Below are 72,089 nucleotides of genomic sequence, written 5' to 3' on the forward strand. Positions count from 1 at the left end.
CAACAAATCACAGCATGATCTGAAAACTAACTTTGAAAAATCCGTAATACAAAAACTACTGTACAGTACAGTAAAACCACCAAGAAAACTAACCTTGCATGAGTCGAGTTCTGGCATGAAGTGTTTTCCTTCAGGTGTTTTCTCTTGTGATTTCTTGGGTTTCTGGTGCTTTTAGCTGTGTAGCTGGTGGGAGTGAAAGCCTCATGCAGCCATTCCAAAAACAAACTCCTTGTGACCCAATCCTTCGTGTTTGCGCCCCACATTACTGGCAGTCTGGCTTTGTTAACATTGTGCTGCTTGAAAGCACGAGGGTTCTCAGATGGGTAAATAAGTAAACTGGTAAACAGTTTTTCCACCTCTTGTAATTTCTTTCTTTACTTCGATTTCAATTTTCTTCTCACCACTATTCACTTGCTTAGAAGCCAATGGAAGGAGAACAATGAACAGAGAGCTCTTGCAGCCACGCAGCTCGCTTTCTTCTCTCTTTCTTTCTCTCTCAGGCTGCCTGTGCTGGGGGGATGGTGCGCTAGCACGCACAGCCTGCAAATAGACAGGCAAACACGTGCAGCAATCTCCTCCTCCTCCTCCCCCTCCCCAGCAGGCACATGGAACTGGGGGGATGGTTTGCCTGCCTATCTACAGCCAGTAAGTTCAAGCCAACACGTGCAGCAATCTCCTCCTCCCCCTCCCCAGCAGGCACGTGCTCGCTCGCTCTTGCTCTCTCTCTCTCTCTCTCTCTCTCAGCTCAGCTCAGGCAGGCAAGGGAAACTGGCTTGTTCGTATACCGAGTGTGTGGTTGTGAACCGAGGCAAAAGTTTGGTGAGCTTTTTGGTCGTGAACCGAGTTGTACGTGAACCGGGATGTTCGTGAACCGAGGTTCCACTGTACGTACATCGGTTTCGGTTAGCGCAGGGAAGCCACCTACCAAATTTCATGAAGATGGGGCCATAAATAAGAAAGTTCAACATGGCGGACGTTGTCGACCATTATGACCGTTACGCGTAGAATTTCGAAATAAAACCTGCTTAACTTCTGTAAGTAAGCTGTAAGGAATGAGTCTGCCAAATTTCAGCCTTCCACCCACACGGGAAGTTGGAGAATTAGTGATGAGTCAGTCAGTGAGTGAGTGAGTCAGTGAGGGCTTTGCCTTTTATTAGTATACTGTGTGTATATATATATGTATATTGTGGAAGTTGACCCGGACACAGACAGGCAGACACGTTCATGTCACCCACAAACACGTTTATTTACAATATTTACAAAATATATGGTCACTAAGACCCACAGTCCACAAGTGCACAAACCCCAAAGTCACAGTCCTGGCCTCACAATGCCTTTCTTTGGGCCGCCTCCACACCTCCTCTGTGCTTCATCCTTCCTCCTCCACTCCAGCCTCAATGAATGGAGACGGCCCCTTTTATTCAGTACCTGGATGAGCACCAGGTGTTCCCGGCATTCCTCCCTTGGCCACGCCCCAGCGTGGCGGAAGTGCCGTGCCGGCTGTCCTCCCGGAAGCTCTCCGGGTAATGTCCAAAGTCTTCCCCCCAGCACTTCCTGGTGTGGCGGAAGTGCTGGGGTAACAGGTCCCCAAGGCATTGGGGCACCTCCTGGCGGTGACCACGGGCCCCTACAGGGTGGAGCTTCCATGCCCTGTACCCGTGGCCCCCAGAGCAACCCGAAGGCAACCCCACATGATCCAGGGTGGGCACAGACCCACATCCGGTCCCTCATGACGTCCCGGCCGGGTCATGGCCCCTGGCATCCCTGACAATATATACACACGTGGACAAAATTGTTGGTACCCTTCAGTCAATGAAAGAAAAACTGAAAATGGTCACAGAAATAACTTTAATCTGACAAAAGTAATAATAAATAAAAATTCTATGAAATTTAACTAATAAAAGTCAGACATTGCTTTTCAACCATGCCTCAACAGAATTAATAAAAAAAAAAAAACTCATGAAACAGGCCTGGACAAAAATGATGGTAGCCCTAGAAAAGACTGAAAATAATGTGACCAAAGGGACATGTTAATCCATGGTGTGTCCACTAATTAGCATCACTGGTGTCTACAATCTTGTAATCAGTCAGTGGACCTATATATAGGGCTCCAGGTAGACACTGTGTTGTTTGGTGACATGGTGTGTACCACACTCAACATGGACCAGAGGAAGCGAAGGAAAGAGTTGTCTCAGGAGATTAGAAAGAAAATTATAGACAAGCATGTCAAAGGTAAAGGCTATAAGACCATCTCGAAGCAGCTTGATGTTCCTGTGACTACAGTTGCACATATTATTCAGAAATTTAAGATCCATGGGACTGTAGCCAACCTCCCTGGACGTGGCCGCAGGAGAAAAATTTATGACAAATCAAAGAGACGGATAATACGAATGGTAACAAAAGAGCCCAGAAAAACTTCTAAAGAGATCCAAGGTGAACTTCAAGCTCAAGGAACATCAGTGTCAGATCGCACCATCCGTCGTTGTTTGAGCCAAAGTGGACTTCATGGGAGACGACCAAGGAGGACACCATTGTTGAAAACAAATCATAAAAAAGCCAGACTGGAATTTGCCAAACTACATGTGGACAAGCCACAAAGATTCTTGGAGAATGTCCTATGGACAGATGAGACAAAAATTGAACTTTTTGCCAAGGCACATCAGCTCTATGTTCACAGACGGAAAAATGAAGCATATCAAGAAAAGAACACTGTCCCTTCTGTGAAACATGGAGGAGGCTCTGTTATGTTCTGGGGCTGCTTTGCTGCATCTGGCACAGGGTGTCTTGAATCTGTGCAGGGTACAATGAAATCTCAAGACTATCAAGGGATTCTAGAGAGAAATGTGCTGGCCCGTGTCAGAAAGCTTGGTCTCAGTCACAGGTCATGGGTCTTGCAACAGGACAATGACCCAAAACACACAGCTAAAAACACCCAAGAATGGTTAAGAGGAAAACATTGGACTATTCTAAAGTGGCCTTCTATGAGCCCTGACCTCAATCCTATTGAGCATCTTTGGAAAGAGCTGAAACATGCCGTCTGGAAAAGGCACCCTTCAAACCTGAGACAACTGGAGCAGTTTGCTCATGAGGAGTGGGCCAAAATACCTGCTGAGAAGTGCAGAAGTCTCATTGACAGTTACAGGAATCGTTTGATTGCAGTGATTGCCTCAAAAGGTTGTGCAACAAAATATTAAGTTAGGTGTACCATCATTTTTGTCCAGGCCTGTTTCATGAGTTGATTTTTTTAAATAATTCTGCTGAAGCATGGTTGAAAATCAATGTCTGACTTTTATTAGTTAAATTTCATAGAATTTTTATTTATTATTACTTTTGTCAGATTAAAGTTATTTCTGTGACCATTGTGAGTTTTTCTTTCATTGACTGAAAGGTACCAACAATTTTGTCGACGTGTGTATATATACATATATATATATACATATACATATACACATATATATACATATATATATATATAGATATATATATATATATATATATATATATATACTAGCAAAATACCCGCGCTTCGCAGTGGTGAAATACCCGTGGATTAAATAAAACCTACACAATAACTATAAAAATCGTAATAAATGAACATTGAAACAGCGGAGAACCCGTGGATTAAATAAAAAGGCTGCTTCGTTGGCGAAGCAAGGAAAAAGGACTTTCTTATATATCGTTCGTTTATAAAACAGTGCAGAAGCTCTGAGAAAGCTGCTTCCTTCGCAAAGTAAGGAAACGACTGAAGAGACGGCAAGGCAGCTGAAGCGCTGCATTATGGGATCTGTAGTGTATTGTGTTACCAGTGCTTCATATCCCCGGGCCATTAATAACAATAATACAGTATATAAAATGATCTCGCGGGCCGGATGTGGCCTGCGGGCCTTGACTTTGACACATATGGAGTAAATAGAACTTGAAAAGATATATTTTTTCAAATGTGATCGCGCAATTCAGATAGAGTTGACGCGCACTACAGCCTGCATGCCTCAATGAGTCATCCTCCCCTCGCTCTTACTTTTTTACCGTTCATCTAATGAATACACTGAGTATGGCTTTACCAAAACAATCATTGATGGCAAATAAAGTATCCATTATTCGAGTATGTAGAGCGGGATATATATATACATATATATATACCCGTATCGCAGCGGAGAAGTAGTGTGTTAAAAAGCTAGAAAAAGAAAAGGGAACATTTTAAAAATAACGTAACATGACTGTCAATATACAGTATTTGTTTAGTGAGTGTTACTGAGTGTTGCTGTCATCAAGGATTTGATTATCATTATTTCTTTCAATCAGGTTCGTATTTGTAGGATGTGTTGTGTTAAAGTTACATTCCGTGTTTGTCAATCGCTCTAAAGATGACAGGTTTCATTCATCGATTCGTTTCTTACTGCATCAATAAACAGCTCGTCTTCTTCTTTATCTGAGACCTGACACACTGCATGCACGGGTTTTTTTTACACTGTCTTCCTTTAGCGGGACATTGACTTTTTCCAACGTGTGCTTTGTTTCCGCAGTAGTCTGGATTTATGAATATGCTTGTAAGTATCAGGACGCTTCATATTTTTGCTGCCTTTTCAATTGTGTAATTCGGTTTTTGTTCAGCGCTCTTTGGAACTGTTGCTTTTATCTGTGCACTGCGCCAGTTCACGTGAGCCGCCGGTGTACATGCATCGAAGGTTCCCAGCTGTGCTGGTGCCATGTCGTGCTATGTCCATGGCTGTATTTAATGTTACCTTAGTCCTGGCACTTAAAACTTTCTCTCGCAGTTTCGCTGAGTTTGTACAAACACCACCCTGACCATCTCATCTTCCTCTGCATAAGCACAGTCCTTCACCCGTGAATATTTACCCGTGGCAGTTTGCTATTGGATTGCCGCTGACGGACGGCCTTATATGGGCAGGCACTAAATTACAAACGCCAGCGGCAGCCTGTCTATGAACTTAATTTAAAGTGTAGGTTTACATCGTGCTTTGTTTCAAGTAGCAGAACTCATGAATATGGTTGTATATGTCAGTCGCCGCTTCTTATTGTTTCGCTGCCTTCTCAATTATATAATGCATGTTTTCTTCAGCGCTTTTTGGGCCTCTTCCTGGTTTTCTACGTACTGCGTGATTACGTGGGAGGCGTGATGATGTCACACGAAACTCCGCCCCCACGGCGTTGAAGCTCATCTCCATTACAGTAAATGGAGAAAAACAGCTTCCAGTTATGACCATTATGCGTAGAATTTCGATATAAAACCTGCCCAACTTTTGTAAGTAAGCCGTAAGGAATGAGCCTGCCAAATTTCAGCCTTCCACCCACACGGGAAGTTGGAGAATTAGTGATGAGTGAGTGAGTGAGTGAGTGAGGGCGGGCTTTGCCTTTTATTAGTATAGAGATATATATATATATATATATACAGACACACAGACATATAAACATATATACATATCTACATATACACATCTATATATATATATATATCTGTATATATATATACATATACACACACATACATACACACACACATATATATACATATCTACATATATACATACACATATATATATCCACACATATATATATATATATATATATATATATATATACATACTGTATATAGCAAAATCCCCACGCTTTGTAGCGATGAAGTACTGCTTTTAAATTTTTATTAAGAAGAAAAGAAAACCTTTTTAAACTGAGGGGAAAATTTATCAATAACTATTTGTTAAGGATCTCTTTGTATACCACGTTGTCAGTTCAGCACTCCGGTTGTAATATGACCAAGCTGTGCACTGAGCTTATTTTTGAGAATGCAACGTATAGTTTTGTCTAGGAGAAAAGCAATGTTGCCTCAAATCAATGGCAACCTTTTGTAGGGTGTGTCCCTGAGACTTATTAATTGTCAACGCGAAGCAGAGCCTTACTGGAAATTGGAGGCATCTGAATTGACATGGGAGATCAGAGGGTATAACAGTGATGCAAGGAATACATTTAGAGTGTGGCGCTCTGCTGTTTTTTTGTGTAGCTGCCTTCACACAGCTTCTCCGCTGCTTTATAAACGAACACCATATAAGGCCGTCGTTTCTCCTTGGTTCGCGGTTCTGTACTGTTTTATTGTTCGTTTATTACGATTGCTATAGTTATTGTGTAGCTATTCGAGACTTACTTTACTGTTCAGGTACCCATCTATATATATAATTCACTAAGGCAAGACAACCATGGAAAGCCGGCGTGGATTCACTAAGCCACCGACAAGTGAGACACCTATGGCGCACGCAGGAAGGAGCCACGCCCACCAACTCCAAGACCATTGGATACGACGACAACTCACAGAGCCACGCCCACCAACTCGGAAGCGACAACACAGAAAAACCGGCGTCATTTATATTCGTCTGTCGTAGAGGTCACATGCAGCTCCGACCCACGTTGACTGTTAATAGAGGCTATGTTTCTCATGGAGATGAATCGCCATATGTGGCGTGTAAAACTGTTTGCGAGGGGTATCCCATGATATCCTTAAAACATTCCTTTACAACTGAGGTTAAAACACAATGAAGTGAGCAGTCTTTAACAAACGAGTTTTCGGTTACGACACGCACGCGTGCACTATAGCAAACTGTTTTACACGCTACATACAGCAATTCGCATCCGCGACAAACATGCGTCTTCTTAGATGCTCCTGTACTTTGTACACACCCCCCTCCCACCGTGGTCGGGTGTCTTGGTGGATTATATATAGAAAGGCAGCCAAAACTGCACAGAGCAATGAAACGTCTACGTGAGTCACAGGTGCATCTGGACTGTACAAAGACGACAACGACTCGAGTGACGAGTTGGAGGTGGGCACATGAGCAGGCAGTGTATACTGAACGAGAAATCAGCAGACTAGTATGACGGAGGGAGCGGAGTGGATGTCCTTCTCCTCTCCTCCCGTTCCACCCTGAGCGCCGCATGGACGATTGTGTGTTGGTTCGTTCGTGCATTGGTTAAAACCCAATGAAGGAAGCAGTCTTTAAAAACCAATAAGCCCTGTGCCTCTGTTTCATTACAGTCTCACCTGCTTCACTAATGCAGGCCCCGCAACGGGCAGCCAACCGGGTAACCAAAGTCTTTGGGTTCAGGGGGGAGTATGGTTACAAAGCTGAAACTTAAAGGAATTGACGGAAGGGCACTACCAGGTGTGGAGCCTTTCACTTCATTTGACTCAACACAGTAAACCTCACCCGGCCCGGACACGGACAGGATTGACAGATTGATAGCTCTTTCTCAATTCTGTGGGTGGTGGTGCATGGCAGTTCTTAGTTGGTGGAGCGATTTGGCTGGTTATTTCCGAAAACGAACGAGACTCCCGCCTGCTAAATAGTTACACGACACAACAGTGGTCGGCGTCCAAATTCTTAGAGGGACAAGTGGCTTTCAGCCACGTGAGATTGAGCATTAACAGGTCTGTGATGCACTTGTATGTCCGGTACTGCACGCGCGCTACACTGAATGGATCAATGTGTGTCTAACTGAATAAGCTTGTATGCGTTTTTGTTCAGCACTCTTTGGGAGCTCTTCCTTCTTTTCTACGTACTACATTCACAGTCAGTTCACGTGATTACGCGGGAGGCGTGATGATGTGACACGCAGCTCCGCCCCCCACGGCCATCGAGCTAAAATCCATTACAGTATATGGAGAAAAATACAGTAGGTTCCAGTTATGACCATTACGTGTAGAATTTCGAAATGAAACCTGCCCAACTTTGGAAGTAAGCTGTAAGGAATGAGCCTGCCGAATTTCAGCCTTCTACCTACACGGGAAGTTGGAGAATTAGTGATGAGTGAGTGAGTCAGTGAGGGCTTTGCCTTTTATTAGTATAGATTACCATATAATCTTATATAATAAAATATTTATTCATAGATAAAATATTTACCTAAATCATACTCAATATTTGTGTGATTTTTTTTTTTTTTATTCCTCACCTACAAGACTAATTTTAATCTGATTAAAGGTAGGGGTGGAAAATTTTACATTATTTAATGATTACCAATTGTACATTGTTGCACACGTGCGCATGGGAGGCAGCTAAAGGGCTTGAGTAAGGGCAGTTCCGAGTCATACCAGGATGTGGCAGAGTGCACTGACTCTTTTTCTTCCTTTCCTGCAGACCATTCACAGGAGGTTCCACCTGGTCCTCTTGACGTCACTTCCGGGACCAAGCCTATGGAAGGAGTTCTTGCCGGCTCCGGCCCCTGTGATGTCGGGTCCGGGCTCGAACCTATGGCTGAACACCTTCATGAGCCCAACCCCTTTGATCTCACTTCCTGTCTTCCCCCTTCAAAGCCTCCACCTTTTCCCTGTTCACTTGGTTTGTGCACATCAGTGCTGTATACAATTTTGTGACTTTGCAGCCAGGAAACCAATTACACGGGTGGCTGCCCCAAACCTTTCTATGACTCTGAGTTGAGTTTGTGACATTTAGTTGGTGACAACACTAACTGTAGAATCATGTTTGCAAAAAACAAATAAGTGATCTGCAAGTTTAATCTTTATTTTTTCTTTCAACTAAATGTGCAAATAGCATCATCCACACCCAATTTTAATCTTAAAAAAATCTTTACAGGGGTATATGGTATTAATAATCTTAAAGTGTTAAGATGTATGGGGAAAATGCATTTTTCTAATATTAAATTGTTTTTAACATACAAGTATGCTGTGCCAATAGCTGCTATCCTGTACTGTGCCATTGTAACTGATAAGTGATGTGCCACAGTCGTCTTAGGGGGTCAAGGCTGGGGGGCTGCCAAAAAAACGGGCCTGTTAAAGCCTATTTTAGCGTTCCTTGTGTGATTTTGTTTAAGAAATTAATTGTAGTTGTTACTGAATACCTACAATTTAATTTACTCCAAGATAATTCTTGTATGGCCTCCAGGGGGCATATCTCAGCTGAAGCCCCACAGTCCTGGGTTCAAATATAATAATTGTAATTGTCAGACTACCTTGACAGGCTTCTATTAAATCATTCAAGCAGCACAATGCAATATATAAAAATCTTTACCTTCTCTCTCTGTCCTTCTCTGCACCTTCTCTACTCTTCCCATGGAAACCTTGCCCCCTCATCTCAGTCAGGGAAGAGGGGGACAGCTTTTATGATTGATGAGTGTTTTCTGATCTCGGGACACTGCACAGAGGAAGCAGCTTCAGGTCAGGCAGGAGCACCACAAAGTAGGGACAGCCACTACTTGCAGGTCCCACCTGGTGGCACCCACAGAACTACAGTTCCCTGCATGCCCTGCAAGTGTTTGTATGAGTACACCTCTCCTAGAATGCTGCCACCTAGTGTGCTGGAGGCTACAGTCTTGGGCGCCAACCCAAAGATTCTCTAATATACTGGCCTCTCTGCCAGGTAAGAGTATAGGGCAGGGTCCTCAATCCCAGTCTTGGAGAGCCGCAGTGGCTGCAGGTTTTTGTTCTGACCTGGTTGCTTAATTAGAAAGCAATTCTTACCAATAAAGCACTAACAGGCTATGAAATTAAATTAACTCTGCTATGTCAGGTCATTCTCATATCCTAGATTTTCTTTCCCTTTCTATCATGCAAATGATTTGAAGGCTAAAATGGACGAGTAATTCTCAGTCCTTCACTTTTTTCTCTTCATTTTTCTTCCAAGTATTTAATTAAACCCAATAGTGCAGATAAATACACACAGGTGTAAATGTAAATAAGCTAAATGGAGAAATGCTGCTCTCTCTTGTCATTTGCATGTTATTGATAATAAGGAGCAATTAAAATAGCTGTTTAAGACAAAATTAAGCAATAAGGGCTCAAAATCACTAAAGTGAAGCAGAAATGTTACTTTAGCAATAAGTGCTTTTTATTAAGCAACTGGGTTGGAGCAAAAACCTGTAGCCACTTCGGCTCTCCAGGACCGTGATTGAGGACCCCTGGTATAGGGGTTTCTTCTTGCCTGGGATGCCAGTCCACCTCACTGTCCATCACAATTATATGTATAATTGTTACCTTTTTTATCTGTTACTGTAACACTGCAATTTCCTTTGATTTGATGTTTCATTTAGATATTGCCTGTTAATCCATATGGGGAAATTGTCTTTTGCATGACCTTTAGGGGTCTTTCAGATTAATAAAGTATCTATTTAATACATTGTGCCTTTCATATTTATCTATCTGTTATATAGTGCCTTGCATATTTACATAAGTATCAACCAATCTATGTATTATGTAATCCTTTTTCTGACTGTCTTGTATAATTATTTATAATACTCTTCTGCCTAAACTAGGAAAGTTTTTTTTTTTTAGGAAGTGATGCTCTTATTAAATAAAAATAAAAAAAAATAAAAAATTGCACATCCAACCAAGGCAATGGAAATCATCAATAAATAGGTATTTCAAATTAGTTCCCAAGTAAGATGTATTAACTTATTGAATTATTACAGAAAAAATTTAAGACTGTATTGCTTTAGAGAACAATTCAAGCAAGAGTCTTCAAACAGTAACACATCTCCCTTACTATCCAACAAATAACATATTAACTAAATGTTTTGATTAAAAGTGATTTACCTTTATGTGTAATGCAATTATTATATCACATCGGGGTGTTAATCAGAGTAAACATTTTTAAAAGTAGTTGCTAATGAAATGAGAAAGTTTTACTTGGTAGTTTGGCCATATCAGCAATCGCACATTGATGCCGGTATACATCCATCCATCCATTATCCATCCATCCATCCATTATCTAACCCGCTGAATCCGAATAGGGTCACGGGGGTCTGCTGGAGCCAATCCCAGCCAACACAGGGCACAAGGCAGGAAATAAACTCCGGGCAGGGCGCCAGCCCACCGCAGGGCACACACTAGGGACAATTTAGGATCGCCAATGCACCTAACCTGCATGTCTTTGGACTGTGGGAGGAAACCCACGCAGGGCGGCGAACTCGGGTCTCCAAACTGCGAGGCAGCAGCCGGTATACAGTTTATTTTAAAATGTTAGGAAAAAATGATGAGATCTTAAACCAAGCACCAATTGATTTTAACAAATTATTCTAACGTCTTTAATTTCAGAGTTCCGTTGAAATAACCAGTCACTAGTATTCGCCTTCCTCTTCAAAAGATTTCGCAGTGTCTCCCTTTCTTATATAGTGAAATGTATTTTCCATATAAAGTTAAAGGTATTTGACAAAAAGAACAGGCAAACGTGAAATACTTTGCGTTCTGGCTAGCAAGATACCTCCAGGACGGCTGAAAAATGTCTTTGTAGCCGGCTCTTTAACATACCCGGCATTCGTGCAGACTTCTGAATGTTCCAAGGTTTTCGGTAATTGGACTTTCTTCGTATTTAGGTCGCGTTCAATGAGGAGTGCAGCAAGCCAATCAAGAGCGTCTGCTATACGTATCTTACACTTTCGGCCAATTAGCAAGCGCCTTCTCCGACCTTTTTCGTTTCTTCAACGCCAGTGGTTAACCGATTCGGGTCAAAGAGGAAAGGTCTTGAGACGAATGTTTATTTCCGGCTCGCGGCGGGCTGCTTGCGTTAAGCTGAGCTCATCCTTAGGCGAACGTCTTTTTTGTCTAAAAGCAATGGTGCTGCTGGAAAACGACTCGGTAAGGCTCGCTTATGTTTTGGACACTTTTCTGCACTTTAAAGCGTAATTGATTTTTCATACACTAAGTTTCCCCTTTTTAATGGAAATGTGTGTTTGTGTTTTACTTAATTTTCACTATTCAAAATGATCTTTTTCATACCGGTTTATCATTAATAGAGCGATGGTTGAAATGTCTGTATTGATTTACTTCATTAAAGCTGAATAATATTTAGAAAATATATTTTGTTTTCCTCAGTGGTACACGAATTCATTTACTAATAAACTTGGGCTCTTCTCCCATCCACAGCTTGGAGTGACAACGCGGAGTATTAAATCGCTTTGGGCCTCCGCATGTTTCACAGGTTTGGGAGCGCTTTGTTCTATTGTCGTTTTGGTTGCCCATTCCCTGGCAAACATGGCAGTCGATTATATTTAATTATTTGGCTGACGCACTTGCCAAAGGCGATTTATACAATTTGAGATATACTGCAATTGTTCACATTTCTTTTGTGTTTCCAGTGGAGCACGGAAATGTGAAATGACTTGTTTGTGGTCACACAGCCCCAGGATTTGCTATCCAAAGCCTTAACCACAGAGTTTCAGTTGCAGTGCCCAGTCTTCCTCGACAAACCTATATCCCATCTTACTGTTGATCATTATTTATGAACTAGATATACACTTCTCCATTTTGTACCGCGTATAGGTTGTGTGCCTTGGGTCTGCACTGAGGTGTCCACTTTGTGTGACGTGCCTGAAACAACCCCGCTTGCACGCACCCTATAATCGGATACCTGGGACCCCTCTACTGGCTCCTTCCAATGTGAACGAGCTGCATCTCTACTTTGAGCTCCTCCCTCCCCGTTTCTAAGACTAAGCCCAGACACCCTGCAAATGAAGCTCATTTCTGCTGCTTGTATCCGTCAAGTAGATCTTTCGACCACTACCCAAAGCTCATGGTTATAGGCTGAGGGTAGGGACTCAGATCAGAACTTAAATTGATAACTTGATCTTTGAGTTACCCCCCTCACTCACGAATAAAATCCCGAGATACTTAAAACAACAACTCTATTTGAGGCAGCACTTCATCTCCAGCTTGGAGAAGGCACTCCACATTTTTCTGGCTTAGAACAATGACCTCAGCCTTGGAAGTGCTGATTCTCATCTCCGCCGCAAACCACTTCTAAATTCAAGGTGGTATTTTGGACTATTTTTCTAACCCCAGTTCTTCTCCACATTACCCTGTGTTTCATCCATACATTCATCTAGCACCCCTTTTCCTGCTGTTCATACTTTTAAGATCCATGAGGGGGACCACTCCCCACCCTATGCTTCGATGGTGTGTACCTAATCCTTTTGGCTCGACTCTGCCATGCCACCTCTTTCGGACGTGTCATTTTGATTACATCAGGCACTGGGTTATACAGTGCGTACAGTGCAGCAGCAGAGAACTCTTCGACTGACAGGCCTTACTACAGCTGACACAATGATCTGACATAATCGCAGCTTGTTGATCACACGTTCCAATAATGCTCCTGTCACAAATTTTCAAGTGTTCAGCCTTAGGAAATGGACATTAACCTTTGGAAATCAGAGGACCATACTACATTACAAACAGATCTTGCCTTCTGCAGTCACAAGGAGGAATGTCTCATTTAAAAAGGGTAAGATGCCTGCCATTAGCCGCTATGGGCTCCTAATAGTCATACTGAAGGCCAAGAAAATGCTCCTTCATGCAGAGCGTGAACATAGTTTTTGAAGCCTAAACCATCTGTACTAAAATGTGGACTCAATGGTTCAAGCTTGATAATGTTTAATGGCGCCTTTATACTTTGTTGTCTGACACTATAAAGGACAAACTGCACCTCGGAATAACCTTGAAGGTCAAGCTGGTGCTTGTTTTAACAAGAGAAAATAGTGGGTAGGGGTCTACAGTAAATGAGGCCTGAGAACCCCATAATGCAGTATTTTAGTTTGTTTTTGAAAAAACTGTACATTGAAAAAAAGACCACAAATCAACATGACATAACCCTTTAAAAATCCTCAATTTACAAAATATTCTAAAGTGCCAATTGGTTTTTCTTTTTAATAATTTTATTGATTTTTATTGAAATCGCACAACATTCCATACAAATAGATCAATTTTACAAAAATAGGGTTGAAAACAAATCATCCCCTACCCCTCTTTCTTTTTAATTCGTGATTCAGGCCTTTAACATTCCAGCTCACAAAGTTAACTGTCCTGCCTTGGAGATATTGATTCTGAATTTTTTTATGTCATTTTGTAGTCTTAATTGAAAGTGAGACAGCTTTGACCTTAATTTTCAATTTTCCCAGGGGTTATTGCCATGCAGTCTATTGTTACATTGGTAGTTATAATTATAAAGATTAAAAGGATAGATTAGGTATAGATGTAGCCTGCTCTCTTTCCCTCCCCACGTGAGGGAATAGCAAACTATTTCTTTCTTTCTTTATCTCTTGCTTGAGCTCAGCTGTCATTACCTTCAGTTCGAACATCATTTCCGCTTTCGTGCACCATAGGCGAAGCGGCAAGCCCTATTACAGCCAATGCTCACGAGGAGTAGATGAAACTGGAAATGGCCTTGCAATCCGTGCTTTCAAGTGATCTTCTGGAATTGGTGAGCTATCATGACCTGCATCACTTGCACACTCCCTGAGGCCCTTCTCCCTCAATCGCTCAGTTTAGATGGCCGGCCAGCTCTAGGAAGAGTCCTGGTGGTAGTGATGGGCCGCTTGATATTCAGGTTTCGACACTGTGTCGCACTTTCGAAGCACTGGAGATCGAAGCACTGCTTCTAGTCTTGCTTCAAATGCACTGGTCACGTGATTTTGAGTCACACTAGCGTAATGACGTCATCGATATCTATGCAGTCAGCAGTCGATTTGGTCAGTCACTAGTCTGCTGAAGTGCTTTGGCTCAAAGCGTAAAAGCGGTTGTCTGTGCTACAGCGATAAAGTGCTCTAACCTGAGTCCAAATCCTAGTTGGGGCATGGATATGTTGAAATAATGATTTTGTATAAAACAGTTAAGTAGTACTTGTCTGAAAGTTAACAAATATATCTTGGAGACATTATGAACGATTTACATGGGGCATCTTTTTCCTCTGTGTGGAATTGTGTCCACCAAGAATCTGTAACAAATCGATGAGCATATTTTGCGTAAGGTAGCACGTATTGTAACAATCCAGAATCTATTCTACCCCATGTCGATCATATCAGAGAGGCTAAGAAATGCTTCACTAAAGCCGACGTGGTCATTACACCAGTATATGCGCAAGACATTCCTCATTAAACGTTTTTACTATTCAGTGATTCCCAGATCTGTTGCTGATTTGTATTATTGATTTCCTAAATGCAATGTGAGTAAAAGCGTGTGCTGCATAACTAATCACAACTGTCTTTAAAACAAAATCGGCGCCATCAACAGTGTCTTCTGCAATTTTAGGAAAGCCTCGGGATTTCTGCATTAATGAGACAAAAAGTTGTAAAGACACTTTGCGAATTCATCCAGAGGTGAACGTAAAGATCACTCAAGTACTGACAAGGAGGAGCAGGTGGATAAGCACATCTGGAGCCAAACTTTTTCAAAAAAGCATCTGACTTTGTCAGCAACATCCTTTCCTTCTGAATGCATCTTATCAAAGGCAGCACTAAGGGGTAAATAAGTAATCTTACGAACTGCAGCACAACAGAGTAAATAATTGGCGTAAGTAGAATTATTGAAAGACTCAAGACTAAGTCGTTTCTGTATTCTTAAACCATCTTCCAGTTACACAGTCCCCCGCAGTCACTGTCACATTCAATGTCCCCTGCTTACTTAACCTGTCTTGTTACCAAAATCATTAACACTGAGTTTCATTCAAGGCTTTACCATCCTTCCTTTCATAGACATAAAATAAAACACACATCCTCTACATACATGTCCAATAATAATCGTAAACTTGCAGGAACGAGAAAAAGCACAAGATGGGAATATTCATGACAAGAGCCTGGGCATCAGGATGAGAATGTTCCTTGTCACCCATTACGTGAGCTCGTCTGCCATCCCTCGGTTACACTGGCACGCGTTACAATCTGGGGCAAATGCAATGGAGAATACCGACAATGTACACCTTCAGAAGTGGAATAAATCGACTGTATAAGTAGAACATTTCAGATAAATGATGAATTTTGTTAATCCTAAACAATGCAACATAACTATGTGGTGTTACTGTTTATTTATACTCACCAAACGTTCCATATCTACATGGGAAATGAACATAGGTAATATGTTTATAATCATTCTCAATAAAATACACTGTCAAAATATAGTAATGAGCAAATTGAGACACATTAGCCTTTGGGAAACCTAAAAAAGCGTGTGCGCTGTCATTTAGGACAGAATGCATTGTTAACGTGACGCACTCCCTACTGACACGATGTCACGAAAAAAAAGAAACCGCACAGTCCATGCAAACTCAAATCCTCCTTGATGTTTGACCTTATGATTAATTGTCAATATCAAATCAATAAAGTAATTTTAAGAAGATGACAAGTCTACTATAGTCAGTTCAATTAACGCTCCTTTTAAAAAGTTTGCTTATACAGAATATAAAACAATCTCAATGAAGCGGGACTCGCAAGTAGTAACGAATAATATGTGACACTGAGATATTCTAATTCCTAATAACGGGAACAAGTAAAATCTATGACTTCCTAAAACAGACACTGTAAGTGTAGGCATTTCAATAAATAATTTAGGAGGCTTGTGTGTGCATTTCAATATCGATTTAAGAACTAGGTAGGCCACCTGTTGTACTATAAACGGTATCTCAAGCAGCACTTAACAGTAAATAGTCTAACAGGACAATGACTGACTGAAACGAAGATGCTGCGCCACTACAATAAAGGTTCACACTGTCATTCTGCATGTTTAGAAGGCGCTGATTGGCTGAAAGTGTTTATAGCGAATTGTCCCAAGTTGGAAGTGACGTATAGCGATCAGAAACGAAAAGACGCATTTTGGCATGCTGGATAGTAGTTTGTTTTTCTATAATACAAATTCAGTATGACACCAGGGTCTCCAAACACACAAATATGAAGCTTATTACGTTTTACAGTGAAACTCTTTACATACACAATATAATTAGGGGCGTGTGCCCCCTGCCCGACTACAGTGGACCAACCTTACATCGATAGCTCGATTTGCTCGCTGTCTGTCCAAGCTGAAAATATTGTTAAATGGAGGAACTAAAAAAAAAAACTCGCTAGAGGAGGATCAGCGACGCGAACCCCTGGTGTTTTTACTGAGAGACCGTGACCACACCACTGAGCCACCTAATCGGGATAATTGACGAGCTCTGCAGAACTGAACTACTACTACTGTTCTTACTGCGGCGGATGAAATATGTTGTTTGACATATGCACGTTAAAATGGTTTAATTGATATGAGAGTATCATTGTTGTATTCTCCTAATGAAGACGAAAAATTATTTTATAGATGTATACTATATGACGTACGGTGTTGAACAAAATTAAGTGTTCCATAAAAAGGTTGCACGATGTACCTAATCTTTTCACATATATATATATATATATATAATATTGACCTTGTGATTAATTACAATAATATATAAAGTTGATATATGACAATATATCTTTGACACTATGTATCAGACAAAGGAAACCACAGCAATCCACAAGAATCCTGAATTGTAGTTTAACCATATCAACTGAAATGTGTAATTTCAATGCAAATTACAAAATATAACTAGAGAGTTAAGTGTCAGATACACTCTCAAAATATAGAGGTCACTGCCTTTCAGTCTGCTGAGGCTTCATAAAGATTCAGTAACCAGTGACCATGTCTGCTCGAAGCCCTGTCATGATCCAATCTCGGTACTACGCATGTCTGAAGCTTCGGAGCCCCATCATGATCTCAGTAGTATGCATGTCTGAGGCTTCGGAGCCCCATCATGATCTCAGTAGTACGCATGTCTGAGGCTTCGGAGCCCTGTCATGATCTCAGTACTACGCATGTCTGAGGGTTCAGAGCCCCGTTCGAACCCGACATGACGCAATCTCAGTACTACACATGTCTGCGCAAAGCTTCGATTCATTATTTATTCATCGAGCTCCCATTTGAAGTACATATGTCATCGACAGAGTTAAAAAACTCAACAGAATGAAATTGAAATGAACATTTGTAGATGATCAATACATGTTAAATGATTGTGCCCGATAATACTTTGTGGCAAAAAATAAAATTATAAATTATACATCATACAAACGCCGACCTTTTGAATGCATAATGCTGCAAAGAAGAGCTTTAGCAATACGGGTGACGACACATCTCTCCCTATAATACTTTCATAAATATCCGTTCTTCGCCTCATGCAACGTTTTCATGCAACACTGAATGTATGTCATATAGTATACATCTATATATAATTATTTTCGTCTTCAGTACATACATACATGCATACATTAAAAAACATACATTATATACAACCCTTATGAAAATAGTAGTGGTGCAGCGGTAGCGTTACCGCTTCGTAATGAAGCATACGTGGGTTTGGGTCCCATGTCCACCCACTGTGAATTATGACCCAACAGAGTCTGAATTTCTTTTTTTTTTTTTTCATTAAACAGCAAAATTCCAACGTGGACCGGGAGCGAGCAAGGCGAGAACACTAGTAAAGATATATCAAATGAAAATGTGCATCTTGTTTTATGTCTATAAGAAAAAAAAATATTTGAGTAACGATTTCAACTGTTTTTGTAGTTGTTGATGGCGGGTTTAGCTGTTTAAAGTTTTAAATATTAAATTGATAAGGTGGAATGTGTTCTTACTTTGAGTGTTAATGTGTTAGTAACTGGGATTGCACCTCTATTACTGGAAGATTGCTTAGGAATGATACAGACTGGACAACTATATGTTTTAGGAAATGTTTTATTATTGCACTGTGCTGTGACTAAAAAACTTTTTACTGATCGCCTGTTCGGACCTTGAAGATGTGTTCACGAGGGAGGGATGCTGCTGTTAAAAGCAAATGCTTTTTTAACAGCAGGTTCAGATCTGTTTATCCCGCTGCTTTTTGTTGTCTCAGCACTCAAGAGGATCTTTAATGCCGACCTTGATATGTGCACTGCTCACCTTGAAGTGTCCCGTGTGTGTCGGAGACTGATCTGCGCTGTGTCTCTCAGCCTCTCTGATGTGCTCCGGATTGACACCATTGAATGTTTGGTGCAGCAGAGCAAATTCAACCTGATCTACCACAGTGGGTTTGTTATCACCTTATTCCAGCGTTTCTCAACCTTTAAGTATTTGCGACCCTAGTTTTCATAACAGTTTTAATCGCGCCTCCCCCCCAACATTTTTTTGAAATGTAGATGCATATTTTATTATACCTACTTAACTTTTATCGACATTTATCTAACTCTATATTTATTGTTCTTGTATCAGAATGTAGTTTAAATTAATTTGTTTTGGTTTCAACAGATGGTTTTTTTTCATATTTTTGATTCTTTTCTTTTTTTCACATCTTCGCGCCCCACAGGTTGAGAACCACTGCCTTATTCAATGGAGGGGTTCATGGACATCAAATGACAATGAATCGAATTAATGTAAATACAGTCATGTGAAAACATTAGGACACCCTTTGAAAGCATGTGGTTTTTTGTAACATTTTTAATAAATGGTTATTTCATCTCCGTTTCAACAATACAGAGAGATTAAAGTAATCCAACTAAACAAAGAAAACTGAAGAAAAGTCTTTTCAAGATCTTCTGTAAATGTCATTGTACAAAAATGCCTATTCTAACTGAGGAAAAAGATAGGACACCCTCACATGTATTCCCTCTTAAATTGGCTCAGATCTCACACAGGTATATCACACCAGGTGCACATAATTAGTAGATCGTTACTCTGCATGTTGAATGAGGCTTGCCCTATTTAAACCTCAGACATTTAGTTTGGTGTGCTACTGACTGTTGAAGTGAGAGTGAGCACCATGGTGAGAACAAAAGAGCTGTCAGAGGACTTCAGAAAAAAGATTGTAGCAGCCTATGAGTCTGGGAAGGGATTTAAAAAGATCTCAAAAGATTTTGAAATCAGCCATTCCACTGTCCTGAAGATAGTCTACAAGTGGAGGGCTTTCAAAACAACTGCCAACATGCCCAGGACTGGTCGCCCCAGCAAGTTCACCCCAAGAGCAGACCGCAAGATGCTAAAAGAGGTCTCCAAAAACCCTAAAGTGTCATCTCGAGAACTACAGCAGGCTCTGGCTACTGTTGATGTAGAAGTACATGCCTCTACAATCAGAAAGAGACTGTACAAGTTTAACTTGCATGGGAGGTGTGCAAGGAGGAAACCTTTGCTTTCCAAGAGAAACATCGAGGCCAGACTGACATTTGCCAGAGATAAAGTTGACAAAGACCAGGACTTCTGGAATAATGTTCTTTGGACAGATGAGTCCAAAATTGAATTATTTAGACAAAACACCAGAGGACATGTTTGGCGTAAACCAAACACAGCATTCCAAGAAAAGAACCTCATACCAACTGTGAAGCATGGAGGTGGAAGTGTCATGGTTTGGGGCTGCTTTGCTGCAGCAGGACCTGGTCAGCTCACCATCATAGAATCCACGATGAATTCTACTGTGTATCAGAAGGTGCTTGAAGAACATGTGAGACCATCAGTTAGAAAATTAAAGCTGAAGCGGAACTGGACCATGCAACATGACAATGACCCAAAACATACTAGTAAATCAACCAAAGATTGGCTGAAAAAGAAGAAATGGAGAGTCCTGGAATGGCCAAGTCAAAGTCCAGATTTGAATCCCATTGAGATGCTGTGGGGTGACTTGAAAAGGGCTGTACGTGCAAGAAACCCCTCAAACATCTCACAGCTGAAAAAGTTCTGCATTGAGGAGTGGGGTAAAATTTCCTCAGACCGATGTCGAAGACTGGTAGATGGCTACAAGAACCGTCTCACTGCAGTTATTTCAGCCAAAGGAGGTAACACTCGCTATTAGGGGCAAGGGTGTCCTATCTTTTTCCTCAGTTAGAATAGGCATTTTTGTAGAATGACATTTACAGAAGATCTTGAAAAGACTTTTCTTCAGTTTTCTTTGTTTAGTTGGATTACTTTAATCTCTCTGTATTGTTGAAACGGAGATGAAATAACCATTTATTAAAAATGTTACAAAAAACCACATGCTTTCAAAGGGTGTCCTAATGTTTTCACATGACTGTACGTGAGCTGCCGTCCGCAATTAGATATCGCATTTTGATGGCGATTTTGAGTAGGGGTGATTCCCGAACAGATCTCTTATGCGATCCTTCCACAGTATCTCTCAAAATTATTTAGTTCAAATGGGTTATAAAGATTTCAATTCTGATCATTTTTTTTTTTTTTATTATTGTTAATTTTGATGAGTCTAAGTCGGATCGAACTCGGGCTAGCACTACGCTCAGAATTTGAAAAGCAACCACCTTAGGTAGTTAAGCCGTTGATGGCGTCATTTCTTTGTAGCAAACTTGTTACTTTCGTGCTCCACAAAATATTGTAAAGTATTTATTAATAAATGAAATATTTCAATACTTAATCGAATAATAACAAGTGCTTTAAGGATTTCACCTTTTCTTTCTCAAATGTGCTTACCTATATCATGGCAAAGTACAGGGATAAACCTTTATTTTCCGTCTACTCCATTTTAATTAAGTCAAACCAAAGAAAACATTTAAGGCTATTAAATGTGACCTCAAGAAAAGATTAGGGTTAATTATAATACTAATAACGGGACCGATTATAATGATACAGTGCAAAAGTAAATACTAATTGAAAGAGCCGGGAATCCATGAGTGAGGCGTCTTATTTTGTTTAACTCTTGCTATCGTATAGTGCCGGGGTACTCAATAGGCGGACTCTGGTCCGCATCTGGACCCAAATACGGTTAAACCTGGACCGACGCCAAAACAAACATGCAAATTTAATCATAACCCAAATGAGTTCTCAATGAAGTGCGCAATTGTGATTCTGCGCGATATATCTTTGAGGTTTCTACTCGGTTTGGCTGCTTCATCTATGTCCAATCACAGCAGCTGTAACAGTATCGTCATAGCAACGTTCCCACTACTCCCCGCCTCCGGCGAACAGGCAGTCTCATCACTTGCGGGCAGTGCAAATTTCGATAACTAAATTTTTTTTTTGCTGACTGAAAGTGAAGATGGCTGGCTCAAGACAGTACATTGATAAGAAAAGAAAAGTTGATTTTGAAAACCGCGAATTTAAGAGTGAGTGGACAGAAAAATATGCGATCGTGCTCCTCGTGGGAAGCAGAAAACCAATGTGTTTAATCTGCAACGAGACGGTAGCAATAATCAAAAGTGGTAATGTGAAACGCCATTATGAAACCAAGCATGCACATTTTGAACAAAATTACCCTCAGAACTCGGAGGTAAGGACCATAAAAGGACTCGCTCGCCAGCTTCGGGGCGTATTCTTCCTTAACTCCACTTGGCTAGTGAACAAGAGAACAATTGAATTCAACTTTGTTTGGTATTTAAAATAAAGTGTTACTTGGGTCTTGATGAGTTTGAGTCCAGATATTCTCTTAAGTGATTGCAATTCAGATTGTGGATTGTGATGTGATTTTTTTGGAAAGATCGCACTCCCCTAATTTGACTAAATCAAGTTTTCAAATTTATGTAGGATTCATTAACCCTTTGGCAAGCTACTTGGAAAGGGGTTGCAAGCTACTGGTAGCTTGCCAGCGACGTGTTGGAGACCCCTGCTTTAAAGTATCAGGAGGAAGGGAGGATGTGGCCTGTGACTAGTCTCTCAAAGTATTTTGTATTGATTAAAGGATGGGATTCATATGGGGATAGCCACCAGGGTTACAGAGATGTCAGTCTCTCTAAGAACATCAGGCAGTTGGTCTGTGTATTCCCTGAGTACATGATGATGTATATTGTCTAGTCCAGCAGTCTTGAATGGGTTCTCTGTGGGTAGAGTTCTCCTTACCAGCTTGTTGTTAGATGAAGGGTTGATTTCATCATAGGCACGTCATTTAGTGCTTAGAAAACCTTCAGTGCATCCAGGGAGGGCAACGTTCCTGCCTCAGCCAAGTTGTGTTTTTTGTTTTGCAATTGGTGATGACCCGAAAGCTGTGCCAAATGTAATGCATGTCTGTGGTGTCCTGTGACTGGCCATGTGGTGGCTTACTTGATGTCTTGTCGCCTAATTTGAAGACATCAGTATGGACCTTTTGTAGTCATTTATGGTTTCTGGTTGGCTAATGTGATAATACACTTGAAAATGGTGGCACTTGTTGATAAGACCAGTCAGAGATTCCTAATATCTCCAAGAAGGTGACATAGTCATAGGTCATGTAATGTGCTTGTAAAATGCATTTGTGTGGATGTAGAAGCCATGCCTAAATAGGGAAAATTGAATTCTGCTCTCTTTTGAACATGTGTAGAGCAGAATGTGACTTGTTTGTAATATATTTTTGTCTGCGGTTCCTCCATTACAGAATACTGCTTGCAAAATTATTCATCTGAGTGATCAACCCAGTCAGTCAAACTGCAGGGGGGAGATGTCACATTCTAGAATGAGAAAACTATAGCTCATGTACTTTTAGAAAAAGCTGTCACTTGTTTCTATTCCTTTCTCCAGCTAGTGCAGTGAGGCATTAGAACTTGCTAAACACACACAAAGTTGTGGAGGTGGACTGTTTCTTGGCCTACCATTTCTCTTGATGTTAGCACCATGGAGTGAGTGCCTTTGGGATACCCAGCCTCTGGATATGTGATACTTGGCCTGAGAGTGGCTACCAGCTTGGTCAAATCCTTCGGAAGGAAATGGATAACATTCTACATGTGTAGACATGGAGGTTCATTGGCTTTGTGTGCCAGGCAGCAGTGGGTCACAAAATATCAAAAAAGTCCTGTATGTTGTTTAGATGTGCAAGAAAGTATTTCACTGTACAAATGACAATACTGATGCAGTCATTACTGCTACTGATGATCATCAAAGAATACTGTTAGTCAAGTTCACTGTTGGTCTTTTTCTGTTGTTTCTTCTTTTCTTTTGGTTCCTAATTTTTCTCTCTTGTTTCTTACTTTAGTAGTAAATGCTGAAATTTAACTTCAGCATTGAGTGTTAGACCTCTTCTTTCCATTAGCATATTTTTATTTCTTTATTTATAAAAAAAAAGTTATGAAAGAAGCCACAGGTATTGCATTAGTCCTTTTCTTAAAGCTCCAGTGTTTATTCCTATAGCATCCTGAGCAGGGCACCTAGATGGGATGTTGCTTCTTCTTGGACCAAAGTCCATGACATTGGGCCAATTTAAAGTCGGCTATTAACGTTTACACCTTTTGGGAAGTGGTATGAAAACCAGAGAGAGACACCCACATACATACACACACGGGTTTGTTAACAAAACTGATGTGTTACTTCCAGCAAACAGCTGAATCATTAATTGTCATTATCATCATCATCATTTGAAATAGTAATGAATCAATGACTATGTCTAGGGCTGGGTAGTTTTTTTTTTGTATTTTTGTTTTTCTGATTAAAATCATTTAATTCAAACTAATGTGTTAAAATAATATTCAAACAAACTTTTTTTTTTTTTTTTATGTTGTTAACCAAATGGTACAGGCGAACGGTTGAGCAATCCTCTCATTTTAATCCGCTCGTCATGTTGGTACAGTCACAACATAATGTAACAACCCCGCCAAAAGTCTCCACAATGCAGGGTACCTAAAGTGCCTAGTACTGACAAGGGGCCTGCAAATAGGACTGCTCAGCTTGGGTTGGAGGTGGGCACAAAGGAGCTGCATTAGTCTGTTCTCAATGTAAAGTAGCAACCAAGATGCCGAGGGGCATCAAGAGGAACTGGCGTGCTTTTCAATTTGGGTAGTGTTTTTAGTTCAAGCTAGGCTGTGTGTGGGATGGTGAAGTGTCTGCCATGCCAGAGCTGAATGGAGACTATGGGAATGTGACAGGTAAAACTCCAACAGACTGCCATGACTTTAAAACTGGAGGCTGAAAGTGCAAGTTGCTTAACACTCGAATTACCAGGACCTACGAGGAAAGCTTCTAAATCCGGCCCACTTTAAATCCATTCTCACCTCTCTGTCAGGGTCTTTTGTCCTGTAACTGTGTTGATTTAACAGCAAGCAGCCTGGTATCCCCAACCCCCCAACAATGCAGTTCAATTCGCAAATAAGTTTCTCAGTGCTCAGTGTTTATCTTCAAGTGAATTGTTGGAGCTTTATAGGGTAAAATAGTACATCATCATTTGGAATACATACATTTCATGTGTGTTCCATGTCAACAACAATCTATGTGAAACGTAGTTAACACAGAAACGTTTTTCATGTTTTAGTAATAATTGAAATGTATAATGTGTGAAGCCTGAAATACAAATATGAAATAAACACTTTCACAAAAGGTTCAAGTATAACAAAACAAGTGCATTTTTATTCAAGAATTTAACCGAAGAAAAAAGAAAGCAGGTTACAGTAGGCGGTTGATACGATAGCTTGCGTGATGCAATGCTAAGAACTGCTGCCTTCCAATCAAGAGGTTGTGGTTTAGATATCGGCTTTTTCCCAAATTAACCATTTTCTGTAGTGAGCTGTGCTTCTTGTTAATATCATAAAATAAAAGCATACATTTGATTTGCATCTGTAAATTTAAAGTTTAGTGGGCTTTTTTTTTTCCTTCAGTTTTACTCTCTCTCACGTTCAAGCTCTCACACACCCCCTGGATCTGACGCCGTTTTCAGATAGATGTGGTATAACAAACTTATTTTGTTATACCCCCTCTTTATTTGAAAACAGTGTCAAATCTCGTGAGCGAACGAGACTGGGGCTGGGAAAACTGTGAATGCGAGTGATGTGCGTGACTGAGAATGGCCACGGATGTGAATTTGTTTTTATTCAGTTTTATTCTTGAGTATTCCTGCTCACGCTGAATTAGTATGCACCTTCTGATCCATGATGTCAAAGCTGCGCTGACAAAAAAGAGAGACTTGGGTATATATGACATTTGGAATAATTCATTTTATGACCTGTAGTGTACATTTCGGGAAATGTTGTTGCACTAATCAAACATTATGTTCATTTGCATACCTTCATGTGGTTGTAGTTAGTGACCGCGTTTGGTTTTTTGTTCTGCTCTTGGCCAGTGTCCACATGTTACTGCATGTTTGGTATTTCTTTTGAACATCAGGAGATGCAGGGGACAGAATAGTATAGAGAGTTCAGTTCTGCGCTATATACAATTATCAGATTCAAATGTTAACAGTTCCCACACACACACCCAGGGACCGTCTTTATGAGGTGTATAAGGTGTGAAGTCTGAAGTCCAAATATCAAACACTTTCACAAAAAGTACAAGTATAACAAAACAAGTGTGCTTTTATTCAAGAATATAACCAAAGAAAAAAACTGCTGACTCCCAATCAAGAGCTTCTGGGTTCGATGCTGGCAGCTTCTCAAGTTTACCGTTTTGAGTAGAGAGCTGCTGTTATTGTTAATATTATACAATAAAATACATTTGATTTACGTCTGTAACAATCACTGTAAATCTATAGTGCTTGTCAAATTTTGTGTTTTTTTTTATTCAGTTTTATTCTCTCAGTCGCGTTCACGCTCTCCCCGATCTGACACTGCTGTTTTCAAATAAAGACACGCTATAACAGAGGTGAACTCAGATTGGAGAAAACGGAAGCGGAAGCCCTCCCCGCAAGACACGTCCACTCACATATAAGAATAATGCAGCTGCACCAGGCGTAAAAGCGAAAGTCCGGCGTCATCCTGCCAATCACTTGTCCTTCAAAGAAACAGCATGGCTTACAGAGCTCGCCAACTCTACACCGTCCAGATCTAAACACTAGCATGGTATAAGTGCCCAAAAAAAAGTCTAACTGCATTCTTGTACCATTGCTCACATACTAAAATGTCAACAGGTATTTTTCGTGGCATTACACATGTAATTTGTGAGCATGCCCTTAACGATCAAACAGAGAAAGCTCTGCAGTATACTTCTGACTTTATGCTGTAGGAAGATAAGTAAATAAATCAAGATAAGTAACATTCGATCTGGCTTTTATGTACGTAACATATAAATGCTTCTTATGTAAAGTCCATCACAAAACATAATCACAAACATGAGTTTACGATGCATAAACGATAACGTAAACGATACGTTGGCAAGCTCTGTAAGCCATTCTGTTTCTTTGAATTAAAGGTGATTGGCTGGATGATCGTGGACTCTGTCCTGTATTCAAACGGTGTCATCTATCGCCTTTACGCCTGGTGCAGCCGCGTTGTTCTTGTATATGATTTGGATTTGCGGGGAGGCTTCTGTTCTCTTTCTCCAATCTGAGTGCACTTCTGTTATAGCACGTCTTTATTTGAAAATGGCTGTGTAGTAAATATCTGCAGTTATATTTTTGAATAAAAGCTCACTTGTTCTGTCTGTACCTTTTTGTGAAAGTGTTTATTTGATATTTGGAAATCAGGCTTATCACATTATACACTTCATGTCTACATTTTGTCAATTACTAAAACATGAAAAACATTTCTGTGTTAGCTACGTTTTACATAGCTTGTTGTTGACACAGAACACACATGAAATGTATGTATTCCAAATGATGATGTACTATTTTACCCTATAAAGCTCCAACACTTCACTCAAAGATAAACACTGAGCACTGAGAAACTTTTTTGCGAGATGAACTGCAGCGGTGGGAATGGGATACCAGACCGCTTGCTGTTAATCGACACATTTACAGGACAAAAGACTCTGACGGAGAGGTGAGAATGGATTTAAGGTGGGCCGGATTTACGAACTTTGTCGTAGGCTCTGGTAATTCTAGTGTTAAGCAACTTGCACTTTCAGCCTCTCGTTTTAAAGTCATGGCAGTCTGTTGGAGCTTTACCTGTCACAATCCCATAGTCTTCATTCAGCTCTGGCATGGCAGACACTTCACCATCCCACACACAGACTAGTTTGAAATACTAACACTACCCAAATTGAAAAACACGCCAGTTCCTCTTGGTGTTTACTGTACATAGAATGTTGTAGACCCGGAACACACATGAAATGCATGTGTTTCAAATAACGATCTAGTATTTATAAAAGGTGTTATTTGTGCTTGACTTCTCACTCTATGCAACTCCAAGCAACTGACACGCAGGTAAACAGACTTGAGCTGAGACAACTGTGTGGGGTGGGGGGATATGATAGCAGGCTGTTTGCTGCTTATCAACATATTTACAGGACAGTTAAGACGCTGATGGAGAGGTGCGAAGCAATTTAAGGTGGGACGGATCTACGATTTTTTTCACGGGCACTGGTAATTGTATTAAAAGAAAGCTAGGAGTGAGGGATCAAAGTGATGGCATCTCCCATGGCCATAACAACTGGAGAGGTGTTACTGATTGCATTATAGCTTCTTTGAGTGTATTTGTTGGCAGAATTAAACCTGTTTGATTTCTGCACAGCAAGCTGTCATTGTGGTATTGTTCCTCATACCCAGGAAGGGGCTTTATAATATTTTTGTGAAGAAAATGATGAGCAGAGTTCCTCTTATGAAGAATGCACTCATTTCAGACAAATCGTATAACGTTAAGCCAGTGTTTTGGAACGTGTTCAAATATGAAAGATCGGATGTCAAACAAACTAAATTGCAGTTTGCAAAAATAAACAATCACAGTTAAAATTGGCAGCACTTCCAGTTTATTTCAGCACTTAAAACAAAGAAGAGCAAAATGGAACTGGTGCATGAAAGCAGGGGACAAAGTTAAAGCCTGTCTCCAACCATAGTATTGCTCATCTTACTGTCCCTCATGTCTTCTCATCCTGCATTAGAGGTTACAATACGATGGGGAGAAGAACGAATGGGCTGTTTGTAGTGAGCGGTTAGAGGGCTATCAGAGAGCACTCCAGAGACCAGTAGTTATAGTACAGGGAAGAAACTGGCTGGTGCAATCTGTGTGCAAAACTGTTTGTTTAAAGAAAGAAAGAAAAGAAACGTCGCCTGTGATAAATGCGTGTCATAGGAAAAGCTGCCAAAACAGACCAGGCTAAGACATGGCATTTAGTTGCCACGATTAGTAAGAGTAACCTGGCCAAATCCTCTTTTGTGGATCTGGAACTGGCTTATTTGAGTGTGGTGGCCTAATTGCCAAGTGTTCATAGTGGAATACACTCCAGTGGACTCGAGCACTTTTGCATATCCTGGCCCTTCTAGTGGCATAAATGAATACAGTGGGATTTTTGTCAAAAGAGATGTTTTTTAAGTGCTTTGGCCAAATGTACGTGATGGGCATGGCTGCTGTTTAATTAACTGTAGTTGTTTTGTTACTCTCCATAGGTTGTATTGCCTTCTTCAGGCTTCTTGTTTCTTGTACTGGGCTATCATTGGCTGGGTGTTAGTTGGGAAGTAGATGTGTGGCTGAGTACCATGCCACATAGAACTTTATGAACATTTTGAGTATTTAGCATTCTCGCACACAAAGCTCTTGGTACCTGCCTTTCTGCTTTAAATCATTATTGGTATAATGCATCACTAAGTGAGTAGTCCATTACATAGATGACCTGAAATGGCTATTCATTTTGATTACTACTCTTAACAGCTATCACTTGGAATTGAAGAGTCTGTGTTGTTGAAAATATGAAGATAAAATCTTTACAAACTTCATTAGATACTCCATATCTGTAGATGTGGACATGAGACATGCCTGCTATGTAATTTGATCATACTGAGCACTGGAGCGCCGCAGCGCTGCGTGCTTACTCCACTGCTGTTCACCCTGCTGACTCATGACTGCACGGCCACGCACAACACCAACCACATGATCAAGTTTGCAGATGATATGACGGTGCTGGGTCTGATAAGCAGGGATGATGAAACAAAATACAGAGATGAGGTGGAATGGCCGCCTGCATGGTGTGAAGACAACAATCTATCTCTCGGTGTCAACAAGACAGAGATAATCGTGGACTTCAGAAAATCACATCCTGCCCTTGTCCCACTCAGCATCAACGGTTTGATGTGGAGACTGTTGGGAATACCAAGTTCCTCGGTATACACATAACTGAGGAACTTACTACGTGGACACAATACCTTATCACTAATCAAGAAAGCCCAGCAGAGACTACACTTCCTGAGGCAGCTGAAGCGAGCAAGTCTTCCCCCTTCCATCCTTACCATGTTCTACAGAGGTACCATTTGAGAGTGTTCTGACCAGCTGCATTACTATCTGGTATGGCAACTGCAACATATCTGACCGCAGGCATCTGCAAAGGATAGTGAAGACAGCAGAGAACATTATCAGGGTGGCTCTCCCTTCACTACAGGACATATTTTACAAACTCGGTGTCCGCAATGCCTACAGCATTGTGCAGGACTCCTTACACCCCTCACATGGACTTTTCACACTTCTGCCATCCAAAAGGAGATGCTGCAGCCTCAGAGCCAGATCTGCCAGGCTGCAGGAGAGTTTTTACCCTGAAACTGTCAGATTCCTTAACACCATGCTGTCCCCTGGGATCTTCCACACTGCCTCAACCACCTCTGAAAACAGAACTTTTATACATGCAAGCCACTTTCCCGCAAAGACGAGTGTGCATGTAGAAAAGAACTGAAAATCTCATACGGACCTTTAAGTATTTTGACATTCTTGATATCCTTCTGCTGTGAAACATTCTGATCTGTCATTGTGTACACATGTCTTAAACAACTATCATACACTGATAATTTCTGTATTATCTATATCTATTATTTCTGTTTATTATATTACATATCTATTGACTATATTTATGTATCTAGATTGCAAATGCCATACATTGCATCAATGTTCATATTGCTAACTACACGTCAATATTGCTGCTGCTACTTTGTCTTGTCTTTGCACAGTGTCTTGTTTGTGTTTTAATTTTAATTCTGTTTTTAATTTATTTGCATGTCATGTTGTTACACTGTGGACCCTGAGCTTCGCAGTTTTGTCTATCTGTATACTTGTATATGGTTGAGATGACAAAGTTCACTGACTTTTGTGCTAGCCTTTAGTTAAGCAGATGTTACCTTGGATTTAAAGATAGATAGTTCCTCTTTTTGAAACTTGGTAAAGCATTATTATTTCAAACCTTTAAAATCTCAGAAAGCTATCCTGGATCCTGTTGTGATCTTCTGCCATGTCTGCTACTCTGTATATTGTGTCATTAGGCACATTTCCGCTTAAGGGGTGACATAGCTGTCTGCCATCATGAACATGTCTCAGCCTCATGCTTCAGATTTTTCATATTGTTTTGTTGCTTTGCTCATTTTTATAAGCTCTGTTCAAGTACAGGTATAGTTTCTGTACATAAATATTACTTGAGTTATTAATTATACTGTGGTGTGTTTATTTTTTCTGCAGTTTTTAACAGAACTCACCCGTCTGTTCCAGAAATGTAGAACAAGTGGAAGTGTTTATATCACACTGAAAAAATGTGAGTATATAAAACTTTTTCACAATTTAACATAATTACAGACAAAAGTGTGTGTTGGATTATTTAAATAAGAAGGTTTGAACAAAGATTCTTTCACCTTTATTTATCCATGAGAGTAACGTCTTTTTTGAGTTTACATTTCTGCTCGATGCTCTTTCTTCCTGTTAAATTAGATTTTGATCCATTTCATTTTTTTAGTTTGTGAATTTGACAACTATAACATTTCCTAACCCGCTTAGTCCAAAACAGTGCACTGGGGGATGCTAGAATCCATCCCATCCAGCATATAGGGCATGATACAGGAATAAACTCTGAACAGGCCGCCAGTCCATCAAAAGTGAATCCACACACATTCACACTAGTGCTATACAAATTCTGCCAAATCATCTTGGGAGGAACAGTTGTACCTGAAGGAAACTTAACACAGGGATGACCCAGGATGCTAATCTTACTGCAAGGCTGCAGTGCTACCACTGCGCCAGCAAGCCTACCATTTAATATTAGTAACTACAAGTATTGTAAGTGTCCTTGATATTTAGGTAACCTGTTTCATTTGCATTGGTTAATCCCAGATGAGCCACAGGGAACACATGTGCCAACTAGGAACAACTTTCTGTATGTGTGTTAGAGAAGCCTCACCAGTTGTAACATTTTTTTTTTTCTTTATATTACTGTTCTGCCTTAGTTAATTATCTGTGCTCATTATGCCAGTATTTACCAGTTTTTTCAAATGTCATTATTTTCTATTCCCTAATGGTTTACAGGCTGCTCCTAGTGTCTGCCCATATTGTATTAGCATTTGTACTTGTGCTGTGGTTTTATTTTATCATTTTAGTGATTTTGATAAATGGAAACTATTTGTGTTTTTTTTTTGTGTGTACCGTATATCATCTAGTAGTGGCCGGCTTCTTATTGACGCCCGTTTCCAATAAACGCCGGGTTTGAAGAGATGTCACAACAAATAGACGCCGGTCTCTAATAGTAGCCGGTATCCTTTAAGCGCCGGTCTGTAGTAAACGCCGATCTCCAATGACCCACCGCCTTTTTCGTACGCTAATCCTCTTTTCGTACCACCTGGGCTACCGCCCTCCTGCAGTGAATCATACGATAAGTACCTTTTCGTGTCAAAAATGTTTTGTCGTCGGATGCTATCGAGGAAGCGAGAAAGTCAAAAAGAAATTTCTTTGTGTACATTTTCAGACGACGAGTAGATGGCAAGTACTGTACTTTATTGTATCTTATCCAGTCTCATGTCGTAATGTATATGTATGAGTTTGGAGCTTATTGCATTTCCTTATGTTCCGCAGGGGACTTGTCGTGCTGATGAGCTTTCGTGCGAAATTCGGACTGGTGCAGGCCAGTGCTGGTGCCATCATTGGCAAGAAAGTTGGTGTCTACCGTACCTATTGTTCATGCTTACGGTAGTACTGTACCGTGTACTGCTTTAATAAGACCGTACTGCTGTACTGATAATTTCATTAAATCCTGAAATGTTCATCCGGTGTTGTTGCCTGCATTTTGTGACCATAAATACGGTACCATACCGTATTTTACTGCCAAATGAACCCCGTTTACCCATCACCATTCCGTCTGCGAGGTGAATAATAGCCGGTCTCCAACAACCGCCGGCCTCTTTTAAACGCCTGGACGTCCGAATAATTTTTTGAGTAAACGCTGGGGCTACTATTGGAAGATATACGGTATGTAATAGTGCCTTATTGTTTTGAAGTGTAGGGTCATATGGTGACCCTGTTTTCCATTTTTTATTGTATTGTTTAGACATAACCAAAATGTCTAAAATCCCATACACTTACCAGTCTGTGGTGAGATACACTACTTCAGTTTAACACTTCCTATGCCTTCCTTTCTTTAACCATCACTGTCTAACCACCTGAGGTTAAAGAACAAGCGAGAAAAAGAGCTAAACCTTTATAGTGCATCCGGAAAGTATTCTCAGTGCATCACTTTTTCCACATTTTGTGTTACAGCCTTCTTCCAAAATGGATTAAATTAATTTTTTTCCTTAGAATTCTACACACAACACCCCATAATGACAACGTGAAAAAAGTTTACTTGAGGTTTTAAAAGTTTATTAAAAATAAAAAAAACTCGAGAAATCGCATGTACATAAGTATTCACAGCCTTTGCTCAATACTTTGTCGATGCACCTTTGGTAGCAATTACAGCCTCAAGTTTTTTGAATATGATGCCACAAGCTTGGCACACCTATCCTTGGCCACTTTCGCCCATTCCTCTTTGCAGCACCTCTCGAGCTCCATCAGGTTGGATGTGAAGCGTCGGTGCACAGCCATTTTAAGATCTTTCCAGAGATGTTCAATCGGATTCAAGTCTGGGCTCTGGCTGGGCCACTCCAGGACATTCACAGTGTTGTCCTGAAGCCACTCCTTTGATATCTTGGCTGTGTGCTTAGGGTCGTTGTCCTGCTGAAAGATGAACCGCCGCCCAGTCTGAGGTCAAGAGCGCTCTGAAGCAGGTTTTCATCCAGGATGTCTCTGTACATTGCTGCAGTCATCTTTCCCTTTATCCTGACTAGTCTCCCAGTTCCTGCTGCTGAAAAACATCCCCACAGCATGATGCTGCCACCACCATGCTTCACTGTAGGGATGGTATTGGCCTGGTGATGAGCGGTGCCTGGTTTCCTCCAAACGTGACGCCTGGCATTCACACCAGAGAGTTTAATCTTTGTCTCATCAGACCAGAGAATTTTGTTTCTCATGGTCTGAGAGTCCTTCAGGTGCCTTTTGGCAAACTCCAGGCGGGCTACCATGTGCCTTTTACTAAGGAGTGGCTTCCATCTGGCCACTCTACCATACAGGCCTGATTGGTGGATTGCTGCAGAGATGGTTGTCCTTCTGGAAGGTTCTCCTCTCTCCACAGAGGACCTCTGGAGCTCTGACAGAGTGACCATCGGATTCTCGGTCACCTCCCTAACTAAGGCCCTTCTCCCTTTATCGCTCAGTTTTAGATGACCGGACAGCTCTAGGAAGAGTCCTGGTGGTTTCGACCTCCTTCTTCCACTTACGGATGATGGAGGCCACTGTGCTCATTGGGACGTTCAAAGCCGCAGAAATTTTTCTGTAACCTTCCTCAGATTTGTGCCTCGAGACAATCCTGTCTCGGAGGTCTACAGACAATTCCTTTGACTTCATGCTTAGTTTGTGCTCTGACATGAAGTGCCAACTGTGGGACCTTTTATATAGACAGGTGTGTGCCTTTCCAAATCCTGTCCAATCAACTTGAATTTACCACAGATGGAGGAGTCCAATTGAGCTTCAGAAACATCTTAAGGATGATCAGGGGAAACAGGATGCACCTGAGCTCAATTTTGAGCTTCATGGCAAAGGCTGTGAATACTTATGTACATGTGCTTTCTCAGTTTTTTTTTATTTTTAATAAATTTGCAAAAATCTCAAGTGAACTCTTTTCACGTTGTCATTATGGGGTGTTGCGTGTAGAATTCTGAGGAAAAAATGAATTTAATCCATTTTGGAATAAGGCTGTAACATAACAAAATGTGGAAAAAGTGATGCGCTGTGAATATCTTCTGGATGCACTGTACGTATTATAGATAATTTTATTATAACTAGTGCTGTACAAGCATTTAGAATATAGCTTTTAAATCAAGACCATGCAACCAATTCATATGGCACAATAACCTATAGTTGCATTTGATTATTCCTGGTCAGTACATCATCTGCACTGGCCCAGGCAGCCTGGTTTCTTCAGGTCATCATCTGGTCTGGGTTTGCCCGGATGCAATATGGCAGAGAGAGCAGGCCTTTGCAAGTCTCTCTTTATTGTCTCTACGTAACCCCTGTCAAACACACTTTCCTGGGACATTCACTAATGGAATAGCTCAGGCTCTGCTCATCCTCCAGTTGGTTTGTTTAGGCAGTTTACGGCTTTCCTGCTATGGATAACTTATAGGCTTGTACAAGTCCAAACACAGTTACGCTTGTCAAAGTGGTCTGATACTCCATCCAACTTGCCATAAATTTGTCATCCTGAGTCATTCCCAAAGACTGAGGGGTAGCTTGTTTTGGTAAATGGCAAAGCACTGCTGTTCTCATCAATGAAGTTAAACAGATTACAAATAAAGACATACAAAATATTTATCTGCTTATATGATCGGTATAATTCCACCACACTTATGATAGTGAAAACTGGTATTGCTAAAAAAAAAAAAAAGTTCTAGATTGTAACTTAAGCCTTTAGTATGTACTGTGACTATGTGGGGCCACTCCACCAACCAGCTCACAAACTCGTAGAAAATGTTTTTTTTCTTTTGATCTGTGTGTGTTAGACATGCCTGTGTTTTCAGTGAAGTCATAAAGTACATCACAGCACACTTACAATGACTACTTTCTAGATGTTCTTGGAGGTACAGGCCATTTTTAAGCAGTAAATACAGCAAACTTTTTTTGTTTTTTGGTCTCTCTTTCTCTTCACACATAATTACTGTGTCAGTTATATGTGACGTCGGTCAACACAGAAAGCTGTTTTTGTAGAAGCAATCTTATACTGTGCTTAAAATAAGTTATATAGTTAATCCATCTGTATACAATGCAGATATGCCAAACTTGTAAATCGCATACTGTTAAATGAACACTGAGTGATTGTGGGGTGTATATTGTTTATAAATAAAAAAATATATATATATTCTAAAATCTGTCTTGGAAAGTTAACTGGCAGATGGGTTATGTGCCCACTTTAGTAGGACAAAGAGATATCTAGTGACAGGAACAGTTGCTCATGATGTCTTTTATCATAGCTTGAAATATATAAGATTTTGGGTAAATTGTTAGAAGTTCAGTGTTTGAAAATTGTGGAGATTGATGATTTTGAAGCCATGGCTGTGATAGTTGGTCCGTGGCTCTATGCTGATTTTAAATAAATAATCTTAACCTGCAAGAGTGCAGGCTGTAATCCAAGTGTGAGTGTGCTGCGTTTATAAGATGGCTGGGGGTGCCTGCCTGATTGCAAACACATGAATGAGCCCATCAGGCACGTGCCTCATTAATTCCTCGACGGGTGTGGCACGTTCGCACTTGCACCCCATTATGCGCAGTAGTATAAAAGGAGCCTGCATGGTACAGAACGGGGAACAGAAGAAAGACAAGAGCCATGAGAATAGCATCGGGTGGAGTGGCAGGATGAGCCATCCAGGAATTGGGGAAAGGCAGCACGAAGGGTTGGCATTCTAGGGCAGATTGTCCCCACTGATTTAATGTTGTGGTGGAGTTCCCTCTAGGGATCCAAGGTATGCCAGAACGAGCAAGAAGGAACATGAGAGGAAAACCAACCCCAAGTGGTCTGGCCAATGCTGCTTAAGGCAGGCGAGGCAGGGTCAGGTGGAGGGGACCGCAGATACTGGTGTCTCTGCCAGGTAAATGATGAGTGGGTGAGCCAGGTAGATGAAGAGGGTATTGTGCTGGGCTCATGGGATGGAACATGGACTCATGACTGTGGTGGTTTTATTATTGTTTTAAATTCTGGAGTTTAATTCCATGGAGGTTCCCTGTTTTTATGGATTATTTGTTTTTTGGAGTTTATGAAGCATTGCACTTTGGAACATGCTTTGATTTTTGAATTGTTGTAATAAAAACACTTTGCACTTTTATGCACCTACCCCTTGCTTTGTCTGAGTGTTCCTATCTGCCTGGCTCATCTGTTTGCATTATCAACAGTGTCTGGTTCAAGAGGCTCCCAAAACATAAGTGGGAGTGTGGAGCTGACCTGCACTGTCACAATGGCTTCTGAGATATTGGCATGGAAGTTGAGGGGAGAGATACAATTAGTTTGGTGCAACTGAGAAATTAGAAGCTACTTGACCTTGATGGCTATGCACTCACTCAGTATGCAAGATGAACCCAAAAATGTAATTGGGGTCATGATGTTCCTCATTTCACATTTTTGTGTTTCACAAACGTCCTTACCAACTTGCTGTGTTGTCAGTCTACCTGTACGTACCCCATCTTATTTTTAAAAATAATAACCATACATCTAGCTAGCAATTGGCAGCTCTACCTGAGGACAAGTCGGGAACCAGGGAGAACTGCATGAGTTGTGATCAAAGCATTCTGGGTAGTGAGGGACAGCATACCATCTCATGTCCCAGGACCAGTTAATTTTCAGATAGCCTATTAACTTAAGGTATGATATGAGCTAGTTTAATGGACTTTTCTCTTATTTTTAATAAGTGCATATTACACTTGATTTTGGCAATACTGCAGTTTGGTTTGTCTTTGGGTAGATTTTTTTTGTAGAAACAAAATCTTTAGCAGAATACTTGCATATAATGTCTAACCCAGAGTGTCACAGTGCTGTCTTTCTTTTTATTTTGTATTCTTAAACGTGTTATAAACAGTATTATGATAGTGTGCTCTGTGTTTATGTAGAATAGATGGGTCTAATTGGTAATAGTACACTTCCAAACAAGAATTTTTCTCAAAAGAATTCAGATTGCATAGATTTTCTGAAGGGACTCCATGTTTCTGTCATGGAATTTAGACATGAAATCAAATTGATTGGCAACTCTCTAAATTGTCCGAGTTTGTGTGAGAGTGAGTGTATGTCCTATGAAGAAAAGCACCGCATACTGAGCTGATTCCTTCCTGCCTTTGAGTCTGTTGCTACAAGAAAAAGGACAAACTATTCACAGCCCAGTGCTGGATAACTCAGATTCAGATAATTAACTCACTGATGGCTGACTCATTTAATGTCAACATACTGTAGGTGTCTGCGGTGGGTTGGCATCCTGCCTAGGATTGGTTCCTGCCTTGTGCCCTGTGTTGGCTGGGATTGGCTCCAGCAGACCCCTGTGACCCTGTGTTTGGAGTCAGTGGGTGGAAAATGGATGGACTGTAGGTGTGAAAACATAGAGGACAGGCTTGCTGTTATGATGGAAGTGCTGCAAGGTTATTACTTTTACAATTGGATAAATTACACAATTCATCCTGGGTTGAAACTGGTGCTGATTCACATCAACTGTGACATTTCCTCCACAGTGTTGCAGACCTTGCCTGTTGTTTATTTGGCTTTCTTTTCTATGAGCAAGTTTTTGAACCGTATGTCTAGTTCCTTTTGTGGATAAACAATTACAAAGTGCAAAAACAAACTGAGATTGTCTGGTAAAGAGTTTAGAAAAATCTGTCATACTCTGTATTTATAATGTTCAGGCTCTTGTCATATTACACACCTTTTACAGTCATTTTTAGCCACAGACTTCATTTATGTAACCTTAGCGAGCCGGGGCAGTTTCAGTATGCGCCCGCGAATCTCATTTGTGTAGTTTGATAAACCCAGAGACTTGGTGCAACCATTCTGTGACAAGCCCTGAGAAAATCAAACAAATCTGACTTTGTCTTAAATTGTCAATTGGACTCTGTGTTCGCAGGAATTGAGAACCAGTGAGCGCTCAGCCAGAATTATAATGCATATAATTCATCTGAGGAAAAAGAATGTGGGTGTTTTGGACCTTAAAAACATGAGAGGTTAAGCTGTCTGGCTCATGTTTTACATAAAATTAGGTCCATAAATATTTGGACAGAGACAACTTTTTTCTAATTTTGGTTCTGTACATTACCACAATTAATTTTAAATGACACAACTCAGATGCAGTTGAAGTGCAGACTTTCAGCTTTAAATCAGTGGGGTAATCTGAAATTCTCAGGTGACCAAATTGGCATCAGCAGTTGTCAGGTTTGATATCCCCTATGACTAGAAGTAATGTAATGTGACAATGGCTTTAGTTGGAGCACAGCTAGTGTCCTGTGTTGTGTTTTGATCGTTTCAAATCACACTATTGTTCATATATGAATAGGGAAGGGCAGGGGGTGCAGATAAAGAAATAACACCTTTAATTTTTGGTTCAGTAGCCTGTATGTCAAGAAAAAAGGTGAGAACCCCATGATTTATATCTTTATGAACAAATGACACTTTTTTTTGTGTGTCATATTTCCATTTTATGACCATGTGCTTTATAACATTGTGTCTCAAGGCTTTAAGGAGCAATGAGAGGTTGTGGATTTTAGTACTACTGTTAAGCATAAGGATGCTCCGGTTTCCTCCCACAGTCCAGAGACATGCAGGTTAGGTGCATTGGCTATTCTAAATTGTCCCTAGTGTGAGTGTATGTCCTGCGGTGGGCTGGCGCCCTGCCCGGGATTTGTTCCCTTCCTTGCACCCTGTGATGGCTGGGATTGGCTCCAGCAGTCCCCCGTGACCCTGTAGTTAGGATATAGCGGGTTGGATAATGGATGGATGTTAAGCATAGGTTGCCGATATTCTTATATTGTATATGGGGTTTAATCCTACTGAAGCATGATGGCCAAGAGAAGTTTATTTTTACTTACTATGCCAGTCAGAAACATTGTTGAAACTCCTGAATTGACTTCATTTTAAGCACCTGACTGTTTGGGTAGTTTTTATATTTTTGGCTAACAATGAAGAAGGTAAAAGAACACATTTTTGGGTTCTCTCTACCAAAAAGGAAGGATTCTGGTGGCTCTGTTTTATTCTTTCATTTAAATAGTGCATCAAGTCCTTGAGGACATCCGAGGAAGTATATTTCTGACCGAAGGCAAGAGACACCAATTCATACAAGAGGCTGTGGGAACACAAGGCAAAGTACGAGACATACAATTGCAGAGGAGTCCTTGACAGCCTATACAGAGGCCTTGGATAAGATAAGGGGATCTGCCAAACATATGGCACTTAAAAGGTCTTGAAACCCTCTCAGTTGAGGAGGTTCTCCTTAGTCAAGTGCATTATTTACCAATTAATTGTGCATGTGTAATGTTCATCTTCCACAATTGGTAGTGGAAGTACTTAATGATTCTCCTGCCATATCCCCCTGAAATATGGCAGATAAAAAGTTCAAGTATTTTAGCAGGGGTGCTACATTTACAACGGAGTTTCTTCTACTAACAATTTTTGACATTATAACGAAAAGTATGCAAATGTGCAGAAAAAGACTGACGAGAGTTGCATTAGTGTAAAAAAAAAAAAGTAATAAAAATACTGCATCATGCCTAATGTTTATTTTGAAAGTATGTCTTGTTAATTTCATTTGTCTTCATCAGTAATAATATTCAATTTTTTTGATCGAAAAACCTTCCATGATTTACATGTCCATTTATTTTCTTTAGATTTGTTTCTGTAAAAAATATTTTATTGATGTATATTTAATTGCTTTAGAAATTTTTACAATGGCCATGAACATCTAACAATATAATGTACCAAATTTCAAAACACCAAATAATTCATTTTTGTAGTTTAACTCCTTAGCCCAAGGTCAGGACCACAGAGGGCTATAGGACATCAATGCAACATCAGTTCCCAGTTAGTTGCCTTTTAGTATCTTGTGGAGAAGAGGAGATAAATTAACAATATTAAACTTTATTTTATTTCTATGGCTGGGGGATAAACACTGTGGCACAAGCTACGTGGCCATATATGCCACTGGATGAGGGAGATCTTCTTTACAAGATATGTTCATCAAATGATGATAATTCACTTTATTTGCCATATACAATTTCTTGCACTAGGAATTTGTAGTTTTTCCACATACTTACTCTCCAGAGATTGAGAGTGGGAGAGAGAAGCTTTGGGGTCCAAGAACGTGGTCAGTTATTTGCACTGGAGCAATTTTGGGTTAAGAGCCTTGCTCAAGGGCCCAATGCAATAGCATTCCTTCTGGCACTGTTGGGATTTGAACTGGCAACCTTAGAATTACCAGCATAGATCCTTTAGCCAGAGAGCCACCACTAATAATCCCATTGTTCTGAGTTTGTTCTGTAGAGTGTTTTTCTTAAAGTTAAAATGCAGAAATAAGTTATGAACAGGTAGGTCTTTTGCTACCAGGAATCAGAAGTTTGCCATGGGCTGTCAAGTAATAAGGTGCAACATGCTCAGACAGAGATGGCTGGGAGAAATCATCTACACTGAAGAGTTCATGCAATATGAGGATTTTTTGAAGCATTTTACATTAAGCTTCAGATCTGTTTTTTTTCAATTGAGCAGTCAACCCAGTATGCTGCTGGGAAAATAGAAGGTAGTTATTGATTGTCTTTCTGTTTGTAAGTGAGAAAGCATATACGTTTATGTAAGACAGACAGGAAACTATTTGGCATTGAATCATTCTTTAATGGAACATCAAGCAAAAGCAGTGGTTTCAAAGCATTAATAAGTCACTGATTCATGCATTTCATCTCTTTAAAACTCTAAATACAAAACTAAATCTAGACAGTGTCTTGTGAAATGCATCGTCTTTATACCCCATCACTGATTACACTGTGCAAGCGTTTCACATGGAACCACTGACTGGCCATGTGTAAAATTTATAGGAACAAATGACATATGATTTAGCACTTTCCTGCATGAGGACATGGTCATTTAAATACTTTTATAACAACAAGCAGTGACATCATTCCCAATATCCATTTGCTTTGCATAGAAATGAATGCAAACAGGTTTCACACGTGTTACATCTGGTAAGGAAGTTTCATTGAATTTTAAATATAAATGAGAGGACAGACTAAGACTATGACCTGGGCAGTCTTGCCAGCAGATGAGTGTGTGTATTTAAGAAGTTGTATCATTGTTTTTTTTTTTTCTTCTAATCTGTTTTTGACTATTTTTAAAATTTTTTTGAATGTTGTTCAAATGTGCCTGTAGCCAGTACTCGCAAAAACACAGATTGGAAGGGCAGAGACGTTGCAGTGACAATTGCTAGGAACGGCCTTTCAGGGGACTTGAGCATCTCCGATTTTGACTTTAAGGCTGATAACAAAGGGAAAGGCCTAAGTGACAGAGATCTTGTTTAACAATAGATACACACAGTACAAATCCAAAGTGTATAAAACAACTACTGATCAAGAGAAGGAGCACTATTGTGTTTCTGAAATGATTATCCATACAAAGACAACTGTGCACAACTTGCTTTACACTATAATTTCATTTTCAGTTAACTTCTTTCTTTCTGATTAGATAAGTGTTTTTGTTTTTTGCAATTCTATGTTCATCTGTTCATTTTTATAGGGTTATGTTGTTTGCTTTGCAGGGTCACATCAGAATATTGGGTATAGGTTTGTAACCTGCAAAAATAAGTTAGTAAATATGTATATGAAAGCTATCATGTTGTAAGGAAAATGTATAGATTGTTTAAGGAAATAATTAGCAATGTGATATTTTGCTGTGACCTTCAGAAAACAGATTACATTTGCCACCACCTAATGGATAGGCCCACCATGCCTAAATGTACACCACTTAAACTTTTCTGTTGTTGCAGATGATGGAAGGACAAAACCAGTCCCAAGGAAAGGCCATCCAGAAACATTTGAACCAGCAGACAATAAATGTCTCCTCCGAGCAACTGATGGAAAAAAGAAGATCACTACAGTGGTAGGTATAGTTTTTTTGCCTCCAGTGTCTTCTCTTAAAGCCCATACAATACTAGCTCTTTCAGAAGGACTTTTTACCAATGTATATGTGGCCACCAAGGCTCCCGAGTGACAGCTGAAGCCACCCACCCACTGTAAAGAAACTAACTTACTAAGAAATTAAAATCTGAACTTCACATTTGTCAGTTTAGGAAATTTAATGCGACAGTCTGATAGTGTGGTCTGTTTATTTTTCAGGTGAGCTCTAAGGAAGTTATAAAATTCCAGATGGTAAGCCTAACTTTAAATGTTTTTGTCTTTTCTACATTTGGTGATGTGTCTTGTGGAATGTTGTACTTTTACGGTAATTCAGATCCCTTAAGTACTGATGGTTTGTTTTAGGGTTATGAAGCAGGTGCTCTACAAAGACCTTCATTAGCCATGCCAACCTACTTAATTATGGTGGGAAAGTAAAACACTGATAAAAAGTCACTAAGAGACAGAAACCCCTCATCTCATAGCCATCACTCACAGCTTATAAGTCAAATCTGTATGCCTTATTGATTTAACTTGCGTACAATAACCATGATTTACAGCATGCAGTACAACACTGAGATATATTTACTGTATACCTTCCAAAAGAAGCATCTACCTGAAGGTTATCTCTCAGGTGAAAAAACATTTTCATAAAAGAGGGATGGATTGTTTGACCTCTCTCAGAAGCCTTGAACTGGATAAGCAGGTTGAACATATTTTCAAATTACCAATGATAGGCTTTCTGTGAACAAGGTTTATTTAAAATTTTAATATCCATCCATCCATTCTCCAACCCACTGAATCCGAACATAGGGTCACGGGGGTCTGCTGGAGCCAATCCCGGCAAACACAGGGCATACGGCAGGAACCAATTCCGGGCAGGGTGCCAACCCACCGCAGTAAAATTTTAAAATATATATGTAATATCTTTACTAATAGATATTGTCCACTGTGGCTGCTCAATTTTAAATCAAAACATTTCTCTTCCTCTATAGACTATTGTCGGTCTTTAATGTAAATGGAGTAGCTCTTTGCCAAGCTTGTCCATACTGGTTTAACATGAGTTTAATAAAGCGTGATTAACAAGAACCTGCTCTGTCTAATCACTTTCATAGTATATGCTGTAGTAGTGTTGAAACCATCAAAAATCAAAAAATGCTCTTCCTGTTAGACGCTTTATGAAAGCAGCAGTGTAACAATTTCAGAGCAAAAGGCCGTTTTGGTAAAGAAACAGTGAAATGCATCTCTGGGTGAAAGGATGCGCTTTCATTAAATGGGCTAAGAGCAAAGGAATGTCTGGACATTCTTATTGTGCAGGTATTGAAAAGTCTCAGAGGGCCAACTGGGTTGAGCAAGCAAAAATATAACCAATACCATAAACCTAAAGAAATTAGGAGACGCTCATTAAAGGCACAAATAGGAAAGAATTTCTGCAGTAAAATTATAAAAAGCTTTAATATTTAACACATTGAAAATAGAATATTAGGAAATGGACATTAAAACAATGAAAATCCCCAATTAATCAATTTATAAATACGAGGGATGTTAAATTTTTCTGCACTCTTATATTTTCACTGGGAACGGTGAAGGCGGGAGGGAGGAGTAGTAATTGGTCATCTCTGAGAGTGTCATGTGACTCGTTCTGTCTGGTAAGCCGGCTGCCCTTGCGGTTTAGTATAAGAGTTGTCACCGGCTTATGGTTTGTGTTTGTGGCCACTGATTGTGACTGAACTCTCTATATGCACCTCATAACCAATAAATGAAGGACAATGTCACTTTGTGTCTTCTTTAGGCGTATTCTAATCTTTTAAGAGCTCATATGGATGGGCTAAAGAAGAAAGACAAAAAGAGCAAAAGCAAGAAGTCCAAAGCTACCCCATGAAGACAATCCAGTCAACACTACGTGCTCACTTTAGAATTCACATACAAGATTATCAAGACGGGGAGTTGTGGGAAGCAGGTTAGCGGAATAATTTTCAAGAGTTAAATGATTGTGACCCCTACACCAAGTGATTGAAATTGATGTCTGACATTTAATTCGATGCAATGACTGTTTGGCTGAAAATGCATTACAAATTGAAGGCAGGAGTTAATTTGCAGCCAAAATATTATCAAATGCAATTCAGAAACTACTGGCGTGTTTAATCACTGACTATGAAGTTTCACTTGGTATGATAAATTCAAAGGTTGTCCTTAATGTTACCGAGTAAACCATTGATCTACAGCTGGAAGTCTGGCAGTAGAAGAACTGTCCCTCAGGAACATTGTGTCGCCTTGCTGAAGTCCAAGAGAAAGAGCTTCTAAAAATTCAAACTGTAAGACTGTGTCACTAAAATGTGTTTTTGGGCAATGTTTATGTTCCTGATTTTATAAATTTTAAGCCTGACAGTGTTATTACATTACCAAGATGCAAGTGTGTCAAAGTTGTTAATTTTTCAGCTGCTGTCTCCTTGGAAAATAGTGATCTTTTCAAATGGATTAAAAATCTTACCTTTACTTTGACAAAGAATTTCAGTTAATGCTTTCTTGTGTTGAATATTAAAATGCTAATTTTGCAAAGTATATTTGTTAGTTTTTGTTGTTTAAATAAACATTTAATTTATAAAATTACTCTAATTCTATCATTGTTTTTCCCATGAAATATATATATTTTTTTTTTCTCCTTTTCCTGTGGGCCTACAGAAGTGTCACGAGTGAAAACATGTAATGTGAAAATACTGGAATTGTCAGTGCTCTGGGCTGAGGTTCATGTGGTATTCTCTGAGTGACCTAAAGCACATGAAGTGCTGGGGATCGGAAACATCAGCCAGACCTGGAAGCGAGCTCACTGGGCCGTGTCCTGACCCAAAAATGGTGACAGGCGCTGTGCTGGAGCTGCCAAATACTCCGTACAAATGCTAGGTTTGAGATCTTAAACGAGACATCATTGGCAAACACTCGGCAAGGAGCTTTACAGAAACGGGGTAGTTATTATGACTTAATACTGAAACAAGGAAACTCCAAGAACTATGAGTAATGTACATCAGCGTTTCTCAACCTTTAAGCATGTGTTACCCGAGTTTTCATAACAGTTTTAATCATGCCCCCCTAACATTTTTTTGAAATGTGGATGCATATTTTATTATACCTGCTTAACTTTTATCGACATTTATCTAACTCTATATTTATTGTTCTAGTATCAGAATGTAGTTTTAAGTTAATTTGTTTTGGTTTCAAAAGATTTTGTTTTCATATTTTTGATTCTTGTTTTCTTTTTTTTCCACATCTTCGCTCCCCTTTTTTTTGTTACTTCATGTCCCCCTGGGCTGCCCGCCCAACAGATTGAGAACCACTGGTGTACATGATAGAAGTGGAAATGTTAAGATGAAAAGCACAGCTGGTCAAACACATGCAAGGAGTATACACCAGCTTGTAAATACAAGAGTTCCCAGCTCCATTTGTTTTTCAGCTGTCTGCAGAAATGTATGGATTACAACCCATCTAGAATCACACTGTTACACATATGTTGGCTCTGAGGCTAAGGATCTGCATTGATATTTGGAAAGTTGTCGGTTTAAATTGCATTACTGCCAGAAGAGATTCTACTCAGTTGGGACCTTGGATAAGGCCCTTAATCTGAAAATTGCTCCTGGAGCACTGTACAATGAATCACTGACCCTGGGCTCTGACCCCCAAAGGTCACATAAAAAGACACTTTCCCCTTTGGGGATTAAAAGAGTACCAAATACAAAAAAAACCTGTTGACTGAATTACTTTTTTAAGTGTGTACATGTATTCCTTGGATTCTGGCGTTACTGACATCAAATTTGGACTTAAATTTCCATTGTATTGCAAGAGTTTGCCAAATCAGGAGGATAAGGAGGTTGAGAGCATGTGCGGATAGCACGTTTGGCACACCCACCACACAACAAACCAGCTGGATTCGGACCCGAGTGCAGCCTTGTGAGGATTTTTACATTGGCAAGAGTGCCTATCCTGCCAACCCAGAGTTTTTCCCTGCGACATGAATGTAGATTGTCATACCCAGGAAGGAGCAATTACTGGTTAAGGGTCTACCTTGAGTCAATTCTGGTGTTTACGGGATTCAAACCAGAAACCTGATTGCCGGTGCAAATCCTTAGCCTCAGACAGAGGTGAAATGTGAACTAGAAGGGACAATTGGACAATCTTAACCAATTTTGAAACAAGGGACTGCAACTGCTTGGTGTGTACAAAGAAGAAATCCCAGGGATGTTTTAAGAGCCATTGTGTCCACGCCGCCCATAATTTAGACATTTATCCGATGCTTTTCTTAGAGGTAAGAAATTCTCCACAACTGCTGTTGTGTTGAAAATGTGCATCATGCCATCATGAGATGTCCAGTTTATTACCTTCTATATAAAGTTCAGTGTGTGTGGGTTGACTGTTTTTTCTTTATACAATTCCACACCCTTGGTTCAGTCTCAACAAAATTTGACAGGAAGAGACAGGTGACTACTTTGGAACCCAGAATATTGAGGCCGGGGTCTTTTTTCCTTTTTACAACAGCAAGTTTTTAAGGACCGTGCTACCTGTTGGCTCAACAATCTCCCTGAGATCCTGCGTAAGTGACGCCAGAACTGACAGAAGACATGGCAAGGCAAAAGGCCCAGGGGTTAAAAAGACTGACCCGGCACACACTGGTGCTGCTGCTAGTATTAAAGTAAAGCGGCGCTGTGCCAAGTGTTGCGCGTTTATTAAGCACGGATAGACTCCAATTTCCGTGGAGTGTTGTGTTTTTTTTTACTTGACCATCTTCCAACTAAAAATCCCCAATTGTTAATACGATGGCTTAAGTGTGCGGTCATACTGAGGAGGCTTGAACTTGCGTCTCCTTGAGCAAGCCGGCCATGCAACGTTTTAGCTTTCTCCTTTCCACAGCATCTCTAATCATCAGTGGCGCTGTGGTTAAGGGGGAACATCCAGGGGCCGCCAAATTGTTACAAAATTTTAGAATGAAATGTTTTCCATTCTTAAATGCACTAAAAAGCAAATAAAAAAACATTTGCATACTCAGTCCATCACTCCTTCTGAGGATATCTTTTTCCTATGTTTTTTGTCTCTTTCCGATTTCGAAGCACGTATTAGTTCTATATACCCAACAGACAATTTATCCCTTCCACTACTTAGCTTGACTCCCACCCAGAAACATTTTTGACGTTATTAAACAGGTCGCGTAACTGACATGAGGCATTAGTGCATCATTGTCTAAGTTGTTGCAAACGCCATTTCTGTGTGCCAAGTGATTTGTGTTTATGTGTTTGATAGAAAATTGATTGGGCTGTGGTGAAGTATTCTAGTAGATGGCTGCAAAAGTCTAGACGTTTCCCCATATTTTCGTACGAGTAAATTGTAAGTAGTGCAGTTTTTATAAATATATAATTATTTTGCTTTATAATTTGCTTTATACTTTATTTAAAATAATTTTTAAATTCGGAAAACGATTTTCTTACAAAAACTAATAACGGATTTAGAGTTTAAAGAACACGAGGCGGCGTTATTTTCTGAGACTTTTTTTTTTTTTTCTTTCTTAAAATACTATTTTAAATACATTTTTTAAAATTTTCTTTCCCTTCCCCATTGCATTTTGGCAAACAGGAGCGGGCGTGAAATCTTCAGTTGTCCCCGAGCGCTGAAAACCCAAGCTACACCTCTGCTAATTATTGCATGCATTTATCAATACATTATAACATTCCTGTGACATTAAACAAGTAAACGTTGTGCTGATGGTTACCGATTCACATGCGTATAGATTTTTAAACGAATTTGGAGTTTTCTAACATCAAAATGCAGCTCATCCGAGCTCCGCGATCCTTTTGAAGAATGGGATTGTTTATTCTTAAAGGGACCTGGACAAAATGGAGTATATGTTTCCAGTTCGCTCATTCACGGACAAACTTTGAATCTCAGGCAAGTGAGTTAATATTCTAAAAGATGTTTAAAAAACGCAAAGCCGAGAAACGGCTGCCTGGTGTCAAATTGTACGTCAGATTAGTTCATAAAAAAATGCAGAAGCTTTATGAGAAGCAAAAAGACTCGTACAGAAGCTTTCGAAAGTTGCAGAAAACTTGATTAATGGAAACGGAGTACCACTCTCTACGTCGGTTCTTTGTAGGGGAAAAAAAGTCCGACGCATCGACGAGCATGAAAGACACTACACATTCGTTCCATTTTGGCTTTTGTGAAAAAGAGAAACCACCGTACGCCAAAACTCTTCGCCCTGTCAACAAATCATCTCCAGCTCATCTTGGGAGTTTGAATGATCGCTCCCACGGTTCATGCGATTGGATCGTTCAGTTAGTCGAGGGGTGTGGTTTGAAAGTTCATGCCCCGGTTCCTATGATTTCCCAATACTATCCACTTGCAGAACCACTGCACAGTAAGTCGCCTTCGTTTCAGAACTGACTTCGTAAAATTACTTTTGGAAGGTTTCGGCAGATCTCGGCAAAGCCCGGAAAGTAACGTCGAGTCAAGGACCTGTTCAGAAATTAAACGATAAAAATGAGAAGGGACAAACAGTACATCAAACCAAATAAAAGGCATCATTGTGAAGTTCAAAGGGTTTCTGCCATCACGTCGTGTCATACATCAAACTAAACAATACGGATCGTTTCTGAGAAATATTAATACTAACATTTACGTTGTGTTCGGGTCTTTGGGAACCATCTAACAGGTCGACAAAATTACAATCATCGAGATCTGTGTTCATTGAAAATAGTTTTTTAGTTTACATTCATAAAATGAGCTATCTATCTATATATATATATATATACACATACAGTGGTGTGAAAAGCTATTTGCCCCCTCCCTGATTTCTTATTCTTTAGGCATGTTTGTCACACAAAATGTTTCTGATCATCAAACACATTTAACCATTAGTCAAATATAACACAAGTAAACACAAAATGCAGTTTTTAAATGATGCTTTTTATTATTTAGCGAGAATAAAAAATCCAAACCTACATGGCCCTGTGTGAAAAAGTAATTGCCCCCTGAACCTAATAACTGGTTGGGCCACCCTTAGCAGCAATAACTGCAATCAAGCGCTTATGATAACTTGCAATGAGTCTTTTACAGCACTCTGGAGGAATTTTGGCCCACTCATCTTTACAGAATTGTTGTAATTCAGCTTTATTTGAGGGTTTTCTAGCATGAACCGCCTTTTTAAGGTCATGCCATAGCATCTCAATTGGATTCAGGTCAGGACTTTGACTAGGCCACTCCAAAGTCTTCATTTTGTTTTTCTTCAGCCATTCAGAGGTGGATTTGCTGGTATGTTTTGGGTCATTGTCCTGTTGCAGCACCCAAGATCGCTTCAGCTTGAGTTGACGAACAGATGGCCGGACATTCTCCTTCAGGATTTTTTGGTAGACAGTAGAATTCATGGTTCCATCTATCACAGCAAGCCTTCCAGGTCCTGAAGCAGCAAAACAACCCCAGACCATCACACTACCAGCACCATATTTTACTGTTGGTATGATGTTCTTTTTCTGAAATGCTGTGTTCCTTTTACGCCAGATGTAATGGGACATTTGCCTTCCAAAAAGTTCAAATTTTGTCTCATCAGTCCACAAGGTATTTTCCCAAAAGTCTTGGCAATCATTGAGATGTTTCTTAGCAAAATTGAGACAAGCCCTAATGTTCTTTTGCTTAACAGTGGTTTGCGCTTGGAAATCTGCCATGCAGGCCGTTTTGCCCAGTCTCTTTCTTATGGTGGAGTCGTGAACACTGACCTTAACTGAGGCAAGTGAGGCCTGCAGTTCTTAGTCGTTGTCCTGGGGTCTTTGTGACCTCTCGGATGAGTCGCCTCTGCGCCTTGGGGTAATTTTGGTCGGCCGCCACTCCTGGGAAGGTTCACCACTGTTCCATGTTTTTGCCATTTGTGGATAATGGCTCTCACTGTGGTTCGCTGGAGTCCCAAAGCTATAGAAATGGCTTTATAACCTTTACCAGACTGATAGATCTCAATTACTTCTGTTCTCATTTGTTCCTGAATTTCTTTGGATCTTGGCATGATGTCTAGCTTTGAGGTGCTTTTGGTCTACTTCTCTGTGTCAGGCAGCTCCTATTTAAGTGATTTCTTGATTGAAACAGGTGTGGCAGTAATCAGGCCTGGGGTGGCTACGAAATTGAACTCAGGTGTGATACACCACAGTTAGGTTATTTTTAACAAGGGGCAATTACGCTTTCACACAGGGCCATGTAGGTTTGGATTTTTTCTCCCTAAATAATAAAACCATCATTTAAAAACTGCATTTTGTGTTTACTTGTGTTATATTTGACTAATGGTTAAATGTGTTTGATGATCAGAAACATTTTGTGTGACAAACATGCAAAAGAATAAGAAATCAGGAAGGGGGCAAATAGTTTTTCACACCACTGTATGTGTATATATATATATATATATATGTATATGTATGTATATATATATATATATATATATATATATATATATATATATATATATATATATAATTCACTAAGGCAAGACAACCATGGAAAGCACGCCGGAAGGAGCCATGCCCACCAACTCCAAGCCCATTGGATATGACGACGACTCGCAGGGCCACGCCCACCAACTCTGACGCGACAACACAGAAAAAATGCTGTCATATTCGTCTGTCGTAGAGGCCACATGCAGTGCAGGTCAGGTTAATGTCATGTGCATGTCATGCACCTCCGAGCTAAGTTGACTGTTCATAGAGGCATGTTTCTCCCGGAGGTGAATCGCCATATGCAGCGTGTGAAATGGTTTGCGAGGGGTATCCCATGGGATCCTTAAAAAAATCCTTTACAACTAATGTTAAAGCACAATGAAGTAAGCAGTCTTTAAAAACCGACTTTTCGGTTATGACGCACGACCGCGTGCACCATAGCAAACTGTTTTACACGCTACATACAGCTATTCGCATCCGCGACAAACATGCGTCTTCTTAGATGCTCCTGCAGGAACACTCCTTTTTCACTGGCCGGCGTCTACCTTTGCTCTCTAGGCATTCACACTGCCTGCCCATTTGCCCGGACGCAAAAACTCAACGACCACCCAGTTAGTCCCTTTCGTCTGTGGTAAGAGTCCACATGCACGTCTGAGCCACGCAGCGTTTGTTATGCCGCAGGTTCACTATTGTGTTGTATTCTGCTCTCTCCAGAGTTCCATCTTTTCATTCACTTACTGTTGCATTCTCACACCAACCCGTTTTAGACATCCGTGTCTTCCCAGAACTGTTTAGCATTCAATTAATAATTATGCACTAGATTGACCGTATGTCTACCCAGCGCAGAGAGGCGTGGGTAAGCCGTTGAACCCGATTCAGGCTGCAAGCCGCGGAATTCCCACTGAGTGTGACTCATATGCTCCCACTCATTATGTCCCTACCCTTTGTGCACACCCCCCCTCTTACCGTGGTCGGGTATCTTGGTGGATTATATATAGAAAAGCAGCCAAAACCGAGGGGTATCCCATAGGGTCCTTAAAACATTCCTTTACAACTGAGGTTAAAACACAATGAAGTAAACAGTCTTTAAAAACCGAGTTTTCGTTACGATGCACGATCACATGCACCATAGCAAACTGTTTTACACGCTACATACAGCAATTCGCATCCGTGACAAACATGCGTCTTAGATGCTCCTGCACTTTGTTCACACAAACCCCTCGCTACTACCGTGGTCGGGTGTTTTGGTGGATTATATATACAAAGGCAGCCAAAACCGCACAGAGCAATGAAAAGTCTAGAGTTCCATCTTTTAATTCACTTTCTGTTGTATCCTCAAACCCACCCTTTTTAGACAACTGTGTCTTTCCAGAAGTGTTCAACCATCAATACATAATTATGCGGCGTTTGTTATGCCGCGGATTCACTATTGTGTTCTATTTTGCTCTCTCCAGAGTTCCATCTTTTCATTCGCTTACTGTTGTTTTCTCACACCAACCCATTTTAGACGACCGCATCTTTCCAGAAGTGTTTAGCATTCAATAAATAATTATGCATTACATTGAGCATGTGTCTACCCGGCGTGAGTAAGTCGTGGAACCCCGTTCGGGCTGCAAACCATGGAATTCCCACTAAGTGCGACTCATACGCTCCCACTGCTTACGTCCCAACCCTTTGTACACACCTCCCTCCCACCTCGCTACTACCGTGGCTTGGTGTCTTAGTGGATTATATATAGAAAAGCAGCCAGATCGGCACAGAGCAATGAAAAGTCTACGTCAGTCACACGTACATCTGGACTGTATAAAGACGACGACTCAAGTGACGAGTTGGAGGTGGGCACATGAGTAGGCAGTGCATACTGAATGAGAAATCGGCAGACTAGCAGGACGGACGTAGCTGAATGGACGTCCTCCTCCTCTCTTCCCTTTCCAACCTCCTTGCCGTGCACCCCCATCCCATCCCTCTGTCTGGCAGGAGAAGGCGCGAGGACGGTCCGCCATTTTTCAGTCACAGACGATTGTGTGTTGGTTCGTTCCGGGCATTGTTACAATGTTGCTTTTCTTGCTGATTTATTACATTACCGATTTTTCAAATGTTACTTTTCTCCCTGTGCTTAAAAATCATTAAAAAACCGGCCTGATTATGCGGCGTACACTCTAAAAACTACTGTGTTGAGCCAACAAAAAAAATTAACGCAACGCTCTGCATCAAGCTTTTTAAGTTACTACAACTTCTGGTTAAAATTACGTAGAACCAACCCACAACATTGAGTAACTGGAAAAGGTTTTTCCTTCAGATCTTAAATTGCTTTTAAGCACCATCAGCTTAAAAAATTATAGGGTACACAGAACTTTTTAAATTCACTGCACATAAAAAATTAAGTTGTCCCAACTAATTTATGTTACATTTTTAAAGACTCTTTTAAGTTCTACGTACTTAATTAGTAATATATTTTAAAGTTGTGATGATGTAAAAAATGAAGTTGGTGCAATTAGTGTTTTCACACTATTATTTTCAGCTTCATCAAGTTTAATTATTTATTAAATTATTAAAAATACAGCCACTTAAAGAATGGAAGTGTTGCAAAATTTACTTTATTGGAAATATAACATGGCATTTACATTTTTCAACATCTTTCAAAAACTTTGACTAACAAATAGCCATACTACAGTGGTTTGAAAGAAAAGTGTTGTTAGAAATTGCTGTACTTGAAATTCATTACTTTTCCACTTGTTTTTTGTCCATCAAGTTCAAGGAACAGTTTCTGAAAAACTTTGTATGTACATTTGAGGTCCTTGGGATAGCTCAGATTCAGAGCATATATTAAACCCATGAGCAAAGCACAGCACCTTAGGACATCAATTCCATCCAGGATTTTGGCTCCCTCGATCACGATGGTTCCAGTGTTCGGATCCTGGTCTTTGATGATGGCGATGTTCAATACTTGCCTGTCAAGGTTTGCTTCAAACTGTTCAATATCCTGACAGAACAAAAGCAAAAGTATATTAAGAGGTTTAGTAAAACAGAATTGTGTTATTACTGTTGACGTTATTTTAACCATTCCAACACACAACCATACATATCTACTTACATGAACTGGCTCAACATGAGCAGTGAGTAGCATTGTCATCACACAATAGCTATGGAGACAAATTTAACTCGCTTTTTTTGTTTGTTGGGGTCAAAAGTGCCAATATGAAGTATTACAAGAGCAGTAAAGCTTACTAGAATCTTTATAGTGGCAAAGTTGGTCAGGTATTAATCCACCAACAAGAAGAGACGGTGTTTGGCAGCCTAATCAGAAACCTGACTATATCTGGACTAAGCATTAAGTCAATACATTCATAATTTTTTTTTTTCTCAGTTACAAGTGGAACAATGGTCAGATCGATTTCCAGGATTTAGCAAAATGCTGTTGTGCTTATTTCTATTATTTAATGAAGTCTTCTTGCATATACTGTGTTAAGTTATCCTCTAGCATTATAATGTGTCATTCTTTAGGAAAGTGAGAATGTTTAATCTATTTGTGATGTCAAATTTTGCCACAGTAGAACTTACTTTCAACTCTTTGGTTGAGGTCTGCAGAGAAAAATTTCCTTTTTTAAAATGTCATCTCTTACTTTAGGCATATCACAGTAAAAGTTATGAAAACAACACATTTTTTTTAAAATAACCACTTTACAAGTGAAACAGGTTTTCAGTAACAATTACAGTCGTCTACAGCAGGTTTTTTCCTGGTGTATTAAAATGTAGATTCCACTGTGATAAATTACTTACATTAAACTCCTTGAAAAGGTCCTGTTCCTTTTCTCCAAGGTAGACAACCAGGCAACGAATGGCCACCTCTCACCGTACTTCAATTGCATTGTTCTAGTAAAAAGAGAAAAAAGAATAAAATTAAATTCCAAAAGGGTGACAAGTCAGCAAGCTGAATTTCAAAGACAAGTCTGATTAGTTTTCATACCTCTAGAAGCTGATTCTTAATGTGCCTTATCCTCAGTCCTGAAGTTCCTCCCCTCGATGAGACTACATCCATTAATTTGGAGGTGCAAGCATCAAGTTTGGCCATAAATGTAGACTCAAGACTTACAGTGGTTATTCTTGTGAATTCTTCATTTATCTGTATTTTACACAAATAAGTTGTCACATAATTAAAGTTAGCAGGCAATTAGCTAAACCACATCTTGATAGTTCAAGAGCAACAACAAAACGCAACCTAATGATATTCCAATATGACCGTTCACCAGTAATGCACTACGCTGCTGGCCTTAAGCTTGAATGTGTTGACTGCTCTTTAGTACCTGGCGCTCTCACTCTTGGGAGGTTAACAGATAATTTGACCTTAAACTAGGGAGGCATCCATCCAAAATATTCAGTATCAGTTGCTGTGTCACTCAAATGGCATTGCCACAGCAAGGACCAGTGTTCTGCTTCTATGTGGAGAACTACTAAACTCAGCAGGACTGGAAACACTTTGCAATTAACTGTCTAAAGCATGCCAAGCAAATGTTGACTTTTAAATAAGTTTTAAATAAGAGTGTACAATCTCACCTGTGTTGCATCAAATAAAGCAGGCCATCGGTCAATGATGTCTTTAATTGCAGGGGCCTGATAAATTATTTCCTTCCTGCGAAGAGAGAAGGTTTTGGCCATTTTCTCTGCAACCACAACACAATTCTCCCTCTTCATCACTTCATGTAAGAGGTTCACTCTTTCCTCCTCCAAACTTCCACTTGTTTCACCTTGAGGATAAGGTGGTAGATAATTTACTTCAGCCTTTTTTGTTTTTTTAACATTTTACAAGGGCCGAATAAATGAACAAGACATCAAAATTGTATTTCAAATTTAAATTTGCAAGCATATAATCATAATGAATGCATTATAACTAAAATTAAAATAAAACATTTCTAAGGCATAAATCTAATGACTAATATGTGCCTGCTTTAAGTACACAGCCTGTCCAGGTTTGGTTTGATATTCGAGATATCGAGACACTCTGAGCTCCTTTTCTATTTGAAGTTTGTTTTTATGACGAGCGCCACTGCTGCTGCTTTTATAGTCGCGTATTTTCAATCCAGAAAGTTCGAGACGTATCGGTGTCTGTCGCCAACATTCGGGTAACAGTAGATCAGCTGATAATGCGGACCACCTTGGCAGTGTAGCCAATATTACCAAATTGAGTGAAATAATTTACTGCGTATTGGGTTATTTTCATGATACAACTAACAGCGGCATAATTGTTGTCGAAAATACGTTCGTCTCGCGCAGATTGACTTCATCGGTGTCCTCGTTTACGAGATTTTTAAAAATTAAAACATATTTAATCTTTTCTTTACATAAAAGAATTAAATAAGAAAACATAATTTACTCTTTGTTTTGGGGATTAGAATTACTACCAAAAACCGCACAAGGCATTTTAACAGTCATTAAAGCACTTTAAAAAAAATAAATTGCAAACATTTCATCGAAGTTAGCCGAACACATGCAAATCTTATGGAACTAAAAATGATAGGATACAGCGACACTGCACGAGTGTCATACCTTTGTTAGTTGTATCATGGGTTATTCTCATCTATTTTATATTATGCAGGGGGCGCAGATTTATTCCAAGTAGAAAAGGGGGTTGGGCGCATAATACGAAAGTTTGAGAACCGCTGTTCTTAGAGCAATGTAAATAATTATTAACTTGAAATGGCTCCTCTATTACTTAGCTTTTACCTGCTCATCTGCCTAATGCTAGATAGACGGCCATTACGTTAGCCTGCCTGACTCGTAGCTTAACCTCTACAGACGTAAAGTAACGTTACTAGTCCTGTCAGCATTGCGCAAATAATAATGAAGGATTACTGAGGGAGGAATTAAGTACTCTTCACCTTTGACGGCAATTAAAATATCTGCTATATCACTCACCGTAGTTGTTTGTTTCACTAGCAGTATGGCGTTACGATCTTGTCACAGCATGTTAAGAGGGAGGAGCTTCTTGCCCACTCATGAAACAGAGAAATTAAGTAGCCATAACATTATATTAGGTTAGACGAACTTGAATATTGCTTTTCAATAAATGAAAAAAGGAATTTGAGTTTAGATTACTTACAAGTCTAAGCTAAAGTATGTACTAATAAAATTCTTTCACGTTAACACACTAAATCATGTTTTCAAATTAAAATGTTTAATAAAATCATTGAACTTGAATTTTTAACCTAATATAATGCATTTGGTTAAGTGGTGGTTAGAGGTCCCTTGAATTGCTTTTTAGAGTGTATGGTACGCCACGGGTTGGCTAGTACAATATAATTATAATGTTTACACCACGTTAGAGTTTAGTAAAACGTTAATAATAAAAGTGATTACGTTTTTAAAATGTACTATGCATGTGTGCAATATTGTTCTAAACCAATTTAGAATTAACATTTAAGCCAATCTAATATTTTTAAATATGCATGTGAAGAAAACGGCAATACATATTCTACACTGAATTATGTTATATATTAATTACCTTATATAGAACTTCTCTAATTTTTGTCACTTATTATAAACGATGGGCCATCAAAAGAAAAAATACTAATTAGGACACAATTTATTTATTTAGCACCCTGCCCAAAATTCAGAAAGAACAACAGGACCGATATAATATTGGCTACAAATAATATCTCACTAAAGATAAAAAACAGGATATACAAAACATTCAAATAGAATAAAAGACAATAATCCAGATTAAAATACAATATATAATACTACAAACAAATCTTGAACAAATAGCATAAATTGTGATAAAAATGCAATCCCTGAGTAGCTGGACAGATAGAGGAGGTAAACTGAAAGCAGGGGCCGAATGTCAGGTCTGTTTAATATCTTCCTGAACAAATGAGTTAAAAACCAATGAATGGAGTCGGCTGATGTCATTAATTTAGGGAGTTCAGTCCACAGTCTGGGCGCTATATACAGATGAAGGCCCTGCTGTCACCCACAGAGTGCAGGTTAGTGTGGACACTGAATGAGAGGACATTAGTGGGCAGGTCAATAACATAATTTGATATTCAGTCCTGTAAGACACAGGGAGCAGTGAAGGTGCAGCAGGATGGCTGTAATGTGCTCGCTGTTGGTGGTCTGTGTCAGGACTGTTGCAGTTGAGTTTTGAAAAGCTGGAGCTGATATAACATCAGAAGTGGCACCTGCCAGTAGTGACTTACAATAATCAATGAGGGATGTGATAAAAGCAGGGACAAGTTTCTCAGCATTCGAAAAGGAGAGGAATGAGCAAACATAAGGAATGTGACACAGGTGAGAGTAAGAAAGTTTCGTAATATGGTTTACATGGGTGAAATAAGAAAAGGAGGAATCAAAGTGACACTGAGAATCTTTGCAGTAAAAGAAGGTCTGATGAGATCATCACCCAGAAAGGTTGAAGAGGAGTTTGTTTTCTTAAATTACACTTTAGTGCCACTTTGCAGGAGTTCAGTTATGTTGTAATTTAATTTTAAAGAGTTTTGCTCTGTTCAAGTTTTAATTTAAATTTAATTTCACTGAGATAAGTTGTGAGAAGAGAAATCTGTGATGAAGTGTCACTTTTAACACTGAAATAGATCTAAGCATCATCTGCATAAAAATGATAAGCCAGTCCAAAGCTACAAATAACATGCTCAAGAGGAAGCACAGAGATACAGAAGAGCAGATGATGTCATTTCATTAACAAGGAGAAGTCAGATGGAGGAACTCCTGTGAGAAATTAAGGCATGAGGGTTGCCCTGGATATGACATAAGCTGCATGGCCACAACGCCATATGCAATAACTTACTTTTACACAAACTGGGACAGTAGCTCCTCAAGATGAAGGTAACAATGCTTAGCACAATAAGGAAAAACAAGCCAGAGTTCCCATCTCAACTGCTGGCCACACAGAATAGGCCAGTGAAGACATTCAAGTTTGTCTAAACAAATGACACATCCTTGGTGCACAATGTGATCTGCACAGGGATAGGAGATTCCATGGCTAGAGATGATAATGGACTATAAAGCTACAAAAAGATGAGTGGAGAATTTAGACAAAACATTATGCTGGATGCTGGCCACAGGCAATTTTTTCAACATATTGAACATCTTAGAAAAAAAATACTTTCGTCATCTCGACAACCTTGAACCGAGACTGGAACAGGGAGAAGGAGAGGAGCAGGTAAACCACTGGTGACAACTCGCATGCTACTGGGACAACATGCACCAAAGACCCCAGCATGTACAGCCATTGTGTTGATTCAACTGTACAATCCAAGGGGAACCAATGATGGCACCCGTTGTGTGTATGCATAGTGAGTGTGTTTGTGTGTCTCACTGTGTGAACTGTACAGTTATTACAGTATGTGTAGAAAATGAAAATATTCAGTTCTGCTTGATAAACAAATAGAATGTGATCTGAGGGTAAAGAGTAAACAGGTTAGTTACATTGCTTGTTAAAATAAAGTGACCATCTGATTAAAAAAAAGTCCCTCAATAGTACATACATAGCAAAAATATAACTGTGTTGAATTTCAACTTATGATTTCATTTCATGCTTCTCAGAGAGAAATTAAAATACGATGTTTGTAAACTACTGCATTTGTGAAGGGCTGAAGTGCGGCGCTATCTAAAACTATCATTGAGTGTCCCATCCTCTTCCGCTTATCCGAGGTCGGGTCGCGGGGGCAGCAGCTTAAGCAGAGAGGCCCAGACTTCCCTCTCCCCGGCCACTTCTTCCAGCTCTTCCGGGAGAATCCCAAGACGTTCCCAGGCCAGCCGTGAGACATAGTCCCTCCAGCGTGTCCTGGGTCTTCCCCGGGGCCTCCTCCCGGTTGGACGTGCCCGGAACACCTCACCAGGGAGGCGTCCAGGAGGCATCCTGATCAGATGCCCGAGCCACCTCATCTGACTCCTCTCGATGCGGAGGAGCAGCGGCTCTACTCTGAGCCCCTCCCGGATGACTGAGCTTCTCACCCTATCTTTAAGGGAAAGCCCAGACACCCTGCGGAGGAAACTCATTTCAGCCGCTTGTATTCGCGATCTCGTTCTTTCGGTCACTACCCATAGCTCATGACCATAGGTGAGGGTAGGAGTGTAGATCGACTGGTAAATTGAGAGCTTTGCCTTACGGCTCAGCTCCTTTTCACCACGACAGACCGATGCAGAGCCGCATCACTGCGGATGCCGCACCGATCCGCCTGTCGATCTCACGCTCCATTCTTCCCTCACTCGTGAACAAGACCCCGAGATACTTGAACTCCTCCACTTGGGGCAGGATCTCTCCCCAACCCTGAGAGGGCACTCCCCCCTTTTCCGGCTGAGGACCATGCTCTCGGATTTGGAGGTGCTGATTCTCATCCCAGCCGCTTCACACTCAGCTGCGAACCGATCCAGAGAGAGCTGAAGATCACGGCCTGATGAAGCAAACAGGACAACATCATCTGCAAAAGCAGTGACCCAATCCTGAGTCCACCAAACCGGACCCCTTCAACACCCTGGCTGCGCCTAGAAATTCTGTCCATAAAAGTTATGAACAGAATGGTGACAAAGGGCAGCCCTGGCGGAGTCCAACTCTCACTGGAAACGGGCTCGACTTACTGCGGCAATGCGGACCAAGCTCTGACACGGTTGTACAGAGACCGAACAGCTCTTATCAGGGGTCCGGTACCCCATACTCCCGAGCACCCCCACAGGATTCCCGAGGGACACGGTCGAATGCCTTTTCCAAGTCCACAAAACACATGTAGACCGGTCGGGCAAACTCCCATGCACCCTCCAGGACTCTGCTAAGGGTGAAGAGCTGGTCCACTGTTCGCGACCAGGGCGAAAACCACACTGTTCCTCCTGAATCCGAGGTTGACTATCCGACGGACCCTCCTCTCCAGAACCCCGAATAGACTTTTCCAGGGAGGCTGAGGAGTGTGATCCCTCTATAGTTGGAACACACCCTCCGTCCCCTTTTAAAGAGGGGACCACCACCCCGGTCTGCCAATCCAGAGGCACTGTCCCGATGTCCATGCGATGTTGCAGAGACGTGTCAACCAAGACAGTCCTACAACATCCAGAGCCTTAAGGAACTCGGGCGATCTCATCCACCCCGGGCCCTGCCACCAAGGAGTTTTTGACCACCTCGGTGACTTCAGTCCCAGAGATGGGAGAGCCCACCTCAGAGTCCCCAGGCTCTGCTTCCTCATTGGAAGGCATGTTAGTGGGATTGAGGAGGTCTTGAAGTACTCCTCCCACCGACCACAACGTCGAAGTGAGGTCAGCAGCGCACCATCCCCACCATATACGGTGTTGACACTGCACTGCTTCCCCCTCCTGAGACGCCGGACGGTGGACCAGAATCTCCTCGAAGCCGTCCAAAGTCGCTCTCCATGGCCTCCAAACTCCTCCCATGCCCGAAGTTTTGCCTCAGCAACAACCGAAGCCGCGCTCGCTTGGCCTGCGGTACCTATCAGCTGCCTCCAGAGACCCACAGGACAAAAAGTCCTATAGGACTCCTTCTTCAGCTTGCGGCATCCCTCACGCGGTGTCCACCAACGGGTTCGGGATTGCCGCCACGACAGGCACCGACCACCTTGCGGCCACAGCTCCGGTCAGCCGCCTCAACAATAGAGGCACGGAACATGGCCCATTCGACTCAATGTCCCCACCTCCCTCGGGACGTGGTTGAAGTTCTGCCGGAGGTGGGAGTTGAAGCTACTTCTGACAGGGGACTCTGCCAGCCGCTCCCAGCAGACCCTCACAACACGCTTGGGCCTACCAGGTCTGACCGCATCTTCCCCACCATCGGCCAACTCACCACCAGGTGGTGATCAGTTGACAGCTCCGCCCCTCTCTTCACCCGAAAGTGTCCAAGACATATGGCCGCAAGTCCGACGACACGACCACAAAGTCGATCATCGACCTGAGGCCTAGGGTGTCCTGGTGCCAAGTGCACATATGAACACCCTTATGCTTGAACATGGTGTTCGTTATGGACAATCCATGACGAGCACAGAAGTCCAATAACAAAACACCGCTCGGGTTCAGATCGGGGCCATTCCTCCCAATCATGCCCTTCCAGGTCTCACTGTCATTGCCCACGTGAGCATTGAAGTCTCCCAGCAAAACGAGGGAATCCCCAGAAGGTATGCCCTCTAGCAACCCCTCCAGAGACTCCAAAAAGGGTGGATACTCCAAACTGCTGTTCGGCGCATACGCACAAACAACAGTCAGGACCCTTCCCCACCCGGGGAGGGAGGCCACCCTCTCGCCCACGGGGTAAACCCCAATGCACAGGCTCCAAGTCGGGGGGCAATAAGTATGCCCACACCTGCTCGGCGCCTCTCACTGGGGGCAACTCCAGAGTGGTAGAGAGCCCAGCCCCTCTCAAGGAGATTGGTTCCAGAGTCCAAGCTGTGCGTCGAGGTGAGTCCGACTATATCTAGCCGGAACCTCTCGACCTCGCGCACTAGCTCAGGCTCCTTCCCCTTCAGAGAGGTGACATTCCACGTCCCAAGAGCCAGTTTCTGTAGCCGAGGATCAGACCGCCAAGGTCCCGTCTTCGGCCACCACAAAACTCACACTGCACCCAACCTCCTTGGCCCCTCCCATAGGTGGTGAGCCCATGGGGAGATCATTGAGTGTATTTCAGTAATTTCTGTAGTGACTTAGAAAACCACAATATTACATTAAAATATACTGCTCAAAAAAATCAAAGGAACCCTTTTTAATCCGAGTATACTGTAGCATCAAGTCAATGAAACTTGTGAGCTGTTGATCTGAATGTCTCTGAGCAAACAATCAGAAACAGACTTCATGAGGGTGGCCTGAAGGCCCGACATCCTCTAGTGGTCACCAAGGAGCTCAACTAGCATTTGCCATAGAATACCAGGATTGGCAGGTCCACCACTGGTGCCCTGTGCTTTTCACAGATGAGAGCAGGTTCATCCTGAGCAGATGTGACAGACGTGAAAGGGTCTGGAGAAGCCGCAGAGAACATTATGTTGCCTGTGACATCATTCATCATGACCGGTTTGGTGGTGGGTCAGTGATGGTCAGACTGAGGAGACATATCCATGGAGGGATGCACAGACCTCTACAGTCTAGACAATGGCACCTTGACTGCCATTACGTATCAGGATGAAATCCTTGGACCCCTTGTCAGACCCTATGTAGCTTATGTCATATCCAGGGCAACCCACATGCCTTAATTCATAGTATAATAATTAAGTTATCTTAATTTTATAATAATATATACTGTAATCTTATATCACAGCTCCAGCTGATTCAAAACTCAACTGCAAGAGGCCTGACACAGACTGACAACAGTGAGCACATCACAGCCATCCTGCTGTAGCTTCACAGCTCCCTGTGTCTTACAGGATTGAATATCAAATTCTGTTATTGACCTGCCCACTAATGTCCTCTCATTCTGCACCCCTCACTAACCTGCACTCTGTGGGTGACAGCAGGGCCTTCATCTGTATATAGTGCCCTGACTGTGGACTGACCTCCCTAAATTAATGACATCAGCTGACTCCATTCATTTGTTTTTAACTCATTTGTTTAGTAGGACATTAAACAGACCTGATATTCTGCCCATTCTTCCAGTTTACCCCCTTTATCTGTCCAGGTACTCAGGGTTTACATTTTTATTACAATTTATACTATTTTTTCAAAATTTTAATGTTGTATTTTAGTCTGAATTATTGTCTTTTGTTCTATTTGAATGTTTTGTATATCCTGTATTTATCTTTATTTAGTGAAGATATTATTTGCAGCCAATGTTATATCGGTCCTGTTGTTCTTTCTGAATTTTAGGCATAGGAAGGGTGCTATATAAATAAATTGTGTTCTTATTAGCATTTTTATTTTTTTTCTTTTGATGGCCCATCGTTTATAATAATAAGTGACAAAAATTAGAGAAGTTCTATATAAGGTAATTAATATATAGCATAATTCAGTGTAGAATATGTATTGCTGTTTTCTTCACATACATGTTTAAAAATATTAGATTGCCTTAAATGTTTATTCCAAATTGGTTTAGAACAATATTGCACACATGCCTAGTACATTTAAAAAAAAGTAATCACTTTTATTATAAGCGTTTTACTAAACTCTAATGTGGTGCAAACATTGTAATTATATTGTATACTTCATTTCATGAATGTAAACAAAAAACTATTTTCAATTAACACAGATCTTGATTATTTTAGTTTTGCCGACATGTTAAATGGTTCCCACATTCCCAAACACAACGTAAATGTTAATATTAATATTTCACAGAAACGATCCGTATTGTTTAGTTTAATGTATGACACAACGTGATGGCAGAAACCGACTGAACTTCACAATGATGCGTATTATTTGGTTTGATGTACTGTTTATCCCTTCTCCCTTCGCTTAATTTCTGAATGGGTCCTTGACCCAGTGTTACTTTCCGGGCTTTGCTGAGACCTGCTAAAACCTTCCAAAAGTAATTTTACAAAATCAGTCCTGAAATGACACAGACGTCACTTCCGGGTCTGTAACTGCGGGTCTACAACTGCGGTGACGTATGGTGCTGTGGCTGTGCAAGTGGATGCTTCTCAGGATTTCTTCATTGAACCAATGGGCAGGGTGTTTTTCAGCGTCCCACCCAGGTCTCAGATGATTGGTTAATTCTCACTCATGTTTAGGTCGGCTAGTCTCATGCCCATAGACATACTGTATATAGATAGACGCTGCATTCACTGTATTGCCCAGTCGACACGTTACGTCAGCGCGTCCACCATATTGCGAGTGGCAAAAGTGCCATTTAAACTAATGCAGGTAGATGTGGAAACCAGGTTTTCTGATGAAAAAACAATAACGTTTTAAACAGTATCGTTTACATACAACAAATTTTGGCAAATTGTTTAAATGCAATTATTTATATCGATTTATACACTAATAATGGCAATTATTAAATAATAATAATTATTATTAAATAATTCCTCCCATATAAGTAACATTTCTCGGACTGCCTTCTTCCATCTCCAAAACTTTTCTAGACTTCGTCCTCTTCTTACGCAACACAGTACTGAGGTATTGGTTAATGCCTGAGTCACCTCACGTATAGATTACTGTAATGCTATTCTATCTGACACCTCACAAAAACATATCCATCGCTTACAACTTCTTCAAAATTCTGCTGCCAGGATAATAACCTGCTATTCTAAATCCATTAATCATATTACACCTACTCTCTCTACTTCACTGGCTCCCTGTTCACTATAGAATACAATACTAAACACCGCTCTTAACATTTAAAGCTCCCCCCACCTCACTGATCTCCTCCAGACTGACACTCTTCTCGCTCCCTCAGATCCTCTTCTGCAGCTCTACTTTCTGTACCACACATCAGACTCAGTGCTCTGTGAGCTCAAGCATCTCTCCTAGTGCTCCTCAACTCTGGAATTCTCTTCCCTCTCATATTCGTCAGCTCGATTCGATAACACATTTTAAAACTATATTCAAAACTTATCTTTTCAAACTGGCTTACCAATTGTGAATTTGCACTGTTACTGCCAGTTATGTTTGTTTGTTTGCTAATTATTGCTTTTTGATTTCTCATTCTCTTGTTTTAATTTTACTAATGTTGTTTAATTTTATTACAAGGTGACCTAAGGTGCTAAGAAAGGCGCCTATTAAATAAAATGTATTATTATTATTAATTATTGAGACAAAAACTTGACCAATGTCTGAAAGTCAAAATAGTAAGACTGCAACTGGCAGTCTGGTCTTTCTTTTAACAGTGAACTGATACACTCAATGACAAAAATAAATAATTTTATTGTATACAAATTGGCTTAATAATTTCTGAAAACATTTCACTCATTCCTCTCTCAATCTCTCTCTCACACAAACACACATGTGGTTACTTAAATATATACAGTACAGGATAGGATCTAAAATCCTTGAAACAGAACTGTCTTATATAGCTTTTTCCGTGTGTTGTCACTCTGTAATTTGAGAGTATTGAGTCTGGCAATATGGTGCAGCCTTAGTTTGTGGAAGACAGACACAACTGAAGACTTGAGCATAAAATGATGGTTGTCAATTTCAAACTGTGTTTCCTCAATGTGCTCCTTGAGTAAAAAACACATCCTCTGAACAAATCTCAGCCCGAACAAACTGATTGATCAAAAACACTGACAGCTTGCCCTAAAGTCGACTGTCGGATAACACGCTCAGCTACTTTGGCCACTTTGACTGTACCCTCAGAAGGAATCATCAAACCTCCTTTGTTTTTTAATGTGAGCAAGTGATAGCTTTGATCATATGATGCCGATACAGCATCTGTTACCAAACTAGCATGGCACACATCACAGGACAGCTTTCATAAAATCCTGTCTAAGGGCTACCTCCCACTGCTTCCTGAGGTGGATTTCTTTGGGAAACCTTCAAAGTCTGAGAAATGTTAACAGCTAACAACAATCTACATAGTTAGTGACTAAATACTTTAGCCAAAACGTTGTTTGGAGGCTCACTTGAGGACATAAATGCATAGCTTTGCTAGCTTAGTCTGGCGTAGCTAAAGTTAAGATTATAAAATGGGATTCTCTAATGGCCAAATATAACCAAAACAATTGTTCAGCCTTACCTATGAAATGTAATCCCCTGGGATCTGGTTTGGAGCGTAGAGCGGTTTGTACAATCCCAAGCAGCACATGCGTGAGGCATCTTTATCCACTACTTCATTCCACAGCAGTGCCACTCACAATATGGCGGCGATGTTGACGTACGATGCTGCTGGTCATGCAACGTCTAGTAATTCTATGTCTATACTCAAGGCCGTGTTTACACCTGAGCAGAAGTGGAAGTTGATGGGAACCTTGGCATGCAGCAGCTTGATAAAGTAAATTTGACTATTTATTAATTGAGTTTGGCAATGTATTTATGTAATGTTATGACTGGTCAGAATGTGAGTTAGAGGCACCTTTAATGTGCTTGCTGTTACTCACATGTAGAGTTTTTTCCTCCGCTGATGTCTAATGAATTTTTTACGAGTTGACCTGAAGTCACATTTGTTGTTTTTCAGAATCGTATGACAGATACATTCAGTTAGAATACGAGGCTGGAGTTAGCTACGTATTTGCTTTAGCGCCTTATTTGCTTCCAGTTACTTTTTCACACAATTTGTGCAAACCAGCTGCTTATTCAGACAACTGTGTGAAAGCGTTGGGTTTTGGCTGGCCCAACATGTTTCCACAGTCAGATTCACTGGCCAGGTTATTGTAGTTTGACGTATAAAGAATTAGCATATACATTTAAATGGGCACTGTATGGGGTTAAATGCCTTTAGGCTACCTTCATTTACACAATTTTCAGTAAAGACAGGTGCTGTTATTAGGTTTCATTTGAGTTTTGCCCAAAACATTGCGGTTACTTGGGTGCAACTGACTGGCAAAGTTGACACCCTGTCATAGGTAATGAATGGGAGTTACTGTGATGTTCAATGGGCACCGTGTGGCCACCCTGATTTTCAGTTGCTGTTGTTAATAATAAGTTGGGCTTTGCCTGGCTCAATATGGTTACCTGAATGTAAGGAACTGGTAAAGCTGTCACCCTGTCATATGTAATAAATGGGAATTACTGTGTTGTTTATTGGGCACTCAAAAATGTTAAGTGTCATTAGGTCACCCTGATCTTCACAGCTTTGAGTAACGCCAGAGGCTGTTCTTAAGATTCAGTTGAGTTGTACCTGGCCCAATGCTTTTTCATGATCCAGTTGACTGGCATACTTGGCACACTGTCATTTCTAATGAATGGGATGTATTGTGATATTAAATGGGCACTCTAAATGCTAAATGCCTTTGGGTATCCCTAATTTCCACTGTTTGAATAATGGCAAATACTGTTGTTAAGATTCAGGTAAGTTTTACCTGCCCACATTCTTTTGCATGATCCAGTTGACTGTTAGTTAGTGCACTGAAATATCTAATAAATGGGAATTAATTGAGATATTAAGGGCCACTGTATGGGTTTAATTGACATTGGGCCACCCTGTTGTCAAGTTTCAGTTGACTTGTGCTTGGCTGAACATGGCTGGGTGATAAGATCCTGCACTTTTGGCTCCAGCTCCTTTGTTAAACCGCAGTTAAGGTTTGCCTGGTGCAGAGTGGGTTCACGATGACGTTGACTGTCAAAGTTGCCACCCTGCCATATGTAGTGAAGGGGAATAACTGTGACATTCACTGTAAAAGGTCAATTGCTTTAGTCCATCTGTATTATCAGGAATTGCCTTCAGCTCCAAATATGTATTATACAGTGTATATATATATATATGTGGAATTTAAGACATTTAAATAAATAGCCCCATGAGATACACATTTATTTTTTTTTTCATCACTATTTAAAAGCCTAACCGACACACATTTTCAATCTACGTAATGACTTCTCCTCTTCAAGGTCCTCATTTTTAAAATTAGGCATGGATATAAGAATGAAAATGTATACAATCCAAAAAAATCTGATTAATAAAACCTGGCACATGCGCATTTCTATGGATTATTTTTTTTAAAGAAAAGTCATTATTATTTGTCAAGGCGATTATTAACAATCCACTAAAAGGTGCATTGGCCTTTAGCAGACTACAAGTAACAGTCTGTCCTAGAAACACTTTACTGCTTAGGCATCTACAGAAAAGAAAATAACTGAACTTTTTAGGCAAAACTTGTTAGCATTCGACCAAAAGGGTCCCGACTCAGAAACTTGTGAGCCGGATCGGTGGAATTGCCTCTCAAATTCATTCAAATCAATAGAATATGGCTGGTCTGCATTTGGCAGGAAGGACGCTGCAGAACTTTGACAGAGCTGGGATCTCTGCGGCCTGCTCTCTAGTCAGATAGTGGAATTCACCAAAACACAAGGACTTGGAAGAGGAGCAGCGGCACACAAAGAGGACTCAAAGCAGCTGGACCCTCCATCCAGTAGCTGCAAAGCCTGGGCGCTCACCCTCTGGGTGTCAATTACAAAAGTACTGAGGCGAGCTCTCCAGGGTTTGCAAATCAAAAGAAAGTAAAACTGTAAAATCCCACATCATATCAAGATACTTTAAAGTTCCAAGCAAAAACAAAAAAAACTAATACTGAAGTGCAATAGTAATGGCTCTTATGTCTAATGAAGCCATTAATCTGTCTCCTAAATACATAAAGAAATAAACCGAAGAAGATCAAATATTTCAATCTGATGTGCTGAAGCCTGAAGAAACGGTGGACAGAAAAAGAAGCCCCTTCACCTAATGACAAGACTGGAATGACGGAGGACCAAGTCCACCTGAACAATCACAGTCTGAGAAGGAAAACGAGGCGAACTGAAGGTCAAGTTGCTGCTGCATTTCCTTATCATCGACAATAAGAACAACTGAAGAACCTCCATCAACATGGAGCCCAAGACAGCAACCCAGTGCTGTGATAAAGAAATCAGACTGAAGTGAAGTGTCTTGTCAGATGATTGAAAGAACTGAATCAGTTTTATGTTTCAAACAAATCTAAATAAAATTCAGACCCAGCATACAATGATCTGTGTGGTGAACTTAAGCACAATGGCAGCGGATGGCTGCACATAAAACTGTGTGTCCATTTTAAAGAAACCCAGGAAAAAAAGACAACAATATTACAGTGATTATGGATGTTACCGAATCATTAAAACATAAAGAAACTCATATGGCACACTTTTTCAGATAGCAAAATAGAGAGAAACCACAGCATTTACAAAAAAAAATCAAAATAAGTGAGTACAAACAACCCGTGTGATGTCAACGCAGCCACAGCCCCTCAATAGATTTCCAGCAAAAGACCACTATGGCATCTCAGTATTAATCTCTTTTTATTGAAGTGGAACCTCGGGTCACGACCATACGACCATAATTCGTTCCAAAACTCTGGTTGCAACCCGATTTGATCGTGACCCGAAGTAATTTCCCTCATAGGATTGTATGTAAATACAATTAATCTGTTCCGGACCATATGAACTGTATGTAAATATTTTTTTTTAAAGATTTTTAGGCACAAAAATAGTTAATTATACCATAGACTGCACAGTGAAATAGTAAACTAAATGTAAAACCATTGAATAACACTGAGAAAAGTCCGAAAACCTTGAACAGAGAAAACTAACATTGCAAGTGTTCACGTTCTAGCCTTACGAACCACTTACTGTAAACACTTTTTTAATGAGTTTTAAGCACAGGGAAAAAACGAACATTTGAAAAATCCTTAATTTATACAAAAACTAACCATAAACAACCAAGAAAACTAACCTTGCATGAGTCGAGTTCTGGCATGATTGAAGTGAGGAGGAACTGGGTGGAGAGGAGATTACAGTTTTGAGGTAAAGTCTGTGACAATGCAGGTTCGCTGCCTGCTCCCATCTCGCTTCCAGGTGCCCTTAAACCCGTTACCATCGGTAATGACAATGAGGCACTACAATGGGGCAAGGGGATGGTGCAAAAGGTGCCAAGTGCTTTTATTAAAATCAACAAAACAACAATCAAAAACAAAGTCCATAAAGTGCAGTGCTTTCAGAATCCTTCAAAAAATAAATAATCCCATAAAATCAGAAGTGAAGTGGAGGTTAAAATCCAATAGAAAAAAGTCTTCATTAAATACAACGAAGTTAAAACAATGCTGGAAGCAGTCTCTTTAAAAACAAGCCCGGTGCATTCTTTAACTGGTGACCCCCGCTGCCATCTCGGCCTTATGCAACAGAGGGACTTTGTTGTATAGTGGGTCCATAATCATCCTGCCAAGATGGGTGCAGGCCAGTCCTCCCTTCAGATCTGTTCATTGGCTCCCGGTGACAGCACACATTACATTCACATCCTTCATGATCGCATACAGAGCAGTCGATGGGTCAGCACCTGTGCATGTGGAGGCCCTGGTGAGGTGCTATGCTCCTCCTCACCAACTCTGGTCTGCCAGTTATCAGCGTGTGGTGATGCCACCCCTACATGGCATCAAATCTCAGTTCATACTCTACATGTGTGGCTCCTATTTGGTACAGTAAGCTGCCCATCTCCATCTGGACTGCTGACTTTCTCAATGTGTTGAAGATGGGATTGAAAACCTCTACTGTTCTGTGAATATCTGTTAGATTGTTCATGTTTGTTTGTTTTTTGATTTCTGGATATCTGTCATATTGTCGATTGATCATTTTTGTGTTATACTGGCTGCATAGCTCTTTACTTGTGGTGATCAACTTTTGTAACCTGTCCTGCTGCACTTCAAACCTTCTTCAGACTGATTATATTGACCGTTTTTATAAGTCATGTCATGTCATTGTTATACCCGCTTAATCCTGACCAGGGCTGTGGCAGCACTGGAGCTTATCCCAGCTAGCACAGGGCACAAGGCAGAAGCAAACCCTGGACAGGGTGCCAGTCCATTGCAGGGCAAACACATACCCACACCCCAAACACACCCTACGGCCAATTTAGTGTCACCAGTTCACTTAACCTGGATGTCTTTGGGAAGTGGGAGGAAACTGGAGCACCCAGAGGATACCCACTCACACATGTGGAGACCATGCAGACTCTACACAGGCAGGGCCCTGTGACGATGCGGGTTCGGCTCCATGCTCCCATCTGCTGTTAGGGAGCCCTTGAACCCAACACCGTCGATAGTTATAACCGAGATGAGCTAGACAGTGAGACAATAACAATTGAGCAAGGGGATGGTTCAAAAAGTGCAAAAGTGTTTTTATTACAAGACAATCAAAACAATGTTCAAAGTAAAGTGCTGTGCATTCAAATGTCTTCATTAAATAATCTAATAAGAGAAATGTGGAGGTTAAAATACACAAACAAAAAAAAATCCTTTAAAACGACGAGGTTAAAACGTTCAACAGGAAACAGTCTTTAAAACAATGCCAAGCCCAGTGCTTCTTTTAAACTAGCGTCTCACCTGCTGTAAAGCCCAACCGGGATAAGCAGGTGAGACGCTCTCTCAGCAGCTGACCTTCTCAGCGCCTGCTTCAGCTGTCAGTTGCCTTACCGATCCTTGGCTCTGGTCGGCTCCTCCGGACAGCGACTTGGGAATTCCCCACGACCAAGGCTCTCACGCAGGGAACACTACGTCCCAAGTCCCGACTCCCGCTACCTTC

General features: G+C 40.6%; 1 protein-coding gene and 1 long non-coding RNA gene across 2 annotated transcripts; one reads left to right on the plus strand and one right to left on the minus strand.

Moving 5' to 3' along the window:
* Window positions 1–11,466: 11,466 nt before the first annotated feature.
* Window positions 11,467–45,141, plus strand: srp14 (signal recognition particle 14). Its single transcript, XM_039741644.1, has 5 exons — window positions 11,467–11,596; window positions 31,021–31,093; window positions 42,405–42,517; window positions 42,754–42,786; window positions 44,324–45,141. The coding sequence occupies exons 1-5, from the start codon at window positions 11,492–11,494 to the stop codon at window positions 44,411–44,413; spliced, it is 414 nt and encodes a 137-aa protein (XP_039597578.1). The 5' UTR covers window positions 11,467–11,491; the 3' UTR covers window positions 44,414–45,141.
* An 8,434-nt stretch (window positions 45,142–53,575) lies between these two features.
* Window positions 53,576–57,032, minus strand: LOC120518606. Its single transcript, XR_005631261.1, has 5 exons — window positions 56,898–57,032; window positions 55,539–55,729; window positions 54,952–55,107; window positions 54,765–54,857; window positions 53,576–53,967 (listed from the first exon to the last, which is right to left on the minus strand). It is a non-coding gene; the product is annotated as an uncharacterized LOC120518606 (long non-coding RNA).
* Between the last annotated feature and the right edge of the window lie 15,057 nt (window positions 57,033–72,089).

The sequence above is a fragment of the Polypterus senegalus genome, chromosome 18 (assembly GCF_016835505.1).
Source record: "Polypterus senegalus isolate Bchr_013 chromosome 18, ASM1683550v1, whole genome shotgun sequence".
Taxonomy (NCBI): Eukaryota; Metazoa; Chordata; class Cladistia; order Polypteriformes; family Polypteridae; genus Polypterus; species Polypterus senegalus.

What these genes read in the sequence shown, in the direction of transcription:
- srp14 (XM_039741644.1), top strand. Translation starts at nt 11,492, where the DNA reads ATGTTTATTTCCGGCTCGCGGCGGGCTGCTTGCGTTAAGCTGAGCTCA. An exon ending in TGCTGCTGGAAAACGACTCG is followed by an intron (nt 11,597 to 31,020) that starts GTAAGGCTCGCT and finishes TTTTTTCTGCAG; the next exon opens with TTTTTAACAGAACTCACCCG. An exon ending in TTATATCACACTGAAAAAAT is followed by an intron (nt 31,094 to 42,404) that starts GTGAGTATATAA and finishes CTGTTGTTGCAG; the next exon opens with ATGATGGAAGGACAAAACCA.